We start from the raw sequence: 65,081 nt of genomic DNA on the forward strand, positions 1-65,081 counted from the left end.
TATATATATCATACTCCATCAGAACAGGACCTATTTTTTCCCCTCGTCTGATCACTTTCAAATCCTAAGTAACTCCTGAGTTACTCCAAGTATTATCAAGGTCTCTGGCCAGCAAGTGTCACATACCTCTGTGTCTCTGGGCCGTCTTCATGGAATCCACCTCAGTACCGTCATGTATCAGTAGTATTAGATATATGGAAGTAGTCTCTTAGCAATAAGACTTTTAGCAGTTCCTCCCATCCCTCAAAGAGTTAACTTCTCAATATTTATTACTTGGTCCAGAAATCTGAGAGGGTCAGCCCCTAAATCAAGTCAGCTCTCATTGAAAAATGCTGAGTTACCCTTAACCCTCCCCCAAGATTTTGAGAATCTTAGCTCTGATGATTATGAAGACTATAAAGAAAAAATGTCTTAGATTCTTTGAAGCTTAAATTGTGTGCATATTGCATTTTTATATAAATACTATAATGTGTATTGATTATATATAGAGGTCATTTTAAGGTGCTTTTTATTTAATTTTAATAAGTATAATAGGCACTAAGATGAAACTCAACTGGGTACTATCATTGAAACAATTTGATTCAAATCACTAGTTTTGCATGCTCTCGAGTTCTTTTTCTATCTCTTCTTTTACCAGTTCAGTACCATTTGGGTAGCTCTTGAATCTGGCTTTTCCTAGGCAGCTGCTTGATTATACAAGTGAGGTAGACCCTCAGCAGCTTTTTGCCTGGATATAGTGACTCTAAAAGGTGTATATTAACTGTTCTTTTTCATACTAAATCTGTACCTTGTTAACCCCCTTGCAAACCAGAAACTACTTCTTTTCCTCTGGAAAGACTTCTCACTGTGCTATGTGCTTAGAAACTGCACGGTCCCATTGCCATACTGTGGCATTTGAGGCTTGTTGTCACCTGGAGGCTGGTTTCCCATGTTGTCATTCTTGCTAACACTGGGATCTCAGATGTTTGCAGAACATTTATATTCATGACAGTTCTTCAAAGAAGGGCTAGAAAAATTGCCTTCTACCTAGAACAAACTAAACCTAACTGATGAAGAGTCAATACATACTTTTCCGTACATTCCCAGATTTGAGCCAGAAAACAGCTACAATGTTTTCAACTAGTGTTTTTGAGGTAGCTCTTTTATCCTCTTAGCTTTTGTCCCTTCTGACTTTTCATTGATCTTCAGTAAGCTGTAAGTAAACCTACAATCCTCATTTCTAGCATGTTGTTCTATTCCTGCTCTTAGGGGATGGGGTGTGAAATTTTCTCTCTGCTCTACTGGACCCTCTCTTAACTTTGAACTGTTTCTTTCCTCTCTGGGTTGATGAAGAGTTATTGATCTCACAAAGACTGCCATCTGTGCATGGTAGGAAAGACTTGACCTAAAGTCACAACAATTGCATTTTCTCTAGTAAGAGGAATTTATGACATCCATGTTCTATTATCTGCCCCAACCTCCTAAAAAGATATAAAGGTTAAATGAACACTTGTAAATTGCTTTGTTTTATGAAAGTGTTGTGAATCTCCCTTTGAAATAAGCAGCTCAGCTTGTCAGTTTTTCTACTCTTGCTTCTCCAAATCCTTTTTCTTCTCTAAAGGTCTAAGTGAACTTTAACTGAGCCTTGTTATCTTGACTAAAGCTTAGCTTCTCTCCAGAGCCCAAGACCAGAAGGGAGTACTCCACGCCAGGGGGCTCAAGTGAGCTGTCTCTGTAGCAGGCACTTCCCCTCAGGGGCAGTTTTGCCCTCCAGAGCACATCTGGCAGTGTCTTTAGACACTTGATTGCCACTAGGGGTATCTAGTAGGTAGGCACCAGGGGTGCTGCTAAACATTGTGCAACGCATAGAACAGCCTCCCAATCCGAAACTGATCAAGCCCCAAACATCACTAGTGCTGAGGTTGAGAAACCCTACCCTAAACCACTCCAGGCCTGCACCACCACCAAGTCTGCAGCACTTGGCTCTGGCCTTGTTCTTTCCAGGGTGCAGAGCTGCAGCTATGAATCCTTCAACCTCACATTCTCTAGAAGAATCTTCTACCACTGTTCCTGAGTTCTTGGTATCCTATTGTTTGTTTCCATTGTCTTGGGCCTGCTAAAAGGTGCATACATTGGGAGGAAACCAGAGTGACTTTATATGTGTTTGAGAATTGAAATCCTAGGTTGGGATCCTTAGAAAATCTCTCATAGAGCCATGATGCTTATATTTAGAAGCAAGCAACAGCCTGGCAGATTGGCATGATTTTTACCAACTGCTCAAAGGCATCCATGGCTTTTAGCTGAGTCCACCGAAAGAAAATGTCTTTTCTTTTCATTCAAGTCATTTAATAGCTTTTTACAAATATTAGCATATGGCAGACAGATTAGAAGCAAACAACTCTTTATTGGTGGTTGTGATGTGGCTGTTATAGAAGTATTTGTACTGTATGCTTTGATTAAATCTGTTTTAAAACATACTTTTAAGACTCACCATATGCAGTTGTATACTTTGATTCTAAGCTCAGCTACACCGGTCAGTCTCTAGTTGCACTGTATATTATAAAGTATGTTGTGGTTGTAGAGTTAGCCAGTTTAGCATGTTCCTAATCTGAAAATTAGTGGACTACACTAGGAAATGCCATCCCATTTTCCTTTCCCAGCACCTCTTAGTTGATATCATAGTATCCTCACTTCTTAAACTAGTTTTTAGAGTAAATAAGGGAAAAAAGCCATTTATTTTCTTCTAGCCATGTGTTGAAAAAAATTCATAATTATACAACTTTTTTTCAAAGGCCAGAGGATTACTTCTCAAGTGCATAGAAGGCTCTGTCCGCTTCTGTTCACCTTGGTCACAGTGATGACAGAACTCTCTTGGCAAGGGCAGTAAATAGCTCATCCTGAGTCACTGCTGGAGCTCAGCTGGAACTCAGTAAATATGCATATGCGCTCCTGCTCAGAACCTGTTTTCTGGAGGGCATTGCTTTTCTATCTACAAGTTCATTGCCTCCTGCATTTGAGTGGGATGTCAATCCCCTTGTGAGTACTAAAGCCCATAGATTCATACTTCTTTGAATCCCAAAAGTAGTACCTTACACTAAACCAACTCAGAATATAGTGGACTATTTCCTTGCCTCTTTCATTCATCACTAATAAAATAAAATTGGTAGACAGTGAAAGCTTATTTGTGGTTTACAAAATAACAGTCCTGTTTTCTTTGAAAAGGACTGTAGAAAAGACAATGCAAATGTAACCATCCTGTTACTAACACCCAGAACCAGAATCTCACAAGAAGGTCCTCACAGAGATTTAAAAGGCCAGCTTAGGGGTAGGGCTATAGCTCAGTGGTAAGTGCTTGCCTAGCATGCATGAGACCCTGACTGCTATTCATATATATATATATATATATATATATATATATATACACACACACACACACACACACATACATACATGCTGGCTCCAAGGAGGACAAAAAGAATACAAGTTTTTCCTTTTGCTTCTTGAGTAGCTGAGATATACAATATCTTAAGGTATGGCTCGGCTGTTTAAAAAAAATTGTCTTGGAAATCGCAAGTGTAAGAAGCCATGAAAGAAATGAAGTCTCACCTATCTGTATACCCTCAATGGGAGAGAAGTCCAGTGTTTAGGAAACTCTGGGCCTACTGCCCTATGCGATTTCTTTTTCAGTTGAATGTATTATAGAAGATGGTAGACTTTTGTGTGAGCCAGTTACTACAGTCTTCATTTCCCGCAATGCTTCATCAGTCCATCTGTGTCAGGCCTGGTTGGTCCCAAATCCACCTTTGTTCTCTCCACCAGGCACTGACTCAACCATTCTGTGTATTTCTGTAGGCTATTAAACATGATCCTTCACTGCTTTGTATTTTCATCCATCAACCCTTAACTCCCAAATTTAAGGGAGGGTTGTCTCTTGTTTTGCCAGAAAAATTTTGTCACAGTCTGCACACTGGATGTTTAGGGCTAGCAGAACTGCAGCAGTGAAACTGTTGTCACTTCTGAGGCCCTGCATTTCCTACAAAGGTAAGCTCTCTACACCCCCTTTGATCCTCTGCCATATTTGATCCTCCTTGGGAATCTGAAATCGGTCTCTGTGTTGTATGCAGATTAGAAGTTGCCTTGTTTGCTGCCCTTCCCGAGCAGAGTATCAGGGAGAAAGAGGCCTTATCTGTCCCTCTGCCCCCTTCTTTTGACAGACTGCTGAGAATCCCTCAGGACTTCCTTTGGTTTGGGATTTCACTGCCCAAAAAGCTGATGTGATTCATTTCAGGCATAGACAAGCTTGTCCTAGTGCTCTGCTGCAGGTCTAGTCAGAAGAAACCCAGGAATAGAAAAGGTAGATGCCTTGACTTTTGTCCCTATTGGGGGATTAAAGTGTTTTATTGCCAGAGTTATCAAAAGCTCCGGTTAAACTCTGTACAGTTTCATGAGAAAAATGATGCTTTTCCTCCAGGAGAATGTGTAAGTTCTCCACAACAGCTTTACTTTCCAAAATGGAAAGTGAAGCTTGCAGAAAATCCATTTCCCCTAAGTATACACAATCAGTTCTAGTCTCCAGTCTTTCTCCCTCTCCTCGTTTACTCTTTGATCACTAACTGAGTCAGGCTGGACGGTGATACGATGATGAAAAGAAGTGAATTCTCACTATTAACTTGCATCGATTACTAGAAACAGTTAAGCCAAACAAAATAGTTATCCCCAGTTCCTATCTCCAAGAATTGCTTTGTGCCATTCTGAATTCAGGTAGTTATTCTGTATATACGTAGACTACTAAACAGAGCTTCTTCAATCTCTACTAAGTTTGAAGGGGGTATCTGGGAAGACAAAGAGCAGGGTAACATTGAGACCCTGTTCATTCTTTAAAGACAAAAATAGGGATAAGCCAGAGGGATGTCATATCCAATTTGTGATAGGTGAAAAATCAGTGGAAATTCTTAATTGCACAGACTTTATAACCCATTATATAAAGTGTAATTCCATACTTTTTACTGTGGCAAGGGTGTGATGTGGTTGTTAACCTTTTTAATTTTTCAATCCAAATTGAATTTAAAGTGTTGAATACTTAAATTCCTCACAAGCTAATTATAAACCATTTGTAAAGTGTTTCTATAACTCTTTGTATCATGTGTTGGTACATCTTATCAAGTTTTTTCTGGCATGTATTCCATTCTAAACTTCTGTAAAATTTCTATTGTTGCTGTAAATATTATACAAATATCTACTCTGTGGTACTCTTCATTATCAGCATGAAATGGTTAATTTTTACTGAGCACAATGTATTTTTGAATGGATCTTCCCAAATGTCTTTAATAAAAATGCAGATTTTGCACTGACCGATGTGACTGCCAGGCCGTCCCAGTCTTGAGCACTGTGGTTCTTCTTGTGTTGGAACAGCAAGCAGCACCAGTTTAGTTTTCTTCTTTGTAAAGAGAATGCGCTCGAATTCAAATGAGGGATAATAGGCCTTTGAAGTTGTAATCAGTTTAAGGGAGAGAAAGTAATGTAAAGTAAGGCAAAGCCTGTTACTTAATGATGTTTTTTTTTTCTATTTATAAAGTTATTTTCCCCTTATGGTATGTTGAAGACTTGGTTCCTTTTACACTTGAGTGTTGTCACCTGTACACATTGCTTGAGCTGACTTGGTGTTTTGAGGAGGATGGGAAGAGATCCCAGCTGGGCACTTGTGCTATGGAGAAAGCAAAGATGGACAGCTGGGGAGGGTGTTTTGTTCTAGAGCAGCCACCTTGTGTGAAGGGTGAGATGGTAACTAGCAGGGGACCTAAGGGCCATGAGGGCTCTGTCACCTCCTGTCACTTCTACTCACTTCTGCCTTTGGTGTACAAAAGCAGCTACATAATACGTGATGAGTGAGCATGGCTGCATTCACATAAAACCATTTATACAAAAACAGGCCTGAGGTGGGCATGTTGGCACATGCCTGTAATCCCAGCATTCAGGAGCTGAGGCAGGAGGATTGCTGCCAGTTTAGGGTCAGCCTGGGCTACAAAGTGAGCTCAAGACCAACTTGAACTGCTTAGCAAGACCCTGTCTCAAAAAGACCAAAAAAAAAAAAAAACAAGAAAGAAAGAAAGAAAGAAAGAAAGAAAGAAAGAAAGAAAGAAAGAACCAACAACAACAACCAAACAACAAAAACACCACCAAGCTAGAGTTTAATAACACCTATTTTAGGCCCTCTGTTCTGTCATTTATGGTAAGAAAACCAACTAAGTAGTGATCAGTCAGGGGGCAATAATTTATATTTTGTGGTAACATATGATATGCTCTGATTTTCTTTTAAAAAGCTAACACATTACTTTTCACTACATCATTTGCACTGATTCTTCACTGAATGTCTTTGTAAGTGGCATGAAAATGAAAACTGTAACCTGTGATTTCAGTTATACTTTTATTAAGACTCAGTCAAGTACAATGGTACCTTAGTTCACAAACATTTCTTTTAAACATTCCGATTGCAAACTGAATTAGAAAACCGAATCAGATTTCTCTATAAGGTCAACATTGAACCTAATTCAATTTGATTTGGCTTTAGTCCAGTTGTGTTTCTTACCAGAATTGTGGAAACTATTAAGTTTATGAACTGAGGTACCACTGTATCTGGGGTTTATAGTTTTTTAATGTTCATAGCACTTATCATGGGCAGGCACAGTGCCAAGTGTTTCCTTATTACATTTAGGCCCAGTGAGGCCGGTACTTATTATTCTCATTCTGTAGATGAGGAAAGAAGTTTCCATTCCTTACATTGCCTTGCCCAAGGTCACCTACTTTGAAAGTGGCACAGCTATGATTTGAAGCTTAGTATAGTCAGTGTAATGCCTATGCCCTTACACCATGCACCTTCATGTATAGAGTTCATATGTAGTGTGATGGTGTCCATGTTCAGACACTGTTTTTCCCGAAGTCTGCCTTTTCAGAAAACTTCCAATACAGAGCATATACTTGCCAAAGGGATTCTAGCTGCAAAAACAGTCAACTGAAAGAAAGGCATAGCACATTTAGAAAAGGCTGTCTATATTGGTGGTCAGGCACACTAATTTTTTTTTAGGTGGAACTGGGGATTGAACTCAGGCCCTTGTGCTTGCCAGGGAAGCATTTATTCCACTGAGCTACTCCCCGGCCCCTAGGCGCACTAATTGAAAGAGGCAACAATGAGCCTTCATAATATATAGCATATTCTTTTCTGAAAGCTCTGAACAATTCCTGTACCACTTTCCATCTCATCTCCCTGGACATGATAACTGATTTGGTTTAAGAATAGAATATTTCAGAGGTCTATGGACTCTGATGAAGAGGTTAAAAGCCCAGGATCTGAAGTGAGATTGCCTAAGTGCAGTACTGACTCCATCACTTAAATCATGTCACTTAGCTTCCCTGTGCCTCAGTTTCCTCACCTTTAAATGGAGACAATAATAGTACCTATCTCCTAGGGTTGTTGTGAGCATCTACTGAGATGCTGTGAAGTTCTTGATAGCATCCCGATAAATATTAGCTGTTACAGCATTGTATTGTTTGTACCCCAGTTGGCAGCTCCATGAAGTTGAGAAAGACTGTCATTGGACTTTACACGCAGTTGGAGAGCTTGGTGGGTAGCTGTGAAACACTTGCAGTACCTGTGTCCTTTATGATCCTATCATCTTTGTAAGGTGGTTATGGTCAAGAAAGGCCCAGTTTGGGGTTATCCTTGGGAACATAGGAAAAAGCAGCAGGCCTCAGCAGTCACAGCTCAAATGAACAAAGAGGTAGGCTTCTGTCAGCGTTTGTTTAGATGCTATTTAAGGGTGCATTCTTCTCGACGCCAAGAATGCACTCTTAGAAGTACCTCTGTTTTAAAATACCTTTGCTTTGTCCAAGTGACCTCCTCCCACACCAAGTACCAGATTCAGCTCAGAATTTTTCTTAATATTGGCAACACTTAAGGCTACTTCTTTGCTCATAACATTTTGTTTAATTATTTAAAAATCTGCAAAATGTTGTGTATATTTTACCACAGTTTTTAAAAGTCTCCAAGTGTAGACCACACTAGCATTTCTAAAAATAAAAGTAAACATGTTAAAATAAGGTGAGTTTTGCTGCATTATATTTTTTAATTGAACTTTTCCTCTATAGAAGAAATGATACCATAAACATAGTTCATGTGTTTAACAAGATTTAATTAGGCTTCAGATTTCCCTCAAGCATAGTTTTACTTTTATACATTCTGTCATGAGTTTAATGAAATAAATAATTAGTATGCTGTCATAAGTAAATAACCTACGAATAAATGTTTTATAGATCTTAAGTATTTCATTGTTTATTACATTCTCAAGTATTGAGAGGTTTCAATTGAAGTCCAAGCTGGATTCTCTATAAAGACTATAGTTCATATGGAAATTGAACCCACAATAGTCAAACAATCTTGAAGAACAATGGGAGCACTCACAGGTCCCAATTTGAAAATGTACTACAAAGACCCAGTAATACAAATAGCCAGTTGGTGGAATTGTGAGATCTGAAGTGAACCTTCCCATTTATGGTCAATTGATTTTCATGACACAAGTACCAAAATCATTGTAAGAGAAAATTTTTTCAACAAATGTGCCAGGACAACTGGAAGTCCACATGCAAAACAATGAAATTTCTCCCACTGACTTCATATCACACCAAAGATTCGATCAAAATGAATCAAAGATCAAAATGTAAAAGGTAGAACTTTAAAAACGTTAGGGGAAAACATGGGTAAATCTTGACATCTTTAGATTTGGTGGTGATTTCTCAGATAATGACACCAAAAGAACAAGCAAAAATAAATTGGCCTTTGTTAAAATTCTAAAACTCTTGTGCTTCAGAGGATTCCATGAAGAGAATAAAAAAAAAATCTTATAATGGAAAAGCAACTGCAAGTCACATACCCAATAGGGGAATTTTATCTAGAACATACGAAGAATTTTGACAATTCAGTAAATTGTAAGCCAAATTTTGAATGGGCAAAGGATCTGGATAGGTGCTTCTCCAAGATGTACAGATGGCCAGTTAAACACATGAAAAGATGCTTAACATCATTAGTCATTTGGGAAATGCAAATCCAAAGTACAATAGACCACCACTTGACACATCCTGGGGTGGCTATAATGAAAGACAATCAGCATTGCTGAAGATGTGGAGAAATCAGATTCCTCCTATATGACTGGTAGGAATGGAAAATAGTGCAACCACTTGGGAAAATAGTTCCTCAAAAGGTTAAATATGGACCCACGATGTGACTTATTGGTTTGGCTCCCAGGATTATAACCAAGATAAATGAATGTGTCCACATTAAAACTTACAGCCACATGTTCATAGCATCATTATTCATGATAGCCAAGAAATGGAAACAACCCATATGTCTATCAAGGGATGAATGGATAGCTAACAATGTGGCCAAGTGGTATGATAATTCAGCAGTAAAAGGAAGCAAAGTGTTGATGCTACTGCAACATGGATGAACTTTCAAAGCATTTCACTAAACACAAAAAGCCAGTCAACAAATGGCCACATATCATATAATTTCATTTATACTGGAAAATGTCCAGAAAAGGGAGATCTATACAGAAGCAGAAAATGGATTGTAGTTGCCTAGAACTGGGGTGGGTACTGGCTAACAGATACTTTCTGGGGTGATGAAATTAAAGTTTCTTGTGACCATGGTTGTAGAACTCTAATATTCAGTACTAAGTCATTGAATTGTACACTTTAAATGGGTGAAATTTGTATATGTGAATCTTATCTCAATAAAAGTATTACAAAACAATTTTCAATATAAGCAGTCATTTGAAGAACCTCCATCTGTGCCTCATATTGATTTATTCTTCCTTTTTTCCTTGAACTATTATACTCTTTTGCCTTCCATGTTTGATGGGGACAGCTGTGGAAGTCTCTTAAGTGACAGCTGTTTTTTTCTGACATGAATGCCATGAGCAAGGTTAACTCAGTTTTCCAAATAAGGGTGTCTTTAGGCATTCTGTCCAAAATATATTTGTCCATGTGTCCTAAGACCAGGAGTGTTTCCCCCATTCCCCTGAAATGGTATGCTTATGTGTGAAAGAAGACAGTAAGAAAAAGCATTCTTGGGCATGAGGATTAGAAAGATGTTGGACTGAATGTAAAACTTCTGAGGCAGAAGAGTTGAAACTTTTAGGAGGTGCCTGCCTATTCACAGAAGACTTGAGCATTATGTCCAGGATTGTGTTAGTGTGGGTTAATTCACTCACCTTAGCATTTGGAAATGGAAAGTAACTCAAGAGAAAAGAGTGCAAAGAGCAAAATCTGTGCTGTGTCCAGTCCCAGGGCAGTCGCTGGAAAGTCCTCATCTCTGATCCACCCTCCTGAGCTCCTGCGCCCCATCCCTGTTCTCACAGCTTCTCCCAGGAAGGGCCTAGAACCCAGATGGACCTATAGTTGACAAGTGAGACTAGCTGTAGTTCCTGCAAGTTCCCTGCCAGATAAGCTCTTCCAGCAAGAGAAGGGCAGGCTAGGACTATTCCTTCCCAAGAGGTTTCATGCATTAGGAGGTGGCATACTTGGGTGGCACAAGGCAGAGTTTGGAGGATGAGAAGCGTAGAAGTCCTCTTTGTGACTTGAACCCTAGCCACTTCCTCCAAAGCATATAGTCAGCTCAAGGGCCTCCTCCAAGTCACCTGTATAGCTCCTGTGCCAGCTCTTTTTCCACATGTGTTCAGTTTGTCAAAAAGTGGTAACCCTAGGTGAGGAAGTTCTGCTATGTTCTGGTCACTTGTGGTTCTTAAATACTACTTAGACACAGACAACCTGCTCCATGCAGCTACCTAATGGTGACCACAAATTTGGGCAGTCTGCCTGAATGGATTGCACAATGGAGCTGTGTATAATGGAAGTTCTGGATTTTCTTGTACCTCTAAAATCCCAGACTGCCCCCCAAGGTGTAAACTCTGAGCAGAAAGGGTTTTTTACCCTGGGCATTTGATCACTTATTGTGTGTGGGCTCTCCGGAGACCAGGGCGATTGTGGGACAGGCCACAGGCTCCCACCCACCTCGTTCATACCAGTCATTCAGTCAACTTCAAGACCTCTCGCTACCTAGCAACCTCTCTGCAGACCTCTTTGGCTACCATTTCATGAAAGCAACTTCAAGCCAGTTCCCCTTCAGCAGTCAAAAGAGACCACTGGATGTTCCAGTTTTGAATATGGGAAAGCAAGAAAGGATTGCCATAGCAGGGCTGCTTTGTGTTCCCCTGGGACTGTACTTTTCACAGTATTACTCAGACAAAAAGAGAAAGAAAGAATAGCAGCCAATTACCCCTGCTACTTATGCTTTTGTAAAAAAAAAGAAAAGGAAATGGTTTGGAGGATATTTTCTTTTTTCTTATTTTCTTTCGTCCTGAGTGAGAAAAAAGTTCATTTTTTTGGTTGAAATTGGGAACTATATTTAAGAAAGAGAAAAGAAATACTCTCTATACAGCTGTGCATTTAAAAGTGCTTATAACATACAGATCTGTTGATCACAATGATGCACCAGGTCCCCCACCCCCTGACCAGACCAAGCCAAGTGAGGCATCAGGCGCACTTGCTGACACACTCCAGCAGCTCCATCCGGATGGCGATCCGGATATGCCAGCCCAATGGGATAAGCCGGATGAAGCGTGAAATGATGGGGGGCCGCAGGAGGTTTTGGACTGTGGAGCTTCGGTCTGAGTTTCCATAGAAGACCTAAAATGAGGGGGAAAAATCCAGCCATCAACACATCCAGTGGGAAAAGGAGAGACAACTGTTGTCTGGACCTAGCTCCAACTTTTAACTTTGGAAAAATCTTAGAAAGTAGTGTAAGGATAGATATTTTACAAGTGCAGTGCTAAAAAATCTCACCTTGAGTGCAGCTGCATGCCGAAGGCATCTGTGGCTATGTGGGCCATTTGGAATTGCACCATCTAAAATGGTAGCCTGCCTAGCCACATGTATTGGGTTTTTTTTTCCATAATTTTATTGAGAAATAAATAGCAATGAGACAGTTTCAAATCAAATTGGTAGGATGTTTCCAATAATTAACACATTGCATACTGCCTTCCTAGTGGTTATTTGTTGTACAAGATGCAGACATGATATCCTATTTACAAACACTATTAGAACAAATCCCTCTATTCCTTGAATTAAGAGAATGTAGCTATATATCTGTCCTAACCATTTTGAATAATCAGATACAAAATGGTCATTCATCTATAACCCCTTTTTTATTTAGTTCCATCATTTAAATATTATAGGTGTGTGAACTCAGAAAAATATTCCAAATAGTCCAGTAGTCCATAATAGTATTGGGTCTTCTGCTTGACTGGCAATGTCAGAAGTTGTTGACCTGAGTCCCCTAGAGCTCCACATGTATTGTTTAAATTTATATGAGTTAAAAATTGTAGCAGGGCACAGTGCTTCACACTTGTAATCCGGCACTGTAGAAGGTTGAGGCAGGAGGGTCACAAGTTCGAACCCAGTCTGGGCAACTTAGCAATCTACTGCACTTGTCCAAAAGCAATTAAAAAAAAAAACAAACAGCCTAGGGACAGGCCCTCATTTCAACCCCAAGTACACCAAGAAGAGAAAAAAGTGCTCTACTCCTGAGCTGTACTCCCAGAGCACATCACCCACATTGCAGGTGGTTAGTAGCTACATGGGCCAGTAGTGCCATATTGGACAGCACAGATAGGAACATTTCCATTTTCATAGAAATCCTAATGGATGATGCTAATAGAAGGTGCCTCGATTTTTCTCACCAATTTTATGCTTTTATCTTCTACATTTTGACAAGAAGGTTTGAAAAAGCCCATATCACACAAGAAGAATGTTCCTATGGCCCACAAGGAGCCAAAATGGGCTCAAGTAAAAACTTAGGCCTGACTCTGAAGTTATGATGCAAAGCTTAAATTCTGTACCTACTTTGATACAAGTGACAAATATTCTTTTTTTTTTAAAGACAATTTTATTTTTATTTTTTCTTTTGGTGGAACCGAGGATTGAACTCAGATGCGCTTATTCTACAGAGCCATCTCCCCAGGCCCGATAAATATTCTATAGTAAATATTTTTTAGAACAGACCAAGGGCTGGGAGTGTGGCTCAGTAGCAGAGTTCTTGCTTTGCATGCACAAGGCTCTGGGTTTGATCCCTAGCACCACCACCACCAAAAAAAGTACCCAGAATAGAAAATTCTAGAAAGAGGAGGGCAGTACCAGAGTAGAGGGAAAAATGGTTTTCTTAGAGTTTTGTTTGTTCAGGAAATAAAAAGTTGTGGGGGATGTTTGACAGTATTTTTGAAGAAATCATCCTTTGTACTCTTTCCAGAGTCACCATATTCTTCTGCACAACATGAAAATGTTACATTTCCTTCTGTGATGGTCTTGTGAAAGAAATCTATTATATTTGACCTTATCACAGCACAAAGTAAGTCAGGTCTTATCTGCCATGATCTTGCCTTTCTTCTCTGGAGCAATGCCCCACACTGCCCTAAGCTGTTTGTCCTTGGGCCTGTTCAAGTAGGAGCCACGTGCAAAGGGGACAATGAAGCAAGCTCCACCAGATTGTGTAAGTGATAGAATGGAGTAGACTATTTCTCGCAATGAAATGTCAAGGCCTTCAGAAGCATAGGACTTGAGAAAACATCCTGACATCTTTTGGAGAGCCAACTAATAAAGAACAAAAGTGAAACTGAATGTGCAAGAATCAAGATGGTTTTTTCCATTGTGTTCAAAATCCTTGAAGCCTCAGCCCCTGAGCAAACCCAATTCTCTGGGCAAGTTGTCATCAAAAACTACAAAGCTTTGGTTTAGCCACACATATCTACTTAACCTGATTAAAGGTAAAATTAGCCTGGAGAATTCCTCTTAGGCAAAAGAATGGCTAACATTTCCAAGCAGCCAGTAAATTTTAAATTTATTTTTATTCCTTACATATATAAGAGAGAGAGAGACAAAGCCAGAGTCAAGTGTTCATGATGCAAACAACTTTGGTTCCAGTTCTCAAAGATTAATAGGATACAGAGTTGCCCAAATGTTTAAGTGTCTCTGTTTGCACTGGTCGGATTCTTTTAATAATCATTTGTGTAAAATAGTAGCTACCTTGCTAGGTTGTCGCTAGTTTTCTTTATCCACATCAGTAACAGATCAAGCCAGACCCATGAAACAAAGGCTGTTCAGTGACCAAGTAAGTTTAGAACAGTCCAAGCAACCGGTCTTAAATCTTCAAGCAGCTACCGTATCCAGTGTATGAGAATGCAGACAAATGTTTCCTTTGCCCAAAAGAACAGCACCCCCTCACAAACTTCTGGACACCGAGGCTCCAACCAGGAAAGAAAGTGAGCAGCCAGATGTGAGGGGGAGAAGAAGCACAGATGACCCACAATGCTGTGGGCACAGTGCTATGATAGGGCAACTACAAGAGCATGGACACAAGTGGGTGTGAGGCTCACTTACCCGGTTGTTTCCAGTCTGATCCTTGTAGTAAATCCAGTTGAGGCGTTCATCAGTCCTGTACTGCACGCTGTACTTGGTCATCCACTCATCAATGTCACAGCGCCCCTGAGTGAGGATCCCTGAAATCACCTTGATCTCCTTCAGATCTATCTGTAACCATTGGCTGCTGTCCTGGAACTTGGAGAGCCAAGCACACCTGCCAGAAACACACCGAGTCACCAGGAGCCCTTCCCTGTGTCTGCAAAAACCCTGCAGGTACTGACTTCAGAGGGGCTTCCAGCGCCAGAAGATACCATTCCAGCTCAGCCTTTGCACCTGCTGTAGCCCATGCATCTTGCCCTCGCTTGCCTGGCCATCTGCAAGCCTCAGGTTAAATATCTTTCCCTTAGAAAGCTTTCTGTGGTACTTCCAAAGCATGAGGTCTTTCTTCCTTCATCTCCCCCACAACACTCATCACAGTACTGAGCAATCCTTTGCATGTTTCCCCCTTGAAACTGCCTCCTGAAGGCAGAGCCCTCATCCATCTTCCCCACTGCTGTACCCACAGTCCTTGGCACCTGAAACACTCTCAATGTTGTTGAGTAAATAAGTGTACTCTATGCCATTCATTTATTAGAGAGCTTTTTTTGAAAGCACTTAAAGAAGGGAAAGAAGGAAGGAAAGAAAGAAGGAAGGAAGGAAACCCCTGGGCTGCCTGGCCCACTTACCCAAAACCTTGGCTGTTGAGTCGGGCCTTGTTTGCAGTCCATGAGGAGTACCAGCCCATGTACTGCTCTGGGTTGGAGCAGGTGATCTGGTCTGGTGTGACTTCCCCTGACTCGAAACCCAGGGGCTTGTGATATGGGCATTCTGGGAAAGGAAAATAATGTACTACATTCAAATATCTATAGCTTTAATTGCACGTGGTGACACTCACAGGCAGTCCTGGCACTCTGGGAGGCTGAGGCACTAGGCTTGCAAGTTCAAACCCAACCTGGGCAACTCAGCAAGACTCTGCCTCAAAAAAAAAAAATACACCCACACCCACACCCACTCCTACCCCATATCTCAGTACTCAAACAGGAGATGATTAAAATAACAATGAGCCAGGGGTGGTGGCACACACCTGTAAAGGTAACAGTTTAGAGGCCCAGAGGTAGAAAGATTACCACAAGTTTGAGGCTAGCCAGGGCTACACAGGGCGACCCTGTCTCACCCCTCCCCCATCCCCTCCCCCTCGCTCCTGCCGTCACAAAAGAAAGAAGTAACAAAGTCATTGGCACTTTGGAGATGGAGAATGTTTTCTTTTCAGCATGGTTAGAGCTGGATTGAACTATTCGCTGCTCATAGGAAAAGAGTGAAGGATGCAGGAAAGGGATTACGTCAGAGACTCAAAATTCTAAAAGCTAAGGGAAGTAGTTCTATGGCAACCTGAGGGGGAGTAGATTTGAGAAATGCTTCATCTCCTCCACCAGCTTAGAGACCTGAACACCGAGAGGTGTGCAGCAAAATGACATATTTACATGCCAGGCATCTTTAGTTTCCTCATTAATGCAGGTTTAGCCATGCTGCAAGATGCCATCAGGGCCTCTAATTGTTCTTGGGCACTAGATGATGCCAATTATGGGAACAAAACAATGGTGAGCGGCAAGAAGGGCAATTATATATTGAGACTGACTTCCCACTTGTAAATTGCACAACTGTTGAATAAGGAACAGCTGACAAAGACAGCCATTCCAAACAAGAAACTAAAGGTGATTCTTGTACACTAATGGTCTGCTCTTTCCTTTTCCTTATATGCTCTTGCTATAAAAAAAAGTGCCAGAGGTAGGCATAGAGGACATGCCTCGAATTCCAGGGCTCAGAGGCTGAGGCAGGAGGATTGCAAGTTCAAGCCCAGCCTAAGCAATTAAGTGAGACCCTGTCTCAAAATTTTAAAGGTGGGGGGAGCTCAATGCAAAGGCCCTGAGTTAAATCCCCAGTATCACAAAATACAAGTAATAAGTAAATAAAATGAGTGCAGATTGGGGGAGATGGCACCTGCCTGTAGTCCCTACTACTCAGAAGGTTGAAGCAGGAGAACCACAGGTTTGAGGCTAGCTTGAGCAATTAGAAAGATTGTCTTGAAATTGTTAAAAAGAGTTGGAGATATAGCACTATGGTAGGGTACTTGCTTAGCATTCATGAAGCCCTGGGTCCAGTCCCCAGTACTGTGAAAAACAAATCAGTGTCAGGATACCTCATCAGAGAATGCCACTTGCCAACCAAGCATACACACCCACACACACCCCCACACACACGTCTTTCTTCTTTTTGTGCTGGAGTTTGAAACTGGGGCCTTCACACAGCTATACATCTATCCCTTTTTTTATTATTTTTTGAGACAGAATCTTGCTAAGTCAGTGGCCCAGGCTGGATTTAAACTTGGAACCCTCCAGCCTCAGCCTCCCAGAGTATTGTAATTACAGGCATTTACCACCAATCTCAGCCTCTCTTTCTTTTTGAATAAAAAGCCTTAATTCTATTGGGAACAGCAATGTTTCCAACTAAACAGGCCATCTTTCCCAGTCTTCCTTACACTTAGAATTCACCGCATGACACAATTTCTGATGAAAGAGATGAAAGGAGGATACCTTCTAGGGATTCTCTCTGGGTTTCTTCACCTCTTCTTGTGTTGCTAGACCTGATAGCTCATACTGTGCTATCACAGCTATCTTGCACCATGGGGTTAAGGCCAGAAGAACTGCAGGGCCCTCAGCCCTAATACTCTTTAACAGCTCCCTAGGCTATAGTCTTTTTACCATGTGTGTCAACAAAAATTTCAGTAAGCCACTATGTGGGGGCATTTCTTACTTGTAACCAAGTCCAGTCTTTCTGAATTTCTGTGGAACACAAGAAGTACAAATACATCTGCCTAGTTTTCTCTCCATATATAAATTTGAGTTCAAGCTGAAGAAGTGTATTTATTGGGGCATCAACACCTGGAGTGCTAAAGTCTTTCTAGAGCACAATTTGTCAGAAGTCAGGAAAAGTGAATGGGACGGATGGGGTGTGGTGGTGTATGCCTAGTATAATCTCAGCACTTTGGAGGCTGAGGCAGAAGGATTGCTTTGAGTTCATAGCCAGCCTGCGATACATAGTAAGTTGAAGGCCAACCTGTATTACATAGCAAGACCTTGTGTTAAAACAACAACAACAAATAAAACCCTTGACAGTTCTAAGGCTCCTGGATGCCGGCAGCAAAGCCCTGTCCTGCCCCCAGGTGCTGAACGTGGGAAGATAGCTTCAGTGTCTGGTGGGGAAGACTCAGTTTCTCTTCTGCTCTACTCAAGGAACAGGCTAGACTCATACCAGTATGTGCAGCTCAGTGGGCTGGTCAGGGAGGGGACAGCATGTATAGTTTATCGAGTAACCAGGGCTTTGGGAGTCTATTAAAATAATGTCAGTTTGTGGGAGAAGAGCATGCTTTTATGGGCCACTCAACCGTGCCCATGTGGCACAATCATGGGGGAGGGGCTTGTTAAGAATACAGTTTCCAGGATTCCCCTGGAGCACAGCATTTTTTAATAAGCACACTTTCAAAGAGCACTTCAAAAACTCTGCCCTGCCAGGGAGGCATTTTGTGGGCTGGCAGATTTCAGAAAGCTGAGTACCAGGGGGTCGGGGTCTTCTCCCAGCCCCCACCTCAGAGGGACAAAGCCTTGGTGTCAGAAAGCAGGCTTTCAGCTGGGCCCTTGGTTGTCACTTAACCTCAATGTTTTGGGGTTAGTTTTTTTGTTTTGTTTTTAAAATTCTATCTGGGCTTGTGGCATGGCACAGTGGTAGATCACTTGCCTTGCACATGCAAGGCTCTGGTTTGGACCCTCAGCACCTCACAAAAAGCAAAATTCTAGCTGTGGATGTCTCTAAGGCTTCCCCACCTCCAGCATTTGATGAATAATCTCTCTCTGCTCCTCCCTGCTTCTTTTGTCCCAATGTCATAAGCTATGAGGGAGGAAGCAAAAAAAAAATATTTTGCTACCTTTCCCAATCACCTTATTGGTGGCATTTTGTCCTTTCTATGTCTTTCCCTCACAAGTTTTTTCTATGATTTTCCCAATTAGCCCATCTGATGTTTAGGAGGGAGCAACAGACCCACAGAGGGACCTGGCCAGTGACAGTGGCCTTGGAGGCCTGGAAGAGCTTCCCCTGTGGCTCAGATTCAGTTGTTCACTTTGTGATCTAGGACCTGTTTGTCCACGCATGGGTCCATCATCTGTGGCCTTGGCTGGTTTCCTGGAGCCCATGCCACTTTCTAGGCCACAAGCCTCATCCCTTTGCTCCTCTGCACACTTCCAGATGAATATTTCCACCAGAGTGACCCAGAGAAGCTTGGTGACCCAGATTTCCAAAGCTGAACACTCCATCGTCCAGCCCATCATCCATCGTCCAGTGCTCTGGGTCTCAGGCATGGACACCTCCACTGCAGGGATTCCAGATCAATGGGTTTTGGCAGGACTGCACCCCTGAATTGCCTGGGGAAGTGTGAAATGCTGTTGTCTACCCCCACCCTGTGTAATTGGGATGGGGCCTCAGACATCAGGACAAAGCTGTAGGTAACGGTGACAGACAGTGAGGTGAAGCAGGCTGCTTAGAGCCAAATGAGTCCAGAGCTTATCCCCCTCCCATTCCATTTCTCATTGGGGAGGTTACATGACAGCTGTACCGCCTTTGGAAGTTGCTGTAAGAGTAAGCAAAGTAGTGTTTGGAGATTGTAGGCTGTGTAGAGTGCAAAGGCTAGCCAATAAGCAGCTGGTAATATGGGTATAATGGGGTGGCTTTGTGAGGCTATATTGACACCTTAAGTGTGTGAGTCTTTCTAGTGAAGACATCAGGGAGGAAATCAGTACTGTCTACTCTTTTCTGTCTCTCTCCCTGTCCCCCCTGACTTTGTTGACAGCATTTCTCAGATTTTTGCAACTGGATGACCTAAGCCTGAATGGGAGCTAGCCAGTTGTCCCAGAAGAGGAAGAAGGAGGGGGTCGTGGGGGCCTGAGTTCTTAGGGATGTTGGCGCCAGGCAGTCTGGGAGCCCTGCACTCTGGGTACTTTCAGAAATCCAAGGAGGTGTCCCCCTGCCAGTGGGGTAGTGGGCCAGGATCCTGCCACCCACCCTGAGCCCAGGCCTACCTCCAGGAAGCTCTTGCTAATTTGTAGGCTTTTGTATAGTCCAGAGGAGAGGAAGAACCTTTAAAAACCCCTCACAGGCAATAGGAAAACTGGATTTGAACTTGGAAAAATAGAAAATGTGACATTTCTGTGTGCCATAAAATAAACTGCCACAGTCTAGTTAACTGATTGTAGTATTTCTGGATCTGTTTTTTCTTCCTTCTGCAGCCTTACCTCTTCTTTCCTGTCTGCCCTGGGCTTCCCTTAAAGCTGTTTTCTGTCCCTCCTTTTCCCTTTTACTTAGTCACTTCTTCCTTCACAGATGTTTCCCCACTTCTCTAGCCCATTCTGAGCCGGGTAGGAGCTCCAGGAGATGCCTCTCAGCTCCCCTACTCCTGTCACATGTCACTCCTTGCCATGGTTTGTCAACTCCTGCTGTCTGTCTTGGTCACCATTTCTGTCCTTTGAGCTGGGTAAAACACCTGCCCACTGGGTAGTCAACAGGTACTCATTGGATGGATGCTTGAAGGGATAAAAAGACATCATCAACCCATCTCGGGTGACCACTGGGGACCCATTGAGGAAATGGCAGAGTAGGAAGCGGAACACCAAGGAAGAAGTAAAACTTGACTACAGCTCTGGGAACTCTCACTGGCCTAATAAAACAACTATAAATTGAATATAAACTAGGAAGCAGCATATAAATTATGTTGCCAAAGGTGTTATGTTAAGGAGACCCTTGTTGGGTCACAGAAAGCTTGACCTTCCCAGATTTTCCACCTTGTGGAAAATATGGAAACATTTGCTGTAGCTATTAAACTGTTTGGCTCTTAGGGAAAACCCCCATCATTTGTGACCCAAGTGACTTTTGATAATCAGGGTGTCAAAGGGCATTTGTAATGTGCTGCTAATCTAGGCTGTGCATACTTACTAGGTTTTACTCAGCCCCTACTTTTAGGGCCTGTAGGCACGCTGCTCAGACAGGTTTATTAACAATGTACGATGTGGCTTGCTGAGATAGATAGACTTAGCACTTCCCAGCATAGGTGAGGCGCTGGCACCACTGCAACAGGAAAGAAGCACAAAAAGGCGAGGTGTGGTGGCCCAGGCCTATAATCCCAACACTTGGGAGGCTGAGGCAGGAGGCGTGCCACAAGTTTGGGGCCAGCCTAGGTTTTGTAGTGAGTTCAAGGCCAGTCTGAACTACATAGTGATACTTTGATAAACAAAAATAAGCAAAAAGAGTTTAAGAACATTCTTTTTTTTTTTTTTTTTTTCGTGGTACCGGGGATTGAACTCGACGTTGTGCTTGCCAGGGAAGTGCTTATTCTACTGAGCTATCTCCCAGCCCCAAGTTTGAGAACATTCTTGACAGGAGATTCCAGACTGTTGTGAATGTTACTGTGCATATATTCTAGACTGGAATGTGTATGATCAACATACTAGAATAAGAAATATATAATATAATAAATCTAATGCTATAAGATAAAATAGATGGAATAATATTCATAGATCAGATTATACACTTGAATATGGTAGAATATAAAATCTAGAGTAAAAGTAAAATGTTAGAGAACCCCTGGATAGCTTATGTTTGTTTTTCCTTTCTTTATTTGGTAGTGCTGCAGACTGAGCCCTGGGCCTTACATGTACAAGGCAAGTACCACGCCATCGAGCTCTGGGGGGTCCCCAGGCGCTAGCGAGCAGCGTTCATCTGTAGGCTACTGTGCTGGTGCTGAGTGATGCCCTGTCCTTCTGTGCTTTTTAGGGTCTGCTGTCATACTGCAGAACAAGGAGGCAGCAGTCAATCCCAGGATGCGCAGAAGCCAGAGGTGTTCTCACAATGCCAGTAACAATCAGAGGCATTGAGGCCCTGACTGGCCAGTGACTTCTGGAAGCTGTGGCCAGCATTGGCTGCTCTCAATCATCTAATTCATGGAAGAACCAATTAAAAAATGGACCATTTAAGACCAAGGTGGCGGGTTTTTTTTTTCTCCCTGAAAATATCTGTTGTGAAAGAAAAAAAGCAATGGAAAGAGAACAATTAAGCTAAAATATTTTCTAATTTTAGAACTTGGAGTTCATGTAGCCGGGAAGGGGTACAGCTCGGGAGAGCAGAGTCATCGCCATACTGCCCTAGCCCATGGCCTTTCTCAGCTGCAGTTAATTGAGTCCATGAAGCCAATCTACATAAGTCGCCTCTTTTCAATTTCTTCTTAGAATAGCCTTGGAGTGGAATTTTAGTAGATCCCATGTTTCTAGGGAAAAAGACACTTTCTTTCCACTAAGCAATGAAGCTCTCCGAGATGGAGATGAGGCCTTCATTTCAGTCTTAGTAGTGCCTGGCACAGAATACTGTAGGCATGCGATGAAAGAGGGTTGGGTTGATTTCTAAATGGATTTTGAGGAGAGGGAGGTCTTCGATATTGATTGTACAGATCACACCAACACTTACTGGCTTACTGAACTCATGTCATGGAGCTCAATGGGATGTCCCCAGGAAGAAGCCCCCCTAAACTCAAGGGTCTTCCTGGTATTTCAAAACACAGGACCTCACTTTCTACCCTTGTAGTAAATAGCAAACAAAGTAAGTCACAGAAGCTAAATTGTGCCCTAGCCCTCTGATTGTCCAATTTGCTATTTTAATGCAAATTTAAAGAAGCTATAAGGAGAGGCTAACTCACAAACACCAAAGCTGTCTCTTGCCAAGTGACTACGAGGCAATTCTGTAAAGTAAATGAGGTTGCAGGGCCTCTTTTTAAACCAGTTTCATGCAAAATAGGCCCTGAGCCCTGGAAGGGATTAAGCATTGTGAATACTTTATGGGTCTGTACTAGCCCCTGAAATGAGCTCACTTCTTCCTCAGAGTAAGTGCCTAGGAGGCAGCAGGAGAAAGAAACTACCATTTATGAAAGGTTACACGTTGCCAGGTCCAACGCAAGAAGTTGTGATGCCTCATAGTCTACTTATTTCTCAGAACAACACTTGGAATGGGGATCAGCAAAGCATGACCCTTGGGCCAAATCAAGCTCAGCCTCTGTTCATAAAGTTTTATTGGAACACAGCTATGCTTCTGCATTTACACATGGTGTGTGTCACTTGCAAACTAAAACAGCAGAATTAAATAGTTGGGACAGAGACTGTTTAGTCCCCAAAGCCACAAATATTTACTGTTGTGGTCCTTTACAGGCAAAATATATAGGCCCCTGTCTCAGAAGAAGGCCTGTATATTAGGCTAGGTAGATTATGTTAGCTGCAGAATGAATTGTCTCAGGAATGTCTAAGGCTTCACACAATAAAGGACTCTTGTTCTAGTAACTTCTCTGTTGTGGGTGGGCAGCAAATTATTCTCTATCTAATCATCCAGGGACCACACTAAAGGAGAAGCCACTGCCTCTACAGGCAGCTCCACAGCAGGGAGAGGGAGAGGCTGAGAGATGAGCGCCAGCCCCTGGATGGCACTGCCCCTGTGCCACCACCCGGCTGCAAGTGGCTGAAAATGCAGGGAAACACAGGGTTGTGTGGTGGGCAGTGAGTACCCTGGCATAGTACTATCCTCTGCATCGGACAAGAAAAGGAGCACGTGGCAGGCCTGTGGGTCACAGGGGACACAGCCAGGATTACAGCTCTGGTCTTTCTGGCCCCAAAGCCCATGCTATCAACCCCCCACCCCACTGCCCATGGTTCATTTCTTTTCAGTCAGTTTCATTAATCAGTTTCTCTAAAAGTTGACTCCAATCTGACCTTTTCAGTCAGGCCTCATAGTGGCCAGTGTGAGACTTAAAGGCCGAGGACCAACTGGAGAGAGCCCAGAATGGAGCATTTAAGGATTAATTCAGCCAGGTAAAATGAGCAATAAGGTGCTGCCGACAGTGTGCTGGTCTGGTGCCCAAGGAGGGACACTCACCTGGTATGCAGTTTGAAGAGGTGGTGCTTGCAGACCACAGGGCATTGGCTCCTCCTTGGCAATCACACTTGCATGCTTTGTGGTACCAGGGGTCCTCGCCCTCGTCCTGCCGGCAGCCAGAGGGGCAGAAAGCCAGAAAAGTCACTGCTAAAAGCAGGCATGGGCAGGTCAGCAGCCCTAGGAAACTTGTTTCAAAGATCACACTCATTCTTTACACTTCATTTGTGGGCGCTGTGTTCCAGTGGCAGACTTGATAGTTGAGCCTGAATACACACAGTTGTCCTGTGTTATTTGAAATAAGCAAATATCTGCCACCACTGGCCACCACTGGTCATCTCACAGATACACCCATGTAGAAGGCAGTTGACTCTCACCCATGTTGACCCTGTCTTGGGGAACCTCAGTGCAAGACTGGACTCTTCACATACCCTGGAGTTCCCTACCAGGGAGCCCAGTTTTTAAAATGTATTGGATTCAAAACTGTCATCTCATTTAAGACCTGGTTTACTTTTAGTCTCACATTAAAATAGCAATTTTGCTAGGGATGAGGCTTAGTGGTAGATCACTTACCTACTATGTTCAAGGCCCTGGGATCAATCACCAGCATCATAAAACAGGCAAATAAATCATTAGCCTTGGAGCATGCCCAGAAAAATCCAGTTAGGGGAGTCTGAGTCAGGAGGATCACAAGTTCAAACTCAACCTGGGCAACTTAGTGAGGCAGCAGTCTCAAATATAAAACAAAGGGGGGCGGCTGGGCAAATAGCTTGGTCTGAAGGTTTTAGGTTCAATCCTCCACACTGGAAAAACAAGTCCAAAGCTGGGGGTGTAGCTCATTGGTACAACTCATGCTTCTCGAGGGCAAGACCTTGGGTTCTATTCCCAGCACCACAGGGAAGTAAGAAAATGATAGTCTTATACGTTAGTTTGGGCTAAGAAAAATATTCAAAAGCAGTCTGTAAATTCCAGACTTCTTACTCCAACATACCTCCGTAGATGATAATCCCAACGTGGCTGAGGAAAAGAACGAGAGGAAAAATGAAATTAAGAAAAGAAATTTGACAGAATCATTCATCATATAGAAAAGTGAACTGAAAATTATCCCAGGAAAATTAACAAAGTGCCTACGGAAAGAAGTTAAGCTAAGCACATCTCTGCCAGGAAAACATCCCCAGAGGCTGAGGAATTAGGGACAGTAAAAGAAACACAAAGAATGGGTTGTTGTCATTATTGTTCAATATAGAATTTTGTTTGTTTGTTGTGGTACTGGGGATTGAACCCAGGGCCTTTGTATTGAGCTACACCCCCAGCCCTTCTTATTTTTATTTTTTATTTTGAGATAGTCTCAGTAAGTCGCTCAGGCTGGGCTCTAACTTGAAATTCTCCTGCCTCAGTGTCCCAGAGTGCCAGGATTACAGTTGTGTGCCACTACTCCCAGCTTTAATATGAAATATTAGAAAATACACTAACATAGTAAAGCTGCAGGGGAGAGCACCTATGTTTATCACCAAAGGCAACACTTACCATTTTAGTATAAATCTTCCTAATTATCTTACCTTTACTTTTTGCTTTTCCTCCTCCTCCTCCCCTCCCTCCCTTCTTCCTTCCTTCTTCTTCTTTTTTTCCTTCAAGCTGGGGTGGCACCCAGAACCTCACTCTTGCTAAGCATCTGCAATCATTTTCTATGTGCAATTTTAATCTATCTGAGAAGCTACTATAACCAATGTAACATTCTGTTTTCGTTCCCATTTAACATTAACAGTGTGAGCTTTTTCCTTATTAACTGTTCCTCCTCTGCTTACTCCTCCTCCTCCTCTTCCTCCTTCTCCTCCTCCTCCACCCCCTCCTTCTCCTTTCCTCTCCTGTCTACCTAATTGCTACTCAGGAGTTGATTCGCAGTTCCTCCCCTGTGTCACCTTGAGATTACTTTTTAAGTAGTCCATGTTTGAAGTACACAATGAGCACGTTCATCACGGGCGATAGGTACATGTACATAACACATCTCAATTCTTCTATATTGTTTGTTTCCCTTCCCTATCCCTCCCTCCAACCCTTCTTCTCCTCCCCATTTACAAAAGCTCAGTTCCAGTTTTTATTGTTATATGTTTTTAAAATTTATTTATTTATTTGGTATAGGGTCTTGCTATGCAGCTCAGACTTGTAGTGGTCCTCCGGTCTCAGCCTCCCCAGTGCTGGGATTATAGGTGTGGTATGAGCCGCCACGACTGGCTTTCAATCCTATTTATTTTTGTGCAGGGTCTCACTATACAGCTCGGACTTATAGTGATCCTTCTGTTTTCAGCCTCCCTAGTGCTGGGATTACAGGTGTGCACTGCCATGCCCAAACTCCATTGTTGGCTCAGTGCACCCAGGGGAGGGGCCAGTGTGACATGCAGTGCCCGGGATTGAACCCTGGCCCCTGTGCTTACTTAAGCAAGCTCTTAGTCCACTGAACTATCTCGCCAGCCCTTCAGTTCCATTTTCTAATTCCTTTTTTTTTCTCTAAATCTTTTTTACTTCCTTCTCTCCCCTCCCCATCTCCCATTTCCCTTCCGATTTGAACAAGTTCTTCTGACTTCCTAATATCTGCCCTCCATTTTCCTCCTTATTTATACTTAGGATTTCTCATATAAAAGAATCCATGCTATATTTAAGCTTGTGTTTCTGATTTATTGCATTTGACATTAGAGTCTCGGGGTGCATCCATTTCCCTAAAAATGACTCAAGTGCATCCTTTATGGCACAGTAGTACTCAACTGTGTGTAAATATCACATTTCCTCATCCAGTCATCTGTTGATGGACATACAGGCCACTTGCAAGCTTTGGCTATTATGAATTATGCTGCTTTAAACATGAGTATATGTGTATCACTGTGGTATGACAACATTGATCTTTCTGGGGAGATACCTGAAAGGAGAATAGTTATGTCAAATGAGCTCTCTAGTTTTAGTTGTTTGAGGACTCTCCATAGTGTTTTCCACAGTGGTTGCACCAGTTTACATTCCAACTAACAATGGAGAAGTTTTCCTTTTTTTTCCTACATGCTCAGCAGCATTTGTTATTATTTGATTCTTTCTAAAGTGAGATGCAATCTCAGTGCTGTTTTAATCTTCATTTCTCAAATGGCCACCTTTACATTATCTAGGATTAGAATTTTGTATAAGAATTCTTCTATAGGTTTGTCTGTAATGTATAAGACATATCAAACCACAGCCAAAAGTAGGGATGCCCTACATAATCTGGTAAATTGAAAGTGTACAAAATTTAGCATTAAACTAACTTGTCAATGTTACACAGGAGTACAAATGGAGCAAGTGAATTGACAATTTAATAGGAAAATAGTTTTCATATATTAGCATAAAGTGATTAAAGTTGCACTGTTCAATTCAGTAACCACTAATTCCAGCTACTGGGATTTGAATGAAAATTGCAATAATGAAATTTAAAAATTAAATCCTCAGCTACAATCAGCTGTCTGTCTGTCTGTCTGTCTCTCTCTCTCTCTCTCTCTCTCTCTCTCTCCTTTTTTCATTCTTTCTTGTGATATTAGGGATTGAACCCAGGCCCTTTGCACTGAGCTACATGCTCAGCCCTTTTGTAATTTTTATTCTGATACAGGATCTTGCTAAGTTATCCAGCCTGGTTTCAAAATTGTGTTCTTTTCCCTTCACTTCCCATAGTTCTGGCCTGTAAACCCTGTAGTAGCACACCTAGCTGAGTCAGTCACATTTCAGATGCTTACTAGCCACACAGCTATGGGCTACTGGGCAGCACAGATACTGAATATTTTCTTGATCTCCAAAAGTTCCATTAGATAATACTGATTTAAAGCACTTAGGTCGGCCAAATAGCTCAGTAGATTAAAGCGCCTGCAAGCAGGTGCAGGGACGGGGGTTCTATCTCCGGGTCTGCTGGGCCTGCCCCACTTCCGGAGTGCACTGAGATGGTGAGAGACTGGGCCTGGTGGTACACACTCATAATCCTAACTCTTGGGAGGCTGTGAACAGGCAGATCACTATGAGTACAATCTGGTAGTGAGACCCTGAACACCCTGTAGACCCTTCCCTAAAATACAAAAAAAAAAAATGAAGCACTGAACATGTTCAGGAAACACTACCCCCAAATGTGTCCTCTTGACAGACTGAGTATTTACACTAAAGGAAATTGAAAAACCACAGGAGCAGGTAGGTCTCCTTAACTCCTGCCCCCTCTCTCCTGAAGCAGAACCTGAAATTCCTCTTGTTCCTTTCTCCCCTGAAGTGGGCCACAGAAACTAGAATTCCCTTCCTTCCTTCTTCCTGAAGAAGTTCATAAACCTATGCTCACTCTCTGATCTTTTCCCCTCTTATGGTTTGTGTCTAGTTGTACCCCAAATCCTCATGCAGTTATGGGGCAGACTTACACTTTGTCATTAATTTATGATCCAGTGCTGGGACTATGGGTGTGAGTGCTGCTGGGATTATGGGTGTGCGTGCTACACCCAGCCTGGCAAATAGCCTGAATGCAACATAAGGGAAACAGACTTGCTCTCTGTAGACATTGTTGTCACTACTCCCTTTTGCCCTTGCTGTTTTGCTGTTTTCTACCACCATAAACTACTGCCCTCTGCCATGTGCCAATCTGCCACTGGAGCCAGCTGACTATGCACTGAAACCTTCACAAACTATGAGCTAGATAAACCTTTCTTTCTTTCATTTTGGGTGTCAAGTATTTGTCCCAACAGCAAGAGTAACTGAGACATCCCCTAAAGACTGTCATATGATGATGCCCTGCCCTATACCTAGAAGGAAGCAGTGCCATACGGAAGAATTTAACAAACAGGCCTTGCTAAGTGCCCTAAATTCTCCAGTTCATTGCATTATAGCACATCCTTTTTCTCCAATTATACTTCTGCATGTCCATATGAATCCACAGATTTCCCTACTGGGGTGGAAATTGCTGGAGTTAGGTCCCAGGACCTTGTTCATGCTAAGCAAGTGCTCTACCATTGAGCTCCACCTCCAGTGCTACCTTTTCAGTCTGAAGACCCCGATGACATGCAAATTAGTAAATATGTAAGTGTTCCTCTTGTTAATCTATCCTTTTTATAGAGGGTCTCAGCTGTGTGCCTTAACATGGATAAGGGAAAGTATTCATTTTTTACCTTTACCACTAGAACTTCATTTCCCTTTTTAACAATGTAATTATTATTATTATTATTATTATTATTATTATTTTGAGAAAAGGTATCACTCTGTGTTCAGGCTGGCCATGAACTCTTTGTGTAGTCCAGGCTGGCATCAAACACACTGTAATCTCTTGCCTTAGTTTACTGAGTCCTGGGATTCCTGTGCCACTATACCCAGCCATTTCTTTTCTGACTATAGCAGTAACATACATCTATTGTAAGCACTTTTTTTCTATTACAAACATTTGAAACACATCCTGAGTGTAGAAAATGGGAAATAAAAGTCCCTCCTTTAACCACTTTGCAATTTAGAAAGTAAACCTGATTTCTACAAAAAGCTTTCTGTGGGGAGCGGCTGAACTGTAGATTGACCACACATTCAGGACTAGAGCTAGTACAGCCCCGAGAACACAGAGCACCAGAGGCCAGCTATGTGAACAAGTTATTCAGACTAGAGCAGGGCCAGCCCAGCAGGTGTTGGCTTTGGTGTTCCACCTTGTTAACGACAGAACAGGGAGCTCTGAGAATATTTTGTTTTCAGTGTTCTCAGTAAAACACTAACAACTTGCCCTTTTGACTTCGTTACATGCTTCTCCCTACTCCTGTGGAAGATGCAGACCATGCTGGGTTGTTGCTGCCTCTCCATCAGAGAGGTAGGGTCCCACCCAGTCCCAGCTTTTCTTTTATTATGTGTCCTTCCAGTTTTTCTTAATCTCCTGTTACCCACCCCCAGGACCCCGCTGGCTGCAGGGGCTGTGGCATCTTCAGATTGAGACTCATCTTTTTCATCCTATCATAAAAGCTATCATTGAAGATTCCATCTTACCCCAGAAAGAATGAATATCATAAAAACAAAGAAACAAACTATAACAAATGCTGGGAGAGGGACATACTTTTACATTGTTAGGGGGAATATAGACTAGTGCAACCACTACAGAAATCAGTACAGAGATTCTTTAAAGAACTGAGATTAGAAATTCCAAGTTATCAAGCTATTCCCATTTTTGTATCTTCCAAAAGAGGTAAAGATGTTGTATTGGGGCCAGGGATATAGCTCAGCAGCACAAGTGCCTGCCTGGCAAGCACAAGGTCCTGAGTTTGGTTCCTGGTACCAAAAAAAATCATATTACACTGATACAGGCATACTCATGTTTATCACAGCACAACACATAAATAGGCAGGAAGACAGGGTGGCTAAAACTAGCTGGGGGTGGGGTGGGGAGATAGCTCAGTAGAATAAGCACCTGCCTGGCAAGTGCAGGGTCCTGAGTTCAATCCCTGGTACCACAAAAGACAAACAAAAAACTAGCTAGGAAAAGAGGTGTGACACATGCAAATCAATTTTCAGAACCCTGCACGTGGACTTCTCACAAGAACACAAGTACATTTTTGATAAGTTGAACTGGATATAATACCAGTGTGGGAAATGTGGAAAAGAGACAGTCACTCTTAAGTGCTCACTGTCGTGTCCCTTCATGGTAGCCCACCCTACACTGTGAGGTGTATTTTTATTGTTCCTCCCTTTTTACTTGGCCCAAAGTTGCTCAGCAGAGGAAATTCTTCCCCTACCCTTCAGTTTTTTCCTACCTTTAATAAATGAGAAACTTTATTGCTGTTTGTCTTTGTCCAGAAAGTACCCAGAAATTGCCTCTAAAAGCAGGCTTGAGCACCGCCTATCTGGTAACATCTATTTGACTTAGCCAGCAAGGAGAATAGGTAAGGCCCTTTGGGCATCATTTTTTTTCCTCTTTCTCTTTTCTAGGCCAGGAATTCAGGAGACTTTTCTCATGGTGCTGGGAGCTATTTCCTGCTCCTCCCACCATGTGCAGTGAGAGGAGAAGGCATGACATCTGGAGGAGGCCTTTACACCCACTTCTAGTTTATCTTCCCTTTTTTTTCCCATTTGTGGTCACTCTGCTGGTATGAGTTAAGTAGCCAGAGATCCTGTTATTATACCTTTTTCCCTTTCATTTCTGTTCTCTGCAATGTTTTGCTACTCATTTGGGAAATTCAATTAGTCTCTGCCTACCCCAGTTTACTGTTTTTCTTGCAGTACTGGGTATAGAACTCAGGACCTTGCACTTTCCAGGCAGGCGACTATGCCACTGAGCTATTTCCTTGGCCCCTTCAGTTTATTCTTTTTGAGCACAAACTCCCACCTGATCTTTCCCACTCAATGGCCATTTCTTTCTCAGGGTGCTATCTTAGCCAAGGTTGCAGTCTTGTCTTGTCAGGCATCTGGCTCCCACTTTTTGGTTAGCCACTGTTATATTTGTTTACCTTTTTTTAAAAAACACACATAAACGTCCACTTTCTTTTAGATTGGGCTAGATTACTTCTCTACTTCTTCTAACTAAATTCTGGTAATTTATACATATATTTGATGGCCTGAACAGAATGAAAGAACAGCAAATAAAGCTTAACTCAAGTGACTGTAAGTACACAAAAATAGAGCCATCCTTGTTCTTGAAATATTTTAAGGTTTTTTAAAAAGAGGTTTCCATCTCTACTGTCTGAAAACACTTGAGTTTTTACTATGGGGTAAATGTGAGGGGTATTGTTCCCCAAGTGGTTCCACTCTGCTTAAGCAGAGTCCTCAAATGGCTCAATGTGGTGAAGGGAGTCCTTGAGGGGAGGGACTTCACTCATCTTACAGAAGATTTAAAGGGCTAAGTAATGCTATAAATTGGCTCAACAACCCTCTCTCTAAGGAGTTATGGGCCCCAGTATAGACACAAAAGTCTATCAATAGAACTTTCTTCTATGCTTCTATAAAAAATGCCAATGTTATCCTAGATTTGGACAGAGACATGTCTAGTTGAGTCTCATAAGGAATCCCCTCTGGGATCAAATCCATCTCCTCCTTCTGCATGGGATGCCATCTTAACAAGTCAACACCTAGTTGGCCTCTTTCTCTCTGGGCCCCAAGACAAGCCATGGGAAACTGCATGAAACATGTCCTGCAGATTCCAACAACTTCAGCCCTTGGCCACATCCTTGATTGGTGGGGAAGGTTGATCCTGCCAATTTAGAAAAGGAACAGCTTATCTGCCACTATAATACAGTTTGGGTTCAATATGAACTAGGAAATAACAAGAGATGGGTATGGGGAGGCAGTTGAAATTATGGAAATATTTTCAGTTCAATTAGTTCTTAAAACACAGAAGGTGGAGTAAAATCCCTTATGTTCAGGTTTGTGCAACCCTTTATCTCAGGAAAAGCTCAGAAACTATGCTACTGAGAGTGGCACCAAGGAAGGGACAGCTATCTTTGATGATCCCATCCTCAGATCCTCACTTGTCTCTTAGGGAGCTATGGGTCTCTCCTATATATTTAATGAAAACAATGACACTGAGAGGCCTTGTAGATCTCTTCCTAGAATTTTCAGGCAAATATATTGGCCCCATCTCCACAAGTCACTCCACTAGATCCAAGTGTCCCAAGAGAAACTGTGTTCCTCAGTCTCCTTATCATGCTCCTCAGACAACCTTAAGTCCCACTGGATATACACAGACACTTTTAAGCCCCACAGGACATACCTGAAGTGCTACTTTTTAATCTTGTATTTTACAAGCTGTCCTACCCTTGAGAGAAGTCCCCAGAGCAGAGGATGATACTCCAGCTCAGGGCTTTTTTTCAGTTGCAGATATCCAGCAATGCAAAAATAGCTAGGCTATCTATCAGAGGATCCTAGTAAGTCTTCAGATGGGCTTCAAAGTTTGACCCATGCTTTTAACTTATCATGGTGAGCTGTCTAGTTCATCTGTAGCCCGATAAATGACAAAGAATCCTAAAAGAGGCTAACAACTATGCAAGTGCACAGTGTGCTTTATGAAGAGAAATCACCCTGGAGAGGCTATTCTCCCTTCAAAAGAACCAAGCTGGGACTATAAAAATGATGTCTGAAATTATAGCTACTCTTACCATGTGGGTGAAAATAAGGATTAAGAAATCTATTAATTATGATAAGGTGAATGAGATCATACAGGGCAAAGAGGAAAATACAATTGACTTCCATAGCCGATTAGTAGAAGTCTTTCATAAGTATACCAACACAGATCCATCTTCCAGGGAGAGTGAGTCACTGCTGGGACATCGTTTCATTTATCAATCAGCCCCAGATACTCACTATAAATGGCAAAAATTTCAGATAGGGCCACAGATACCTATGATCCAGTTGCTGGACCCAGTGTTTTCTGTGTTCAACAATCAGGAGTCAGAGGAAGGTCAAAAGAGAAAGGCTAAGATTAGGGACAAGAACTCTGCTCAATGGCACTTTTCAAAAAAGTTAGATTGGGTGGCTGCTGGATGGCTGCTGTGCCTGAGAGCAGTAGTAGCTACAGGTATGTTAACAGAGCAAACTACAAAGTTAACTTTAAGCAGAGACTAAAACTCCTGATTCCCCATCAGGTCAGGGATATTCAGGAGAAAAAAAGGTTATTTGTAAACAGGTGAACAGCTTACCAAGTATTAAGCCATGCTCATAGACATAGAGGTTATTATAAAAACTTGCACTATTCTTAATCCTGCCTTTTTGATGCTCACAGACCCAGAAGTCAGCCATGCTTGTGAACGAGTGATTTCCTAGACCTATGTAAGCAGGCAGGACACCAGTAACCTGGCCTGCCAAGACTCTGAGGAGGTGTGGTTCACTGATGGAAGTAGCCTTGTCCAAGAAAGCCATGAAAAGGCAGATTATACATATATCACTTCACAACATGTTATTGAAGCAAAACCCTTTCCCCCAGGGATCTCTGCTCAAAACATAGCGCTAATAGTTCTTACTCAGACATTAGGATTAGAAAAAGGCAAAAAGCTAAATATCTATACCAACTCCAACTATGAATCTCTGGTTCTACATACTCATGCAGCAATATGAAAAGAAAGGAGCTTGCTAACTAATAAACAATCATTTATAAAGTACAGACAAGAAATTCTACAGCTCCTAGAGGCAGTCCATCTTCCCAAGCAGGACAGTCTTGCATTGTAAGGGACATCAGAGACATGTCTAAACTTTTCTTGGGAAATCAAAAAGGAATGCCTTTCACCCCTCAAGACTTTGGCCTTGTAACTGGGCATGGTGGCACATACGGGTAATCCCAGCACACAGGAGGTTGAGACAAGAGGATTGAGGAAGGATCTGGAGAGATAGCTCAGAGGTATAAGCACCTACCTAGCAAGCACAAGGATCCGAGTTTGATCCCTAGCACCAGATGCTGTGGCGCACTGTCTTGGCCCCAGAACCAGGCGCAATAGTGGTGCACACCTGAATCCCAGCACTTGAGAGGTTGAGCCAGGAGGAACTCTGGGAGTTTGAGACTAGCCTGGGGGCTACAAAAGTGAGCCCAAGGCCAGCCCAAATTGCATAATGAAATTCTGTCTCAAAGAAAAGAATCACTGTGAGTTTGAGACCAGCCTGAAGGCTACAAAAATGAGCACAACACTGGCCTGAACTGGATAGTGAAACCCTGACTCAAAACAAAAACAAAAACAAAAAAACCAGCCAAGGGCTCTAGCCTTACTCTTGGTTCCTGAGGGAGCCATTAAAAGCAATGTAGGCCCTGCCCCCAGGGCATGCTGAGATGACTGAGAATGGGTGTGGTGGGGGGGCACCTATAATCCCAGAGCTTGGGAGGCTGAAAACAGGAGGATCACTACAAGTCCAATCTGTGTAGTGAGACCCTGTAGACTTTGTACTAAATACATTTTAACAAATTTTTAAAAAATCTATATTCCCCAGGAAGATAAATGGACCTTAGAATAAGGGGAAATTAAGAAGGGACTCTAGTGGTATTCAGAAAATAAATTGGTCCTTCCTCAAGGGACACAGTGGAAGTCTATAAAATCTCTGATACTGGAGATCAAACCAAGGGGTTCTCTACCACCAAGCTGCTTCCTCAGTCTCATTTTTTTATTTTGAGTCAGGCTTGTTCAATTGCTCAGGCTGGCCTTGAACTTGTGATCCTCCTGCCTTAGCCTCCTGAGGCTGAGGTTATAGGTGTGCACCACTACATCCACGTCTCTACTTTTTAAAAATGTTTTTACTAGTACATGTTTGCAGTATGTAATGTTTACATTCATTTTAAGGGGTAGGTACATGCACTTAATATATCTGAGTTCTTTTTATTTTCCTCCCTTTCTCCTCATTTCTTGGCATCTTACCCATTTGCAAAACAGCTGTCTCTCTCTCTCTCTCTTTCTCTCTCTCTCTGTTTCTTCTTGTCTTCTTTTATTTTGTTTAAATTATTTATACTTTGAGCTTCTCATATAAAATAAATTAAGCAACACTTAAAAACCATATGTCTGATTTATTTTACTTAAAGTTATTATCTCAAGTTGCATCGATTTTCCTACAAATTACTAAAGTTTATCCTTCTTTATGGCAGAGTAGCACTCTATTTGCATAAATACCACATTTTCTTTATTCACACATCTGTTGACAGATAAGCTGTTTCCATGCTTTAGCCATTATGAGTTGTGCTGCTATGAACATGAGTATGAATACATCACTATAATATGATGTCATTAAATTTAGGGGAAAATACCAAGAAAGAATATCTGGGTTTAATGGGATTTCTAGTTTTAGTATTTATGAGGAATCTCCATACTGATTTCCATGGTAGTTGTACCGGTTTACATTCTTATCAACAATGTAGAAGGATGCCTTCTCCCATCCCTTGTAGACTCATGTGGCTGGTTGGTTTGTTTGTTTGATAGCCATTCTTTCTTCAGTAAGATAAACTTTCAGTGTTATTTTAATTTGTATTTCTCTGATAACCAGAGATATTTAACACTTTTTCATGTATGATATTGGATCTCTGTCAGCAGAGTACCAGGCAAAATTTTTTCCTATTTTGTAGCCCTCTACTTCTTGCCCTTCTATCCCACTCCATCATCTTCCTACTGTCCATCAGAGACTTTCAACCACTATTGGGGGCTTTTTCTATTCTCCACCCCACTGCTGCTGCCTGCTTTCAGGGGCGCCCACCCTGGATACTCTTGCTGCTAGGGACAACCATCCTCAGATGCCTGTGTAACGGGATGAAACTCTCTTGTTTCTGTCTTTGGTGTGTCTCCACTGCCAGGGCCGAGCTCCACCTCTGACATTCATTAGTATTTCTCCACTTCCTCATCCCTAGGAACTGTACAGCAACAATGTGCATTTCCAGGGTCACTGTGATCCACCTTCTGCCTACCTCTCTCCAGAGGTATCTTGGCATTGAGTACTTCCTTCCCCACCTCGAGTGTACCAGCCAGGGTGTCCTATGCCTCTGTGCTTTTGTGCTTAGAATTTGTTTGCCTCTAGTCTCCCACCTCACCTAACTTCTCTGTGGTCTCTTCCCCACCTCTGTGAAGAGGACTTTTCCTTTCCCCCAACTCACCACTTGTTATAGCCTTCCTGCCCATGCTTTTCTTTCCTACAGGATCATCTAAGGACCTATATGATTATAAAAATGGATAAGAAACTGGAAACCACTTGCCCTCAAAGAACACCAGTCTCATCATGTGTTAGGGAGAGAGGAATGAATTAATTAACAAATGAATGAATAAAATACATGGAATGTAAATTAATGATGACAGATATGCCGAAAAATAAAGCAGAGAAGTGGGGGAGAGGAACCAGTACTCAGAGAAGCCCTCCCAGGGAGGTAATATTGGAGCAAAGATCTGAAGGAGGTGAGATACCTGTGAGCAAAGCTCTGGCAAGTAGATAGCATGTGCAAAGCTCTTGAGGTAGGCATGTGCTTGGCATGTTCTGGAAGGACCCAGGAGACTGAGGCTGGAGCCAGAGAATAGAGAGACAAGGAGGATGGTGATGAGGGAGGACTTTGGCATTTACCCTGAGTGAGACATTGGAGGAGGGACATGAGTATTGTAGACTAGACTGGCTGGGATGAGGTTAGAAGCAGAGCCAGTTGTGAGGTGAGTGTTGTCTTCCAGGCCAGCACTGGTGAGGGCTTGGCCCTGAGTGTAGGCAGTGGAGGTGATGAGAAGTGGCTGGCTTCTGACTGTACGTGGAACACTGTGCCCACAGGATTTACTGCCAGATAATATGTAGAGCATGAAAGAAAGAGGCATTGGAGGGCTGAGCTGAGATGATGGAGTTGCTGTTTACTGTGGGGGAGACATTTCCTGGGAGGACAGGGATTTGGGTAGAGGATACATTGTTTGGGACACAGTCAGTCTGAGAAGCCTAGGGTACACCCAAGCATTAATGCTGAGCCAGCATCTGGACAGACCCTTTTAGAGCTCAGCAGAGGGGCCAGCAAGGCCTGTGTTCTTCAGAGCTAATGTCCCCATGAGCACATAACACCAGCCCTACAGCTAGTCCTCAAGAAATACATAGTAAGTGAGCACCTAGTATCTGGTTGACTTGGTGGTTGGCAATGCAGGGAACACCCCCCACCAAGAAGTGTTGGTGGTGGCCAAGAGGCAGTTGAACAAAGTCCCTGTCATTTGGGCAGATATCAATTGTGCCAAGACTCTGGGGTTGTTGAGCAAAAATGAGGGGTGTTAGTCACTGATGGTGTGACTTTAATAACCAAATCAATTTGGCTCAATGGCTGTGACTGTTGTAGAATAGAGTGAATAGAGTCTACTCACTATATAGCATCTATTCAACTAACAGAGTCTATTGAACTATAATTGAGCAAACCCAAAATTCAAATGAGGCCCAGTAACATGGCCTCTTTGGACATATGCCTTCCTTCATGTAATGCACTGTGGTCCAGGGCAGTTTCACATTCTGCAGAAATAAAGCAGAAGGAAAAAAAAAGGGATGATGGTGAGGGGACACAGCCACTCTGCCTGTGGAGAGGAAGGGGCCAGGAAGGCCTGGGTTCTCAGCCAGTTCCTGCACTCCATCAGATTTTGAGCTAATTCATGTGTTGCACCTGTGTGTGTATGTTGTGTTCAGGCTCCCCTCTCCAGGAAGCATTTGTATGTAGGCAGCCTGGAGTTCTAAGGTGCCAGATCCTTATGGAAAAGAGCAAAGAAAGAAGAAACAACAAGCATTTTACAGGAAACCTGTCACCAAGCAAGCAGCAATGGGGCTGCTGCAGTTCCCCAAAATGATTTAATCACCAACACTAGAGAACAAAGGCAAAACTATTTTTGACTGCAACACATTACACCAGAAAATAATCACATTGGAATGAAAAGAAAGAAAGCGTCTTTAAAGGTAAGATAGTAAAAGATTATGATCATGTGGTTGCATGTTTTTCTACTTAGATTCTTTTCTGATTCCTCTATACACTAAGGTGAGATGCCTGCCACTCATCCACCTTAGGTTTGTGCAATATGGCTCCACCCTATTGTCCAAAGGGCCACTGTACTGGGGAAACCCTTGCAAATTACAGCAAGAAAATTCAAGACATGCCTATTGCTCCAACTGTACTTTGCAAACCCAAGAGTAGAAGTGTGCATTAGAGATGTATCGCTAAATACAGGGCATTCTTTCCCATGGAAACAGATGAACCCAGGGAGAAAGGCATAAAACTATGAATGATAAAAACTGTCTGTAACTGGCTTCCAATCTACTTGAGAAACAAGAATAGCACACAAGAGAAACACAGCAGGCTGTAATAATGTCCCTCTTGGGTAGGAGAAAAAAGGAAATTACTTCTAGTGTGAAAGTGTTACTATTTTAGGCAACGGGCATATTCATGAGTAAATCTGCTATCTCTTCATGCTTCAACACAGATGAAGCTCAAAGACATATGCTAAGCAAAAGACAAAAGACCACACGTCCTATGATTCCACTTAAATGTGCAATGTCTAGAAATAGCAAATTTATAGAGACAGAAAGTGGATTTGTGGTGGCCAGGATCCAGGGAGGTGACCAACCAAATGGAGTAGGGATGAGTGCTTAATGTTTAGGGTGGCGAATATGTTCAAAAATAGAATGTGTGCACCACATGCTTGTAAATATATTAAAACCTATTGAATTGTACTCTTTACATGGGTGGATTTAATTATATGTAAATTACATCTTAGTAAAGCTGCTTTTTACAGAAATCTGCAATCCCCAATGTTTGCTGCACCTGCAAAAGGGACACATTCACCTGCAAAATGGCTTTTTTGATGTTGTTTTTATATAATAAACATGACCAGGTAATGGCATATAATAACAAGTAATAAATATGACCAAGTATTTTAATAGGGTGGGTGTTTTAAAAATCATAATTAGCATAGCATTTAAATGTGCAGGGAAGATAAATAGAAGCTTGGCAGTTCTATGACCTCAGTGGTGCTATGTTGATGTGTGCGGTCCCAAATGAAAGAAGGACGAAGATTTAGCTAGCAAACCAAGTCAGTCCATTCCCTTTACCTCACTGTAATAAGCCACTTCTGCTGAACAACAGAAACAGCAAAGAGTAAATCAGACAAAGAAACTTTGTCATTAGGTTCCCAGTTGTCAGTGGAATGGATCACACCCTCATTAAGTGCAATGATTGTGTGCTATATTTTTCTTGTCCCCAGGAGAATCCCTGTGGCTCGAGGTTGAGAACACAGGAGGTCACTAAGCCACACCAGCTATACATAGCTGGCTGGTTTCCCCCAAGTGGTGTGAGGGCCTGGGTTGGATGGGTAAGAGCATTTATGTACCCCAGGCCTTCCCACTTGGCCACATTCCCCGCCACCCGGACAGATGGTCTTTCTGGACATTTCTGAAGTTCCTTAGTTGATGCACAGACAGCCACAGAACAGGACAAAGTGCTGTCTTCTGTGCCTCTGAACAGTATGTCTTTTATTACCAATGCTCACTGAGTGGGCAGGTCTAATGTGTTTGGTTTTCTGAGACAAGGTCTACTACGTAGCCTGTGCTGGCTTCGAACCCATGGTGATCCTCCTACCTCAGCCTGCAAAGTGCTGGAATTCCAGGCATGTGCCACCATGCCCGTCCAGTGGCAGGTCTAACTTAAAAAGCACAGTGGCGAGCTTTTAGAGGACTTCTCCCATTTGGAGGTCATAGAACAGGGTTGTATGACAGCACTGCCAAAGCAACAAAGATCTGCCCCATGGGTCAAGTTCTTCTGAAACGTTCGCCCTGTGACAGATACTCAAGCATGGGTTCTTGAACAAATGGACAAACAAATGCATCCTAATGCCAACCATGAAAGAGAAGTCTAAGGGCCAGCACTGTGGGTATCTATGATCTGGAGGAATTGGGTCTGAACCTCGAATGACTCTTCTTGCAAAGAAATGGTATGGAACAAAACCCCCAAAGCATCTTAAAGCATTAACTATTACAGAACAAGAGAGATATATATTAGTAGTAGAGCATGTGTGAGTCCCTGGGTTGGATCCTCAGAACCCTCCCCCCTAGAAAACTGACTTGCAATTGCAAGGAGGAGAGAAAAGAATAGCTCCTTCTTAGAAATATATCTTGAAATTTGTAAAAAAAGACCTCGGGATTATATTTTCACATGTCTCTAACTATTGAGAAATGTGACTAAGCAAGAAAAGTAGGTATTTTATCAGTAAAATATAGTGAGAGATTAGAGGAGGGTCATTTGTAGAGCAGAAAGGCATCCTGTAATGTTCACACATACCACAAGTGCCATAAAGAAGACATTTAATTTCTGACATCCAAATGAATCTGAGAAGGAATTCTGAGTTGATGGGTACTTGAAAATCAATAGAGGCATGAAAGAGTATTACTTCTAAGATTGAGAGAATTTAAAAGTTGATTTGGCTGACATTTTAGGGACTTGACTTTAATGTTTTCATATGTAAGCACATCACTCCTGCCGGGGCCAAGTTTCAAAATTTTACAATAACAAAGTGGATATTGAGTCTTTGGGGTTTCCTGACTCTCGGTTGGATTATGCTTTTTTTTTAAAAAAAAAATTAGATTTCAGTGGTACCCAGTGTGTTATGTTAATCCATACTTAAAGTAGGATGAACTTATGTTCCCTTCCTGGGACAGTCCTGGCTTACAACTGTTGTCCCAGCAGAATTATTAATAGCATCTTCCACTAGTATCAATAATATCTTATTTTGGAAGATTAAATTCTATAAGCAGTCTAACTTTGACTCCTAAATGTTTCTGAGAATATTTCACTCAAGGACTTGGAGTGTAGCTCAGTGGTAGAATACTTTCCTAGCATGTGCGAGATCCTGAGTTCATCCCTAAAATCACACACACCAAAAAGACTACTTTGCATTTCTCACTTATTGCCACCAATTGTTAGTTTATATTTCTGAGAGCTTCTTTTCTGTTGCATTTGAATCATTCTTTCGACTTTATAAGGCTACGTACAGAACCAGAAAGCCAAAGGCAAGACAGTGACATCTTAGGCACCCAAAGACAACTGCCAGTTGTTAATAGCACATGTTAACTACTTAACATGTGTTGCTAATACTTTTCATTATTCAGGTTGTATTTCTATTTATCAACTATATTATTAAATTATGTCACTAAACATGTAATGGATGCCAATGACTGAATAGCACATACCTTCATAGCCAAAGAGAAGTAATAACAAGAAGCCTTCTACCTTGCCAGGCATTTTCCCCTCGTCCTTGGCTGAAGCTCTACCTTACTGAACTGGGGAGCTTGCCCAAGAGCAGGGGATTAACCTGAGCATTGGCCTCACTAAGCATCTTATTCCATTTAGTCCTTAGGTCTTCAGCTAAGCCCCAGCAAGTTAACCCATACAGTTACCTGCCTCAGTAAGGAATTCTCTGAGAAGACACAGAAGGTGACTGAGGTTGGCTGAGCAAGGACAATATTGATTTAATTCTATTTAAATGTAGAAGAAGTGATGCAAGGAACTGGGAACTAGAATCAGAAGATTCCAGTCTTAATCCTTTCTCTGTCATTACCTTCTAGGATGACCTTGAGCAATTTTTTTGCAGTAATGTTCTCTGTATGACATTCCCATCCTGCTCACTCAGGAAAATACTAGAGTTGGTGAGGGAGGCAGGGGACAATTACACACAAAGATATTGTGTAATAAAAGCTTGCAGACAATCAAAACGGCCAAGGTGAGCGGATGATTATGCAAATTAGGAAGGCAGAGTAGCCTGAGAGGGTTAGGAGCACAGATCTCCAAGGCAGCCTTGGTGCGAATCCTAGTGCTACCAATGGCTGCGAGGTGACCTCAGGGCAAAATTTCTCATCTGGTACATGATCAAGATAAAAAAAAATCCCTACTTCAGAGAGATTTTGAGATTTGAATGAGATGATACTGTATGTATAAAATACTCAGAGCAGCTGGGAAATATAGCTCAGCAGTAGAACCTTGGGTAACGTGCAGAAGGCCCTACATGTGATCCCAGCACCCCAAACCAAAACAACCCCAAAACCTGGAAACACACAGCACAGTGCTTGGCATGTGCAGCTATTAACTTGTGGCCATTAAGAGTCAAGCTGATGGGAGGAAAAAGGGAATGGTTGACAGATGTGTGCTGAGTTTTAGTTTTGCACGATGAAGTTCTGGAGATCTGGTTCATAACAACCTGAATGTAATTTAGTGAACTATACACTTTAATGATTAAAATGGTTTAGAGATAGAATTAAGATTATTAATAATAGAGAAAGCTTGTGTCATACCCTTGGCCTAGAGAATACCACAAATTTATATACTATAAGCAAAAGTATGTGGAAAAAGCTGAGAAAAATACCGAACTTTGCCTTCCGCTTTCAGTTTTTTGCCACCACCATCCCATCCCTGGCCCACACCCCTGGGCCCCAGAGCCCCAGAGTCCCAGAGAATTTTCCCTCATTCCTCTGGACGAAGATGCAGAAGGCCAATGTTAAGAAAAATGGCAATGTCTCTCACCCCTAAATGAAACTGTAGTGAAATCATAAAGAGAAACCAAAATGATCTCAAGAAGCATTTGGTCAATCAGCATTTATTAGATGTCGATAAGCCTGACACTTAATCTATACTGTAGTGACTCTTCATGAAAACAGATGCATGTCTAGTCCACTAACCCTCTGCTATATTAAAAAGTAAAGGACTGTTTTTGTGCTCTGTATTTTAGAGTTTAATGAAATAGTAAATCTTTAATCATAATCAGCCTTTAACAATTCAACCTCAGTCAAAAAGCTGCAGTAATGACAAACATTAGTTGGAGGCTTCGAGGGAGCTGGCCTTTCTTGGCTCCAGGGAGAGGACACGGGGACCACAGCCAGCAAGAAAGGTGGGCAAGTGTCCCACGAAGACTACAAATTGTTCTTCCCTCCGCCCAGGCTCTCAGGTCCAGCTGTGACTTTCAGAGATAGATGATAATTGCCATTTGGTTTCTCACAGAAAAGCGTATTAAAACTACTTTTAATTCAAAAGCAGACACTAACTCTTCTGCTTTTTTTTTAAAAGCTGATGCTCAGTGGATTTTAAAAAGTGAAAGTCCCTCAAATATGGTTCCACTGGGGCTCGAACCCAGGACCTTCTGCGTGTAAAGCAGACGTGATAACCACTACACTATGGAACCTCTGTACACGCACTGCTCATTGGTAGCCCTTTCATAGTATCGCGTCAGTCCCAGCGCCTCCGTCAATCCCCGCCCCTCCCTGGGGCCCCGCCCTGCCTTTCTCCGGCTGCGCGGAGTTCCGGGTGCGGCTTCGGACTGCGAACGGCTCCCTCTCCAAGCGCCTCAGGCTCTCTGCTGAGTGTTACCTGCGTTGGGCCGGGGACCCAGTCACCCTCCTGGCTGAGAGCACTGTCCCTCTAATTACTTGATTCCAAGCTTTATTTAGCCAGCGCGCCTGCGAGGTGGTCCGACTGCCAGAAGTGCGCTCCGAGGGGGCGGCCCCTTCCGGCAGCGTCCTTTCCCGCTGTTCCCTCGGGCAGATGGCCCGGCCCCCGGGACTCGAGCCTCAGAGTCTCGGCCGGGAGGGCAGGAGCGCCCCTTGGAACTGATGAGTCAGGCAGCGCAGACTTGGGGCGCCTTTTTGTTGTTGATTTAAAGACAGTCTTTGGGGGACAGGGAGGTGGCTCAGTAGAATAAGCGCTTGCTTGGCAAGCATAGGGGCCTGAGTTCAACTCCTGGTTCCGTTTTAAAAAAAAAAAAGTCTTATGTCCCTCTGGCTGGCCTCAGGTCTAGGTAGCCCAGGCTGGCCTCGAACTCGTGGTCATCCTGTTGGCTCAGCCTCTGGAAAGCTGAGAACCGACGTGCGAAACTGCGTCCAATAAAGGCACCATTTTTATGCTGGTATCTGCCCTTCGAGGGTGGGAAGGAGCTCTGGTTCCTAGGTCCCCGAGGGTACAGGTTTCCACTTCCTCTGATTTTCTCCCAGCATTCTTCCCCTCAGAGGCCAGAAAGGGACTAAAAATCACAGGCCTTTCCTTTGGTTCCATTTGTGCTGGGTGGGGGCACTGGCGGTGTACCTGGGCCCTTCACTTTTTTGGCTGCTGGGGGAGGCAGTGCTGGCCACATCATTTGAGGAGCCCTGGGCAAAATGAAAATGCTAGATCCTGCGTTCATAAGTTATTAAGAATTTCAAATGGCGACAGCAGAGTATTAAACCTTGCACAGAGCCTGCATGATTGTGTAGATCGCAGCTCCCGAGTCTGCCACCATGCCTCCAGGACTGTGGCTCAGGTAAGGCGCTGGGCCCCGAGGCACAAAGGGCTCCCACATGGTCTCTCTTCTTGCTATCATTGGCTGTCATTTTGTGATCTCAAGGGCTTCTGGATGAATCATTGTCACCATCCTAGCATTGCTCACCACCCTCAAACGTGCATACCCTTAGAAACCATTTGGGGCAGGTTTCTTAAAAGCTCAGGTGGACTTGATCTGCAGGTGACAGTTGTCCTTTCCCTCTGAGTTTGACAGGATGGTGGAGAAATCGTACTGATGGTACCAAGGTAACTTCCTCAGCCAAGTCTTGTCTCACTTAGGAGGCCTCGGGAAGAAATAGATAGGGGAATGAGTCCTAAATTGGGAGTCATGATCTGGGTTTTAATCTGCTGTGGCTATGCAGCAGCTGAGAACTTTTGAAGTCCATTTGTTCACCTCTCAAGCCTCAGTCTCCTCTGTGAAGTACATGAGTTGAGCTAAACACCCCTGCTCTCACCTCTGGGTCTAAATGTTACCCCATTTTCCAGGTAGAAAGATGGAGGCAGTTACCCATCATGTGATCATTTCCATGGAACTTGTTAAGAGACAAGCCCACAGCCAGTGCTTGGGTTTTCTAATTGTTTCCTATGTCTTCAGTTAGCTTCCTGTAATTCATCACAGGTCTGACTTTTTGTCCATACTTTTCAAGAGGCCGCTTGAGCACTTGATGCCTGGCTTGGTAGCCATGAGATGACCATGAGTGGCCAGCTATCAAGCAAAAGACAAATTCATAAAGGCTACATGTTTACTGCTAGTAGGCAAGCCATAATAACTCATGGGAAAGCCAATGGTAAGTGTAGCCTACCTCTTTCAAAGCTCTTATCAGTCCAAAGCAAGGCTACGAAGAATTGACCCTGAAATTACACCCACCAGTTGTGTTTTGGTTTGTGTCTTCATGTGTTTCTGCCTCTCCAGCTTTCTATCTGCCCTTGCTTTCAGGGTGGTGTGCAAAGTGCCACATTTGGCCAAGTTCCCACACTTATACTCCATGCAGGAAAGAATATGGCGTCCATCTAGTGTGTATAACAGATGTTTCTGCCTATTTTCTCTGGTTTGACCAAAGGGAAGACTTTAGTGAGAAGTCAGAAGGGGAGACTCCCTGCCCCTCTCAAAGTGTAGTCACAATGTCCATTATTAGTAAAATACAATATGGTTCAGTTATTCCTGGGCATCAGCCTTGTGAGGTAGTCATGGATGAGGGGTTTTTGTTTTGAGATAAGGTCTTAGTGTGTAGTACATGGTAGCCTTGGCCTTGAAATTCCTATGTAGGCCAGGATGACCTTCAACTTGTGATCCTTCTGCCTCAGCCTCCTGAGTACTGGGATAATATAGCACCACACTCAGTTTGGGGTAAATATTACTATCACCATTTTTCAGTGGAAGAATTACATTGCCTTGTCTATGATCATTCAGGTAAGGATGGAAGAGCAGGGATGAATTTCAGTCTGCTGATACCTCAGTGATTGTACAAAGCTCAAGTCTATAAAGGCTACATGATGTTCCTCTAAAAGTGGTGTTGATGTCATATTTTGTATGCATACCTAATGAGGAAATGCATACCTTTTTTAAAAATTCTTGCAGTTTTTAAACAAAGTCTTTAGTGGGAGGAACCATGAGTTGGCTAGAAACAACTGTTGCTGACTCACCTGAAGCCGTTGAGATCTGGGGCGTTGGGGTAATGCCTCAGTGGCCGCAGTCTCACCTGGTACTTTGGTTCTATTTGTGACACTCGGTACTCACTCCAGTGAGTACCCCCTTAGGTATATCCACAAGCATCTGAACAACTGTTAGAAAAATATGCAAACAAACTACTAAATTATTATTAGCCATTTCAAACTTTTTGGGTCCTCTGATTTCTCAGATGTCTAGTACTTCTGACTTGGTCTTTAGCTTCACTGACCTGAGCTAAGACTTGTTCTTTAGCTTGAATTGACTTAAGGAATCACAGCCCTAAACACTGAGCTTAATTGGGAAGCCAAATTTACCTGATTTCATTTAGAGACTATCGTATTTTGTCCTTCAGTGAGTACTGAGTAGTATTTACTAGGAAAATTGTGTCATTACCTTTCCTCTTTTGTGGCTTGTCATAATTCAAACTATCTTGAAGCTACCCTGGTGGGATAGATATGTGTTGCCTTTTGCCTTCTGTGTTTTTGTAGTCCCTTACAGCCCTCTGTCTTCTTACTTGAGTCCTGTGGTCATTGTTATCACAGGTCTGCTTCTTTGTTGCTTCCTCGTACTTGCTGACAAAATGACAATCTACTAAAGTCAACTCTGTCTCTACTCTGTCTCTGAATATGGCCCCAGAAAAACACATCTGGTCCACTGGCTTCACGTTGTTTGCTACTCCTTGCCTCAAGTGAGCCCTGCAGCCCGGAATTATGTCCACTTCTCCTATAGGACAGTTTTGTATCTTCTCTCCTGTTATGGTTTATACAGGGATGTCCCCAAAGCTTCATGCGCCTGTTGGTGAGGCTTTGCGGAGGCAGTTGGAGCATGGGGTGTGCTCCTCAACAGTGGATTAGCCTCTGCTTCTTTCCTGCCATGCCTTGAGCTGTGCCTTGGTGCCAGCTGACCATGGACTAAAACTTCTATAAACTATGAGCCTAAATAAAGCTTTCCAAGCCAGGCAGGGTGGTGCTCACCTGTGATCCCAGCCCTAGGGATGCTGAGGCAGGAAGATTGTCACAAATTGGAGGTCAACTTGGACCGCTTGGTGAATTCAAGGCCAGCCTGGAGTATAATAATGTTTCCAAAAACAGAAAAACAAGACAAGATAAATCTTTTCTCCTTTAAATTGTGAGTGTCAGGTATTGCGTGACAGCAACATAAAAATTAACTAAGACATCTGCCTCACCCTCCTGATCCTCCTCCTCTAACTTGAGTTATAGGCAGTGACCTTTCTTACTATTTTGGTGAAAAAATGGATGCAATCTAAAGAAAACTTTCACACGGACTCATGCCAGCATCTGTAAACTTCTTCTGCTCCATCAGGGTCGCTCCAACACAGCCATATGGCCTAGGACAGGGTGACCCTAATGTGGGGTTGTCTCCTCTGTGGTAGGATGTTTTGTAGCAGCCCTGGCCTTTACTCAGTAAATACCTGTGGCACCCAACCCCCAAAACCTACTTGTAGGGGCTAGGTGGCACTCTCTGGAGAGAACCTGGTTAGGACTCGTGAGCCAAGGCACCACTATAATCTCAGTCCCATTCCTGCCTCTACTTTCATCCATCTGCTCTTTGTTGTTGTTGTTGTTTTGGAGACTTTGTAGTGCAGGCTGGCCTTGAACTCAAAGCAATCCTCCTGCCTCAGCCTCCTGAGTGCTGGGATTACAGGTGTGTACCACATACCTGGATATCTGCTCAGCTTTATAGCAAAACTCTTCAGTTTGTGTTTAATATCCTCTGAAGTTCCACTCCCTATGTTGGTATTTGCTCCTACTGTTCCACCAAAATTCCTCAGGTCTCCATCACCAGCGATTTCCCATTGTGACCCAGACTAATTTCTTATTTTATTCAACCAATTAGCAGCATTTCAACCCTTGTTTTGAAACACTTTTCTCTTACCTTTTAGGGTGCCACCTTCTTCTGCATTTGTCTCCTACCTCAGTGGTTACCCCCTCTCCAGCACCTTTGCTGGCTCCTCCTCTCATTGACCATTAACTATAGCTGCTCCTGGAATCTTAGTCCTTGGAGTTTTCTGTTCATTCTCGCCACTCTGATGACCTCATTCACTCTAATGGCTTTAAATAGCATCTTAACCTAGATGATTCCAAATGTATCTCTCCAGACCAGACTTTTCTCCTGAACTCCAAACCTGCATATTTAACACCTCCATTAAGCTGTCTAATAGGCATCTCAAATGCATTAGGTCTGCATTTAAATTCCTTCCTTCCATCCCCTAAATGTGTTCCTTGGGCTTTGTTCTTTCAGGTAATGGCAACTTTATTTTTAGTCATTTACACCTAAAACTTAAAATCATACTTGATTCTTCTTTCTGTACCTCACATGTACTCTCACTAGGAAATCCATTGGCACCACCTTCAAAATCTATTTAGGACCTAGTGGCTTTCTACCATCTACTTGTTACCACCTCAATCAAAACCACCTGGATACTTGGCGACAGCCTCCCAGGCTGGCCTTGCAGCTTCTGAACACTATTCACAGAGGAGTCAGAGTGGTCTTTTTAAAATTCAAGTGAGGGTGGGCAAGGTGGTGACGCCTGCAGTCTTTGTACTCTGGGAAACTAAGGCAGAAGGTTGCAAGTTCCAGTCCAACCTGGGCAATTTAGTGTGATCCTATCTCAAAAGCAAAAATAAAAAAGGGCTAGGCATGTAGCTCAGTGTGAAGGTCCCAGTTCAGTCTCCAGTACCACACACACACACACACACACACACACACACACACACACAAAACAAAACCAAGTCAGATTTTGTCAGGCCTTTGTTCAGAAGCCCTTCAGTGGCTTCTCACCTTAACTAGAATAAAAGTTCCAATTCAGTAGCATCCCACTCTTTAGGTCTGTGATTACATATCATATTACTCAGCCACTGTTTTTTGTTTGCTTTTTTAAAAAATTATTTATTTATTTGATAAAGGGGCTCATTATGCAGCACAGACTCATAGTGATCTTCTTGTCTGAGTGTCCTCAGTGCTGGGATTACAGGTGAGCGCCACCACGCCTGGTTTTGGGATGGGCACAGCATGCCTCGAGTTCCGGAGCCAGCACAGCACTGGGTATCGAACCCAGGTCCGTATGCTTTCCAGGCAGGCATTTAGACAGATGAACTATCTCCCCAGCCCCTGTTTGCAGTTCTTGCATTGCACTAGGCCTCACTTACCTTGGGGCTTTTGCCTGCTGTTCCCCAGCTTTGTGTACCCTTTCTTTCAGATGGGCCCATTGCCACTCTGTTGTATTATGCAGACATTTACCCACATATCTTCTTTCAATGAGCCCTTTCCTGATTGCCCTATAGAAAATGCATTAACCTTTTCCATTCACCTGAGACTCAGCTATCCCCCTTTCCTGCTTACTTTTTTCTGCCACAGTTTGCACTAAATATCTAGATGTTTATCACATTGTCAATTGTACATCCCAACCATCCTTCACTAGTCCTAGACCCAAAACTCCATGAGGGCATGGATTTGATTTTCCTTGTTGCACTAGTCCGCTGAGCCTACATAATTGGTAGCACATACTGAATGCTCAGTAAATTTATCCTGAATAAATTCATTAGTATGAGGGTGATTTGGATCAGGCCACACAGTTCAAATCAGAGCTAATCTTGGGGCTTTTGCATGAAATCCTGAGAAGAGACATTTCCTTGTTCATCCTGGACTTGGATGTGACCCGGTCCAGAAGCTGGAAGTTCTGCTGCCACCTTACCATTGCATTGTATCAGAACCTTCCTGTTTAAAGTAAGATTTGTTTTCCTTTTTTTTTTATTTTAAAGTGGTGGCGATTAAACCCAGAACCTCATGCACGCTGGGTATGTGCTGTACCACTGAACTATACCTCCAGGCTGGCTCATGTGGGATTGTCCTAGCACTGCTAGCCTACTTTGGCTGCTTGAATGTGGGCAGAAGTGATGGGTATCACTTACCAACCAAAGCGTAAGTGTCACTGTGTTTTACTCCTTCTGTTGTTCCTTTTGCTATGGGACCTGCAGTGTCCTAGACCAGACAGACCTGAGTGTTAGAGGGAAGACTTCATATTGCAGAACCGTGACCTATCAGCACTGGCTGTGGAACGGAGATGAAAAGTTCTTTCATTATTGTTAGTTACTAAAACTTGGGGTTGTTTAGCATAACATCTCATAAGGGTCTTCAACATGCCCACTAGTTTAAGAAGAGAATGTGTTCATTAAAATTATTAGGTGTCTCCCAGGACCTCTGAGAAGGCCTTGGGGACTCCAAAGCCAGGAATGACAATGTCCATATCTCACTAAAGGACTGTACAACACAGACATCCACTGCTGCCTCCTCCGAGTACAGATGTAGCAATTTGAATCAGTGACGGAGTCCAGAGTCTTTACTGCTATCTGCAAACTGGACACCTTTGTAACTAGCCTTGTCAGAAGCAGCATTCCATGCCTTTCATCCTGCCGCCCTCTTCTGAACAGCAGTCTCTGGCAGAGCTGGGCTTACATGCCTATACTCTTGCTGTAAGAAAGACCGGGAAAGCAGTTTTCTTGGCTCTACTTTGAGGGGGCTGGAGGCTAGGAGTCAAGGGTGAGGAATTAGCAAGACCTAGGGAAGAGGTCCTGAAGAGAGTGGGTAACTGCAAGGCATGCAATACCCCCACTACCTGCGTGGCGCCTGGGAATGGAGTAAATTCCATAGGCTTAAAATGAGAAATAGAACAGCTGAGTGCTGCCATTTAAGTCCTTGATCAGGTCAAGCCACAACAGTGTTTTGTTTGTTTGTTTGTTTCTCAATATTGGGGATTTACCCATGACCATCTGCATACCAGGAAAACGCCCTATAGCAATGAGATTTTAAGAAAAAAATTATTTTGAGACAGGGCCTCACTAAGTTGCCCAGGATGGTCTTGAACTTTCAATCTCCCTGCCTTATCCTTCCAAGAAACTGGGATTACAGGCATACACTACCACATCTCGCTGACCTTTCAGTTATTTGAGGAACACATTCCCAGTTCTGCTTAGGCCAGCTGTGATGGCTTTACTGACACTTTGGAACAGAGAGTTGTAACCATCTGTGTATAAAATGGATAGGCATCCACACAGTGTGGTGCCTGCTCTTGCATGTGAAAATTTTTATTTTCAGTTCCCAGTAAATAAGGATGGGGCTGATGCTCATGGGAATGGCCACTTGTGGTACAATAAGGCTTCGAGTTCCCAGCAGTTTTCAAATATAGCACAGCAGTTGCTCACATGTGATACAGTAACCAGGATGGGTGCAGTCATTAGGATGGGCAGCATATCTGTGGCAGCTATTGCTAGTTGCATATCCAATATCCATTATTTTCCTCCATGTTACGGTTTGTGTCTAACTGTCCCCCCAAAGCCTCATGCAGTCTTTGGAGTACAGTTCCAGAGTTTGTGATTAATGCATGAGCCAAGGCTGGGATTATGAGTCTGAGTATTGCTGGGACTATGGGTGTGTGCTACACACACCCTGGGAGAGATAACCTGAAAGCAATAGAAGGAAAGGTGAGAGGCTTGTCTCTGCCACTGCTGCCCCTGTTCCTCCTTATTGGCTTTGCTCTGAGCAGTTTTCTGCCACCATGAACCACTGCCCTCTGCTGTGGCCTTGGAGCCAGCTGAATATGGACTGAAACCTCCACAAACTGAGCTAAATAAATCTGTCCTTCCTTAATTTTGAGTGTTGGGTATTTTGTCCCAGCAAGGAAGGAAAAAGTAACTAAGATACTTTATAATGAACATAAAGAAAACAAACACTTGTATAGTGCTTGCTATATACTCTAAGATCTTTACTCACTTGTGGTTCCTTTAATTCCATAAGAACCCTGTCTTGCTGGCTCATCGCTGGGACACAATACCTGCTCACACAACTATGAAGAGGGGAGGAAAGGTTTATTTTGGCTTAGCTCATGGTTTGTAGGAGTTTCAGGCCCTAGTCAGCTGGCTCCAAGGGTAAGACAGCATGGCAGAGGGGCCTGGCAGAGGAGAAAGAGATCATGGCAGGGTGGCAAGAAGCAGACTGACACAGCAAAGGAGGAGGAAGAAGATGGGCCCCTCCAGGCCATGCCCCCGGGGACCCATCTCCTCTAACCAGTCATCACCTGTCAAAAGCCTCACCTAGAGCACATGCAGTTTTGGGGGACATTTTAGACATAAACCGTAATAAACCCTGTGAGAAAGTTACTATTATTACACTTGTTTTACAGGTAAGGATACTGAGGCACAAAATGATCAGATAACTAAGTCACACAGCTAGTAAATGAGGAAGCTGAGTTTTAAACCTAGGGCAACTGGCTTCGTAGGCTGTGTTTAATGTCTGCACTACACTGGCTGGATTCGTTTGATTTTGAAGTGTGTTCAGCTTGATCTCCTAGGTTCCTTAGAGCTAGGACAGATTGAGTGACCCAAGGCTGGCCAATCAGAGGTATGTGAATATATGCCCTTCCAAAACTCATTCTTTGAAAGGAAATAGACTCAACTGGAATGACTCCCTTTTGACCATAGTTCTTCACCTTCTGCCTAGAAATTGCATGTGGTGCTGGAGGTAAATCAGCCACTTTGTGAATATAAGTTGACAGTTACGAAGCAGAAAGCTATGTATTTGGCCAGAAGAAGGAAGGTGCCTGAGTTTAGTACTTTCAGTTTCTTTGTTGTACTTTTAGCCTTTCTGTTTAATGCCACTGGTCGGTGGGAGTTTCAGTTATAGGAGACAAAATATAAACCATACTGATTGATCATTTTCTCCCTTTTTGTCTATAGCAGTTTCCTATGTTGGTTTGGTAATGCCTTTGATCTGCCCACCAACTCCTGAAAGATTGCTGTGCGTCCTAGTCCATGCCTGTGGTATCTCTAAGAACCACAGTGTTGGACAGTGTGATAGATTTTTTTTTTATTTTTGAGGGCATGACATGCTTTCATCTCAAGAAGTTTGAATAACATTAGTCCAAAGGACTACTTTGTTCTAGGATGCTAATGGAAGAAAATGGCTTGATGTTGTTTTTCAAATGTAGGATGATATTGGATTTTAATTAGGGCCCTGTTTCCTCTCTCTTAAATTCAAAATAGAAGGCAGATGGGAGAAGGGGCAGGGTGATTGATATGCAAAAGCCTGTCTAATAGGGAAGAAGGCCTCTGTGTGGTATTTCTCTCAAGACCAGCTATGTATAATCTTTAAATCACCACAATCACATTGAGAAAGATTAGATTTTATGGACAGCCACTCTACAGAGAAACAGATCAGCTCAAAACACATTGTTACCCCCATTGACTTACCTATCTTGAGGTGCCCCTGTTTTGAAAGTCACTTCCATGGATACTATGCAACTAAACACAGAATAGTTGGCTACTCCCCACTTCTGTAGCACCCCACTTAAAAGATAGCATCTGCTAGTGGCCATTGCAATGAGGTGCACCCTCCATTTGCACAATACTCACCATGTATTTCCATGTGGAGTCCATTGTGCACACAGTTAGACGGCCTCTCAGCTATTCTCCATAGTCTGATAGGCAGAATTCAAGAGTGGTGCAGGTATTACACCAAAATCAAAAGACAGAACAAAACAACACCCCAAAACCAAAATCATCTGTGTACTTTCATTAGTGATTGTAAGTATTTGGGATCTTTTTTGATTAAAGTTAGAGCATAGTCTGAGGGCTATGTACAATAAAAAAACCAAAACCAATTAGTGGGTTAACTCAGAGGCTGTCTGCAGGCTAACAGTTTCTTTGCTAAATCCTGTTAAAATGCAGTGGGTTCTATTTTGTGCAGAATGAGCAGGCTGCCATGACAACTGTCTGCGAATATTATTTCAATATTAGTCATAGGTTTCTAGCATCTTCCTCGGGGCCCAATGTTCATTCTAAAACCCAGATGCACAGCTATTCTTAATGGTATTCTCCTGGACATGTTTACAACAAACAAAAAATACTTTCAACTGGCTTTTTCTTTTGGAAGAGAAATTGGAATAAATTCACACAATTGCAAATTGGTTGTGGTTTTTATTACTTTTTTTTCTTTTGGAAAGGTGATTTGGATATGAATTTATATTGTGTTTGCCTACAGATTTCATTAAATGGGTACACTAGACTAGGGTTTGCAAAGTTCCCCTCTGGGTGTATAAGCTATCTATTAAAATGATATATTTTTTTTTATTGAAGAGCATCGTAAGAAATGTTGTGGTTCCAAGTGACAGAAGAGTCCACCCAAACTGAGTTACCAAAATGAGTTTGAAACAAATGTAGTTTGAAAATTCCCAAAGTCAGATTTGAACAAAATCCAGCTCTGTTTTGCCAACTTCCTCTTGGCCTTGCCTTCTCCCTGTATCAAGTTCACCTCCTAGATAAGTTCTCCTCATGCTGATAGCCTTGCCCAGAATGCCACACATGAGGAGGATGAGTCTCAGCCCACTGCTCTTGCCATGAGCTCTGGGGACCACACACACTGCTTGTCCTTAGCTATATGCCTGCCTGAAGGCTTTCTGGGAGAAAAGTACTAACTGTCCTAGGCCAGAGTTCTGTGTCTATTCCTGATCGCTGTTATTTGGGAGGCATCACTTTAAGTCAAGGAGTTTCCACACGTAAGAGTGAAGGTGACACCAATTCTATGTAAAACACAAGCCTGGGAATCAAAAGAGGGTTGATTTCAAACAGAAAATTAAAGTGCTATTAGAGGGAGGGTAGGGGAATATCTTCTAGCCGCCTGGTCAGCAAACAGAATGCTGGCCTAACAGCTAACATTTATTGAATACTGTTGAGACAAGAGATTTGGGGGTGACCAGCCAGCTGGGCAAGTGAGTGTGTGACCTATCAGTTAAGGAGAGCCAGGCCATATGTGCCCAAACCCTGTACTGATGCCAATCAGAGAATGCTACCTTCAGTGTTTCTGGTATGAGAGCAAGTAGGTATGTGGTAGGTCGGCCTAGATCTGAGGTCAGAGTGGGGGCTATAAAAGACAGCAGCCATTATGCTCATGGCCACTGACTGACTGGATGCCCTTTCTCTGGCCTGTTTTGCACTGCGCGGAGCAGTTTTCCCCCTATCTTTATAAAGTACCATTAGTGCATGTAAAACCTCACTGCCTCATTTCCTGTGCAGTTCTTTGTTCAGGACAGGTGCACAGCAGTCCAGTACCCCACTAACACTGAGCCAGGCACCTTTCAAACCACCTCATGAGTATATTGGTTGGAGAGTGTGTTTGGCTGTGTATGCTAATGAAACAACAGGAGCTTAACACAGAAGGGTCGGTATTTTTTATACTGTATGATAGGAAACCAGGAAATAAGCAGTTTCACCTGTCACCCAGGTCTCAGGCTTGCCCTGCCATCTTCCTGCACTATCATTCTCAGGGCTGAGACCTTCTTCCTAATGCTCACAAAATGGCCACTTCTCCTCTAGGCATTGTGTCTTGGTTCCAGGGAGGATGAGGGAAGGACAGAGAGGAAAAGAGACTGCTGAGACTTTTCCTTTTTTTTTTTTTTTTTTCAGGAAAAGAGCTTTTCTGGAAGCATCAGTCAGTAGATTTCTGCTTCTATCTCATTGACCAGCACTGTGCCACATGGCTACCCTTCACTGCAAGGCAGTCTAGTGAATTAAGTTTTTCTTTTTAAACTTTTTCTTTTTTTGCCTTTATTAGTGTGTGTGGTAAATACTGTTTATATTTCTTGTGGTCTGAGCACATTACCTCCTAGAACAAAATTGAGATTTTATTGGTAAGCAAAGAGGAAAGGTTAGATATTGGTTAGGCCCCTATCAGCATCTACCACAGTATATATTACCTCATTTATTCCTTATGTCAACCCATTGTCATTGGTGCTATTATTATCATGGTTTTATAGATACAGAGGTAGGCATAGGAAAGTTATGGGAATTGTATACACAGCTGTTAAGTACTGGAGCTAGAATTTGAATTCAAGCAAAGTGACTAGAACCTAGTTCTTTATGTTCCTAGACACACACGGACACAGCTCAGATCATACTACTCTAAGATGCATATTCATTGAGAAATGTAGGCTTCTCCTCCTAATGGTAGTTAAATGGTTAGCACTTTAGAGTTTATGAAGACATTTCACTTAAATCATTCTCTTTAAATATTATTATTCCCATTTTGAAGCTAGGGAAACCGAGGCTTGGAGGAGTTATGTAAGTTGCCGAAGGCCAGCAGTCGTAAGTGGGAAAACTGAAATTTTTCTTGGATTTATAAGAACCTTACTTCTGCCTCCCTTTATAAGAGAAATCCTCATACTCTTGCATGCACAAAATATGTCATTTTTTAAGATGACACTATATTGCTTTATGCTCTATATTAACATCATGGTCTTTTCAGGAGAAACCGGAGAAATTCTGGCTCTCTCACCAACTTTTTTTGTGGTGTTCTTTTGGTGTAGCCATATGAGCAGAGATGTGGTGTGTCAGCAGGATTGTGTTCAGTAGTAAGTAACAGAGACTTAAAAGGTAGGTAATGTTTATATCATATAATATAAAACCAAGAGCTTCAATTAGAAAATCAAAGTATTATTTATAAGCAGCACTTATTGACCTATTGAAGGGAGAGAGTTGTTAAACATATAGAAATTTCTCATCATTAGTTATGTCAGGTTAATTTGCCTTTTTTTGTAAATCAGACTTTTTACTAAGAATGATAGTCCTCACTGGGGCAAATTAGTGAAGCATCAGTGCACTCCTAATAGCTTAGTTTGCTTATAATTGTTAGTGTTCTTCCTTCCAAATATTTAAAATCTTTAGCTTATGGCTTTGCTTTCTATATGCATTAGAAACATTCTTTTGTTTTGGTGATATTACTTGATTGCAAACCATAAACAAGAACACCACAGAAAACAGCTTGATTTCAAAAGTCCTGAAAGAAGCCAGGGCTGTAGGGGATGGGATTATAGCTCAGTGGTAGGGCTTCACTTGAAGCTCTTCATCTTTAAGGCAGTAGTAGAAGGGTCTTGTAAAGAAAGCCATGGATCTTTCCCTGGTCATGTTTTAGATAATGGTTTGACATTCTTCTAAAAAACAAACTGTTCTTTATTTTCTATGCTCATGGACACAAACACCGCTAACAGGGAAACTATGTTGGCCAAAAGAAAGCTTGAAAAACCCTAGAATCTGCCTTTCAATAAGCAGGAAGTGATTCTCCTATCCTGGGTATGTTACCCACATTCCAGGGGCAGCTGCTGCCATATTTGTACCCCATGCTATGGGTTACCAAGGCAACCTATAAAGAATCATTCTAGAACATACCTCTGAAAGATTCCAGATGAAGAGACCTCTAAAGTAAGACCTCCACACGTTACTATGGATGGTGTCCTGGGCTTTCAGGACAGGCTGAAATATCTAGCAACCAGCCAATTAGACGTCTAAGAGTCTTCTTTCTCTGAGAAGAAGGGTTACAGACCTAACACCTAGGAAGAAGGGTAAGGAATACTTCATAGACTAAATTCAGTGAGTACGCTATGGGTAGGCATGCTGTCATATGATTGAGTTAAATGTGAGCTTACTTTCGCTGTTTGTTGTTTGGCCCAACTCTTGTGGACTTTATGTTTCATATCTGAAGTTGATTATGCTTTAATATAACTAGATTTACAGAGAAGAATTAGATCACATGGATGTAATGAAAGGGTACTGGCCACTAAGCCACAAAGCTGTGACTAGGGAGAGAGTAGGCATGTCTAACTTGTTTAGGCCTGAGTTTTCGATTGTAAAACCGAGATCTCTGAGGGGCTTTCTGAACAAGTTTCAAGTACTAGAACAGTAGTGGCAAACCTGTGGCACACATGTCATAATGGACTGTTTTTATCATTGAGAGCTTTAAAGGCTTCACCACCACTGGACCTAGAGTATCTTTTATTTTTCTGAACTAAGGATTGAACACAGGGTATGCTGAGCTACATCCTTACTCCAGTTAAAAATGTTTGAAACAGGTCTTGCTAAATCGCCCAAGTTGGCCTTGAATTTGTGATCCTGTTGTGTCAGCTTCCCAAGTAGCTGGGATTACAGGGGTGTACCACCACACCTGGCTGGACTAGAGTATTTTAGTACATCACAGGTTTACCTGTGACAGGGGTCTGGGCCAAGAACTTCATGGTATGCCTAGATCAGTTCTACCTAATGCCCAGTGCTCTGATATGAGAAGGACTTGCACCAATATAGAGTGCATTTTTTTTGTCTATCTTTGTCATGTAAAGGCAGACTGTAGCTTCTGAAGAAGGAAACTAGGAAGAAATAAATTACCATTGCTCTGCTATGTAGTTATACGCTAGATGTCAAACTGAGATACATGCAAAATGTAAGTGCTTATAAGATAAAGTAACAGATTGTGGCAATACTTAAAAAGTATCACAGTTCTCTAAATAAGGAACATTTCTGATAAGTCTATTTGGAGTTCATGCAAAGCACCCATAGACTCTGAAAGCCTGAATTGTACATTGCCAAGATAAATTAATTCTGTGTAGAATTATATGTAAAGATAGATGTGGATTACATGGTAATAGGAGGTTCCCTTGGTTTACAGATATTCTTCTTCCTCAGCCTCTTGCTTTCCAGATTCTTCTTGTTAGTCTATTGCTTGTGCCTTCCTCTTATTGTCGTTAATGTCTCTGTTCCTAAGTGTTCTGCTTCTGCACCTATAGTCTTCGTACCCCACAAGCTCTCCCTGGTCGTTTTATCTTCTCTAATCACATCAGCTATTATTGGTAACCTGACGACTGCCTTAATCTGACTCTCCAGATCTGATTTATTTCCTGGGCTTGAAACCCAGGCTTGTACAGCTATGAGGCATTTCAACAGTGATGGATCATTGGAGTTCAAATTTAGCACACTCAGAACTGAACTTATTTTTCTCCACTATGAACATGCTTGTCCCTCTTTGTGTGGGACTCTTATAGACTTTAATACCCTACTGCAATTAATGACACTACCTCCTAGATTGTAAATTACAAAAAGACAGGGGCCATGTGTGTGCTGGCTATCATTGTATCCCTGGCACCTAGCAGAGTACCTTGTACTTGGTAGACACCTAATAAGTATTGTTGAATAAGTGACAAATCCCTCTTTTCTCCCAAACTAGAATCCTTGAAATCTTTCTTGATCCTTTTGTCTCCCTCACTTTCTATACCCACTGGTAGGATTTGTTACATAAAACTCATACTTAGTTCCTCCCTCCTCTCTGTCCTCACTGCTGTCACTTTAATTCAGTCCTTACTATCTCTCTCCAGGATAACTGTAAGAGCCTCACTGTTGGTCTTCCTGTTAGGGGCTTTTTCCCCAGCTCACTACCAGCTGACCTCCACAACAATCTTCCCACAGCTTGTATCTAATCAGATTACCCTTGGGCTCTCCTTGACTTAAACAGGGTTTGCAATCTGGCAGCCTCAAACTGAATCAATGCGCTGTATATAGTATTTTGAGGAAATGAGAATGCTTGTATTTTGTTCATGCTAAGATGCACATTTTTTTTTCAAATGTTAGCCTCTCTAATGGGAGATGTGTTTTAAGACTGACAGAATGTCACAGTTTGATTGGCAGTGGTTTTCTTTCTTGCTGGTACATAAAGTAGTGATGTATCCTATAATTGATGACTTGTTAAATTTGCTGAAATATATTCATGCAAATATTTTAAAATAGAAAGATCATGCATAAAGTCTGTTTAGCTTCTCTTGAAAACTTGTACCAGGTAACACTGGGCCAAGATCTCTGAATAGAAATCTAAGATGGAGTTCCCAGTAAGTAGCTGCTGCCTCGTTTAGATAAAAACTCTCTGCATCTCCCATAGTTGCTACCCAGACTGCTTTATTCATTTCTATTATCTGCCTTCACCCATTAGCATTAAGCATTGATGTCCACAGTTGGCACCTTCCTTCCTAGGTTAATGTCTTCACCGTCTACTTAATACTCTTGTCCCTCCATCTCAGGAAACATTACTCAAATATAACATGTTCTCATATTTCCGGAGATGCCTTTTCTCACCTTTTATGCCCTCTGAAATATTGCTTGGCTTTCTCAGGCAGAAATAATATCTTTCTGGACTCCTGGGGTATGTGGGCATACCTGTATGCCTATATCTCTTCTCTTGCAATTATTTGTGTGCATACCCATATCCCTTATCACGCTGGCAGGGGCTGGGGATTTGGCTCAGTGGTAGAATACTTGCTTAGCAAGCTGGAAGCCCTGGGTTCAGTCCTCGACACCACCACCAACAAAAATAAACCTCCCATAAAAAAAGGCAATTCAACTTTATCACAGTGGGAAGAGGGTAGGAGAATGCATCAAGGTCTTCTGCCTCCTGATTGGAATGCACTTAACAAATGCCTGTTGGGTGAAGAGAGGATGGGCTGTCCCTTCTGCTAGGAGTTTATCTGTGTGTTTTGTGTTTTCCTGTGGACAGAAAACTAAGAGAAGTCAGAGGGAAGGACAAGTGTTTTCCTCAGGGTTCTGAGCTTACAGCAGAGGATGCTGCTTCTGACTGATTTGGAAAGGACCTTAGCCGTCAAGGTCAGCCTAGGGGGACTAGGAGACCTCTGCTAGGGGGACTAGGAGACCCAAAAACGCTAAACCAGAGCCAGCTCTATGAAAAAAATGTTTAAAAATATGTTTTAACATTAGCATATAATTGACTTTTATTATAACACTGTTCTATAAATTTTAGCAGATTAGTACAAATACCACCAAAATCAGAATAGCAGAATACCACTCCCCAGAACTTCCTCCTTTCACCCATTTATACTTCCCTTCCTCCTTCTCAGTTCTCCATGCCTGTAGTTTTCTTAATCTTTTTTAGTTTTGGTATAGGGTCTTTCTTTGCAGCTCAGACTCATAGTGATCGCCCTGTCTCAGCCTCTTCAGTGCTGGGATTACAGGCGTGTGCCACCACACCCTTTTCAGGGGCCAGCACAGCAGTCTTAGGGTTCCGGGGCCGGCATAGCCTTTGGTATCAGGGATTGCACACAGGTCCTTACAGGCGTGTGCCACCACGCCCCTTTTCAGTGGCCAGCACAGCACTTTTAGGGTTCTGGGGCCAGCATGGCCTTTGGTCCCAGGGATTGCACCTAGGTCCTTGTACTTGCCAGGTAGGTGCTTAGACCTCCAAGCTATCTCGCCAGCCCTTATTTTTTTGATAATGTCATATAAAATGTTTACTAGTCATGGTGAACCTATGGCACGTGTGTTGTTGCCATTAAAGACTCTAAAAGGTTCTCCATGACTGGTAACCATGGCTTCTTTTACTCAGTATAATGCTTTTGAATTTCATCCAGGTTATGTGTATCAACAATTCATTCCTCTGTATTGTTAAGTAATACTTCATTGTATGGATGTCCCAAAGTTTATTGTATCCATTCACCCACAGAAAAGCATTTGGACTGTTTTCTGGGGGTTTTTGTTTGTTTGTTTGTTTTGTTTTTTGTATTTTTTAGGAAAGGGTCTACAGGGTGTTCAGGGTCTTACTATTATATCAGACTCATAGTGATCTGCCTGTTTACAACCTCCCAAGAGCTGGAATTACAGGCGTGTACCACCATGCCCAGTCTCATTCACTGTATCAGTGTGCCCCGGGGGCAGGGCCAGGACAGCAGGCCTGGGGATCAAACCCCCAGCCCCTGCGCCTGCTTGCAGGTGCTTTAGTCCACTGAGCTATTTGGCCAGCCTTTGTTTTCTATATTTACCATATTTCTTTCTTTTTTTTTCTTTTCTTTTCTTTCTTTTTTTTTTTTTGCGGAACTGGGGATTGAACTCAGACCCTTGCACTTGCCAGGGAAGTGCTTATTCCACTGAGCCATCTCCCTAGCCCCTATTTACCATATTTATCATATCATTTTTGTAGAATAGAGAATTTCGTTTCTTTAGAGTAACTAAAAATAAGATTGTTGTCATATGGTTAGTGTATGTACAATTTTATAAGAAAGCACCAAATTCTTTATAAAAATGATTGTACCACTTTGTGTTCCTATCAGCAGGGTATTAGAGTTCTAGTTACTCCCTATTCTATCAGCACTAGGTTTTGTTTGAGTATTTTATCTCTGTATTTTTTGAACCAATTTTGTATGTTTATATCTGGTAACTCAATCTACTAATTTTTTTATTTTTTATTTTTTGGTGGAACTGGGGATTGAACTCAGGCCCTTGTGCTTGCTAGGGAAGCCCTTATTCCACTGTGCCATCTCCCCGGCCCTACATTATTTTTCAGAGTCCTCGTGCTACTTATTTATTGCTCTTGTAACAAATGATCAAAAATTTTAGCAGCTTCAGACAACACATATTTATGATTTCATAGCTTCTACTGTTGGGCAGCAACCCAGGCATGGCTTACCTGGGCCCTGCCCTTCAAGATCAGTCATGAGCTGGTACAGTCAAGGAGTTGGTTGGGCAGTAGTGATCTGCAGGCTTCACCGAGGAGGGATCTACTTCTAAGATCATGTGACTATTGACACCATTCAGTCTCTCATAGTTTGTTTGATTGAAGACTTACTTAGCTCCTTGCTGGCTTTTGGACAGAGACTTCTCCTTGGCCTTTGCTGGCGAGCCCTTCCAACATGGCAGCTTACTTCATTGCAAATAGGCAATCTGTGAAGGTAATAATGATCAGAAAGGTACAGTCTCTTATAATCTAGTCATAGAAGTGGCATCTCAACATCATTGCCATATTCTGTTGATTACAACAAGTCATTAGATCCAGTCCATGCTCTAAGGGAGGTGATCACAAAGGGTGTGAAATGCATAGGAGGTGATCACTGTAGGAGACTGTATCTTAGAGTCTGTCCAGTATGGGCCTCAAATAGCTGCTCCATGGATTCTGGATAGGTTTATAGCTTCATTCCATGGGAAACACAGGGTTATGTGGATAGAATGTTCTTAGCCTATCTTATTTGCACTAAACCCTCTGGGAAGTTTTGTGTGTGCATGCAGGTGTGTGTGTACATGTGTGTGTGCATGTGTATGTGTGTGTTTGTGTGTATGTGTGTTTGTGTGTATGTGTGCTGCTAGGGATAGAATCTAGGTCCTTATGCATACTAGGCAACACTCTACTACCTAGCTACACCCCAAGGCTTTCTTTGAATTTTTTGGATCATGTGCCCCTTGCAGTAAAACTTTTTTGAGAATGTACCCTTGATGCAGGCATAATCATTTATTTACAGCTATAATTACTGGTTGATTTTTTGCTGTCGAACAGATTTCTATACATTTGCTAGGGGGCAGGTACTCCAGTGATGGGGACTTCTAAGAGGAAGTGATTGGGTATGATTGCTTATCATTTACCCTAGCCCCAGCGGGGCAGCTGAGAGTTGCCAGAGCAGGAAGGCCAATCCTGTCTGAGCTTCCCTGCTTTGGGGCTATCAGGCATTGAGGTACGAGAGGCCATCAACAAACATAATCCTTAAATACCTCCCACCAAGAAGATCTGTACATATTGCTATTTTCCAGTCTACTCCCCAGTCTAGCTGCTGTGCTGAGACTCTACCATATTCCTCAGGGGGTGTCATGATCAATAATAGGAGCATCCCATTAGAAATACTTCCTGGTTTCAGGAAGCTTGTGAGGAGAGTTTTGGTTGTAATGCCGTCTCTCTCCCTTGTGAGGTAGCCAGCCTTCTCCTTTCCTCAGTCTTTGTGTAGTTTGTCATTGTCACAGACTCAGCAAGTGTCTTGCTTTGGGTTTCCTTCTTAGCAGAGCCCAAAGTGAGCATTTGACAAGAAACTGATTTGGAAAGTGAAGGCAAGCCATTGGGGAGTGAGGAAGTGAAATGGGAAAGAGAGGCAGTGAAGAAAGGCTAGGTTCAGTCAGCAGAGGTAGATAGGCCGCCAGTTTTCCATTTTAACAGGCACTCTGCTTGCTCTAAGGCTAACTGTGGCATTATGAGGAAGGCAGATACTTTCGATTTTGACTTCCCCTCTCCTACTTCACATTCTTGTTAACTATTGTAGACTGCACATGCTTATGAGAACATCCTCTTCTTTTGCCACCTCTTTTCTCTTGGCTCATGTCTGTTCAGTCATCAGATTTGTGCAATACTTCTTCTAGGAAGCTGTCTGTCATCTCCATTTCTGTGACAGCGGTCTTTCTCCATGTCCTGTCATGTCCTCCAGGTGGACACTAGAGAGTTTGTCATATCATATCATCATATCATATCACCATATCATATCACTATAGTTTATTCATGTAATAGATACTTCTTATTTGCTTGGCACGGTTATTGGGTCTTGGAGCATATAATCCAATCGGGGTGATGAATTTAGTTTGTTGTTTCATTGCAATTTCTTCTTTACCTGTGTGTTTGCCTCGCCCAGTCATGTATATTTTGTTCACTGTTTGTGTCCCTCAGCGCAGTTCAGTGAACATTTGTTAAATGGACTAGAAGAACACAAGGCATCTAGAACAAGGATGATTTGGGATTGCCAGGGCCTTCTCCAGAAGGAAATTGCTCTCTCACCTTTCCTATTGCTTGTTTTCATATGAAGATGTGTTTACTGAGGGGAAAGTTAATCCCCTTCACTGTTAGGGGAACAAATCTGTTACTGAGTGAATTTAGCACTGTTTACATGACTTGGCCTTTTTTTTTTTTTTTTTTTTTTTTTTTTTTTAGACTGGGAGAAACATTCTTGCTCAACTACATGAAAGCCAGAGACCATCCAAGAAGAGGCTAAAATCTGAATTTTGTGAACAAACAAGGTACTGACCCAGGCAATATAGTGTAATGGTTATAAGAAGGGACTGTAGGTTGTGCCAAGGTTGAGAGCCTGGCTCTGCCCTTCATTTGCTGTTTCACTTGGGCTGTGGCTCCTAATGTGTAGGTAGGGATAATAATGGTATAGTATGTACCTCATAGGATGGTGTGAAGATTAGTTAAGATTAACACATAAAATTAGTAAATACGAGGACATGGTACACACTCAATAGATGTTAGTATCATTATTATGATTTACTCATATATGTCAGTGTTGTTTGTTTAGCATATGGAGACTGGCAGTTGGATTCCTTGTGGTGCTCAAAGTAACATCTCAACATTCTTTGTATAACACAAAAGGTGAAGTTGTTCATTTGAGGCAAATTCTAAGTTTTAAATTATATCAGGATGGGCTACTGGACTCTTTTGGAATATTTTGCTGAGTTTACACACCTATAATATTCAATAACGGAACTTAGAAAAAATGGGGTATACCGATGAATGCCCATTTTGTATCTGTGTATTCAA

At 42.5% G+C, this 65,081-nt stretch overlaps 1 protein-coding gene and 1 non-coding gene across 2 annotated transcripts; both read right to left on the minus strand.

The window, feature by feature from the left end:
• Positions 1-11,530: 11,530 nt before the first annotated feature.
• Rs1 (retinoschisin 1) lies at positions 11,531-41,187 on the minus strand. The gene is made up of 6 exons (XM_004635093.1): positions 41,125-41,187; positions 24,482-24,507; positions 23,494-23,599; positions 15,168-15,309; positions 14,461-14,656; positions 11,531-11,715 (listed from the first exon to the last, which is right to left on the minus strand). The coding sequence occupies exons 1-6, from the start codon at positions 41,174-41,176 to the stop codon at positions 11,563-11,565; spliced, it is 675 nt and encodes a 224-aa protein (XP_004635150.1). The 5' UTR covers positions 41,177-41,187; the 3' UTR covers positions 11,531-11,562.
• A 1,846-nt stretch (positions 41,188-43,033) lies between these two features.
• Positions 43,034-43,106, minus strand: Trnav-uac. The gene has a single exon. It is a non-coding gene; the product is annotated as a tRNA-Val (tRNA).
• Positions 43,107-65,081: the final 21,975 nt, after the last annotated feature.

Source organism: Octodon degus, unplaced genomic scaffold (genome assembly GCF_000260255.1).
Source record: "Octodon degus isolate 3935 unplaced genomic scaffold, OctDeg1.0 scaffold00069, whole genome shotgun sequence".
Taxonomy (NCBI): Eukaryota; Metazoa; Chordata; class Mammalia; order Rodentia; family Octodontidae; genus Octodon; species Octodon degus.

What these genes read in the sequence shown, in the direction of transcription:
- Rs1 (XM_004635093.1), bottom strand. Translation starts at nt 41,176, where the DNA reads ATGCCTGGCAAGGTAGAAGGCTTCTTGTTATTACTTCTCTTTGGCTAT. An exon ending in TGGGATTATCATCTACGGAG is followed by an intron (nt 23,600 to 24,481) that starts GTATGTTGGAGT and finishes GGCTGCCGGCAG; the next exon opens with GACGAGGGCGAGGACCCCTG. An exon ending in CTCAACAGCCAAGGTTTTGG is followed by an intron (nt 14,657 to 15,167) that starts GTAAGTGGGCCA and finishes TGTTTCTGGCAG; the next exon opens with GTGTGCTTGGCTCTCCAAGT.